Here is a 72,089-nt window from a genome sequence, read left to right as displayed (position 1 = left end):
TGTATGAGGCTAGCTCAATAAAGGGATTGTGTTTGATGACATAGATGTACATTGTTTGGCAGGTTTGATAAAGGTATGCCTAATGTAGATTTGTCTTAGTGGTAGCTAGTTTACCCAACAAGAGAAAATTAAATTAATCTTTTGGATGAATCACAAACATGAACCTGAGTGTTTCTACCACAGTTGTAGTGATTGAATTTGGCAGACAACATGCCTTCATAATAATATCTCACAAGACCCCTAATTAAGAGTCATATATATGGCAAAAAAATATTTATGCCAACAGATAGAGATGGTAACCATGGTACAAATGGCATACCCCAAAGATTTGGTTTCCTTGCCTGTGGAACAAACATCCATAATCTGCATGTTGATAGGATTCATATGGGGATTGTTTTTGATTAAGGAAAAAGCAGGTTTTGAAGGGGCCTCAAAACCCTTTACAAGCAAAAATTAAGCAGCAAAGCTACGAGAATCAAAAAAGAACAAAACCACAAAAAAACCAGCAAAAAACCGGAGAAAACCCAAAAAAGCCCCAAGAAGCCAGCAGGCCTTCCAGCAGTCAGATTTTTTCCAGGGCTTTAGCTAAGGTGTTGCTGATTTCATACAGCTCTTTGATATTGTCTTTGAGGTTGGGGGGAGCCTTTGCAGAAGCTGCCACAACTTTCTTGAGATTGGCCCTGGTTCTCTTCGCAGTGCCGCCCACTGGTATAGCTTCACCGCTTCCAACCTGGGTGGTCTCTTCCTCCAGGTCAAGTTCCACGACCGGTTTATGGTCCAAGACCTTGGCAATGTCCTCCAGATTTTTAGTGACAACAGAGAGGATACTTGGGATAACTCCCATTAGAATTTTCATCGCTTCTTTTCCCTCTTCCAGCGATTTAACCTTATTCTCCATTTCCTGCTTCCAATTAATCTGCTCTTTGTTTTCATCCTCCCTCTTTTCATCCATTTTTGTCCCTTTCTTATCCAGGTTTTTCAGGGTTGCGTAGGTCCATCTGTTGAAATCCATTCTTGCCTCAGAGAGCTTCTTGAGGTTATCCAGGATAGGCCTTTTACCGACACTCTCCTTGTCCTCGCTATCCCTGTCCTCGGTCAGGTCCTTCTCAGAGTCTTTGTTCATTTCCTTCTCAGAATTCACTCCAGTTTCCTCGTTATCCTTGGGCTCCGCTTCTTCCATTTGGTGGCTGTTGTCCTTATCAAGGCATTCGCTGAGGGCAGGGCTTTCTTGACTAGGCTCATGATCGCCACTTTCTTTCTCGTTACCCAGCTCCTTGTCTTTCCAACTATCTTCACTGTTGGAGTCATCCATATCCATTCCGCTGCTTTCCTTAACAATATCCTTTGTTTCCAACCCAGGGACACTTTTCCTTTTTTTGCTGGAGGACGCCTTCTCCTTGGTAGTTTCTCCCTCTTCCATCTTTCTCTTGCCCGGCGAGGCATACATCCTCTTATTTTCCAGCTGAGTGAGGGTTTTGCAATGCTAATAGATGAGCAGCAGAAGCCCGTAGTGGAGAATCGGGCTGGAAGGGTTAGTCCTGTGTTTGTTGAGGGACTTGGAAAGGGACCGAAAAAGGTAGTAGGGCAGAGAAACCTTTTTGTCGTGTCTGAAATGGTTTAAGAGCACGAAGTGGTAGGTGTGGGCCCTGGAGAAACGACCTTCAACTGTGATGTACTCCATGATTGCGTTCAGAACCCAACCCCACAACTTCTTAATGTTTGCAGCTTCATAGTAGCCCCCAGTTGCCTTGCCAATTTTGGCCCTCTCTTTCTCTTTTCACGGGAAAAGGTTAACCGCATTGTTGGAGACTTTGAGGTCTCGAAAGAAATTAAGCCTAGTGTGGGGCATTCTAGTAACAGTGGAAATGAGCCCAACGTCCAGCTTAAACTTAACTCCATAAAGCTTAAAAGAGCCATTAGACCAGTTTTTTGAAATCTTGGAAATGGCTAAGTTAACCCTACCTTTGTCATAGTCCTCTAGTTTCTCCATGAAGCTGGTAAGAGAAACCTTCTCCAGTTTCACCCAGACTTTTGGCATTGCTTTCCAGGTAGTCGTATTGTCTGGTTCTTCCCGCCTAAGGTCTCCTCCCATCTTCAGATGCGGGCTATCAACTCTGTTTTTTGTAAATTATTCCCTTCTTTCCCGAAGTTGCTCAAGTTTTTGAACTGAGTAACCCACAAAATGTGTTGCGATGTATTAGAGAAAATAGGAGATCTGCCGCGGTGCCAAGTAATGATGGCCTTTCTAGCAAGGCGTAAATGATGCTTTTTATTTGTCATGATTAAATTATCCTTCCCTCCCCATATAACGGTCCTTTCTAATAAACTCTTTGATATTTAAATTGATATCCTCCTCATGCCAAATCATTTGGGAGTCGGAGTTAACTCCTGTATTCGCTAAATAATCAGCTATGCTATTTTTCTCTCTGAAGGCATGTTGAATAATAATTTCTTTGAAGCTGGCTATGATCTCCCTAGCTTTCATGATGATATTTTCAATAGACCATGAAGGCTCCGATTCCCCCTTTAAGCACTTTATAATATTAAGTGAATCTCCCTCAAGCCATATTTTATCATAATTAAGAATTTTGGCTATGATTAAGGTATTCAAGGTGGCAGAGGCTTCAACAAAATGGCTAGTTTGATTCCCAAGAGGACCAGCCACCGCTTTAAGACAACTTCCAGCAAAATTCCTGACAATGCCCCCATATCCAGCTTTACCCGGGTTCCCTTTAGAGGCCCCATCAAAATTAGCCTTAATCCATCCCTGCGGGGGAAAACACTAGACAAGACCTTCTCGTCCAGTCTCCTTGCTGGTAGTGGTGGTGGAGAGGTTGTTATTACATAACAAATCCAACCATTTCTTCTAGCCCAACATATAGCTGTAGCTGAAGAGGATAATAGAATTAGCAACGGGAACATGATCAGAAGATTCTGATTGTGCTTATTTGTTTCATCAGTTACATGTAGTATCTTCTAACCAACGAAGTTATGACTACTAGTGTGAATATGAACAATGTGCTGATGGAAACCAATATTGCAACAACATCCAATTCTGTGAAAAATACAATTATTGTTGTTGCGAAAACCATAGTCAATGTTGCATTGACTGGGGTCCCTATTTTATCATGGTTCTAGAAGTAGCATTTTAGCATGCAGGCTGATTGAGTTACTTTTTAAAGCAACAGGGAATGAGCGTTTAAACCCATTCAGACATACATCGAGGCTATCAGGGTTGCAAAATAGATGATCTTGTTCATATTTGAGGGGATTTAATTTAGTCAAAATACCCATCATCTTACATCTAAAATCTAAATGATTTTTAATACTCACAAATACCTGGAAAATGATAAGCTCAAACATCAAGAGGAACTGCCACACTTGGACACCATACACAACAAATCCATTTCTTTTACAGGCATTTTATTGATCCATTACCGACTTCTGCTTTTTTGCAAAGCTCACATTAAACACAAAACTATTGTTACAATGCTTCACTACAAAAAAATTGGGCAATTTGAAAGCATGCCTCCAAAAAATAAAATAGGTATAAATGCAAAATTTCCTTTTATTTCTGCATACACCATGGATATCATTTGATTACAAAATTATAATAATAATAGATGACAGAAAAAATTTATTAAACAGACAACAAGATTTACATTGAAATAGCCCTAGTAGCAGCAAATTCGTTAATTTTTGTTTTTGCCCATATCAGGCATCCTACCGTAGCGATATTTACAGCTTGGAAAACAATTTTAGGTGCCTATTTCCTGTAGCTGGAAATCAAACATGTGAGATTGGCCCAACTCTATCTTAAAATCTGCATTTCTAGCCAATATCAAACCTACAACATTAGGCTATATAATATACAACAAACCCGATAAATGTACAACTCACATGGTTAACTGGGTCATGGGGACACTTCAGAGAAAACTACTCCAAGGAAAGTGGAAAGATTCAATAGTCTTGGTCCAGTTTTGCAAATTTCTCTAGGGGTGAGCCATACGTTTAAGATAGCTTTAGAAGCAAGAAATGAACTTCATTAATATGCCTTTTTCTTATGATGTTCTTTTTAGAATTCTGAAATACATCTGTCCACGCTGCATTCTCAGATATTTCCTTTTTGGTATCATATAAATCCTAGTTGTGAAGGCTTAATGGGAAAAGTGCAGCATTGAAAGCTCAATGACAGTGAACTGGGTGCTTGCAGACCTAGGTTCCAAACGCTATCCTAGGGTAAGAGATCAATGAAATAGTCTCTGGAATAGTGTAAAGGCTCATGAACAGACATAAATGAGAAAACACAGTCATGTCTTGACAAGACAAAGTCAAGGACAGAGATAAATTCTCTTCACCTAGTCCATCAAAGAAACAAAACCATCATCTTAATTTAGCTGAGTCAAATTAGTCTCTGGAACAGTGTAAAGGCTCATGAACAAACATAAATGAGAAAACACAGTTATGTCTTGACAAGACAAATTCAAGGACAGAGATAAATTCTCTTCACCTAGTCCATCAAAGAAACAAAACCATCAACTTAATTTAGCTGAGTCAAAAGAGTATAAATGCAAATACATGAGTCATCATGGGAGATAAAATAATCGATGGAAACAAGTTGGAGTCTTAAACTAATTTGTCAGTTTAGAGGCTAGAAAGAGGGATTTTGTGAGTCATATAGACAATTCTTAACTAGTTGGCAAAGAAGAGGTGGAGCTAAGAGATTATGTTTTAGTTTAAGGCTTTAAAAAGGGGAGTTTGGAGTAGTTTCTAGTAGTCCTAGTGTAGTTAGTTGGCACTTGGGACTTATTTTCAAGCAGTTCACTCTTAGTTATCACGAATTTGAAGCACATTTTTGCATGATTCTTCATCATTTTAAACCGAAATAGTAACATTCATGTAGGATGGAGATAAAAACAAGAAGAAGCAATTAGTTGAAGTCAAGTTTAATGACTATGTGGCATTAGTTAGTCAGTTAGTAGATAGTGAGTCTTTTAGCTATCAAGAAGCCACACAATACTGAAAGCAAATTATAGTTATCATAGTAGATATTGTCATTACTCATTTTTATTTATTGATAGAAAACCCAAAGTTTGAAACAAATGTTTATGCATTGAAAAAAGACACAAAGTTTGAAACACATGGAAAACCAGTTTTAATTGAGTAATAGTGACAATCTAAAATGTGTAAATATTAATGATTATTGCATGCAAAAACAATCCAAAGTTCTAAAATGGCTAGAGTATGAAAAATTATACTTGATATTAAATCTTAAAGGTTTTGGCAGTACCTTGACAAAAAAGCATTTGGCTAGGCAGAATGTTCTTTTATATGGCAATCTGGTCTCATAGGCCCTGCAATTTTTGCACAGCAATTTATTTAGACAAGAAATATTATTCTTAAACCATGTTATTTTACAAATAATGATATTAAAAAAGGTGGGTTTGAGAGTGTTACTTCATTGTCGTCCTTAGTATTGTGAATAATAGAATTGTTCATTGCAATTGTGAATGTTGCATCCATTTAGAATTTGCGCATAAGGAAAACAACTATTGACATGTCTGTCTTGTAATTTTCAAATGGGATTTTGGCAAGCTGAGGAAAGTTTTCTTGCAAGAGTGTGGTGTGTAAGTTACAATCAATGGTACTAGTTGTAATTTCAATTGTGCATTGCAAGTAAGGTTCGTAGGTGAATGAGGTTGAAGTGGCACAAGTGAGACATTGGGTTGAGTTGTCAGTGGCAATGGGAAGTAAATGAACAATGTGGTGGCAGATGGAATAGAGGGGCTAGTAGGGAGGAAGGTGGGCATTTTTGGTCTTGAGGGTTCCAGTGACTTGTGAACAAAATAACAATGTTAGTGTGGGGTGGAGGAATATGTGTAATTTAGGGAGTAGTGTAAGTTGCGGTGTAATATAAATTGTTTAAATTAAGTACTTGAATGTTGGATGAAGCCAAATTTTGTAGAGAAGCTTTGCTATAGTCATCATTGAGTTCATCAACAAAAGTTGACAGACTTGACTTTAACAGGTGTGTTCTGCGGGTGCCATTGTGTACAATGTTCTTGAACAATAAGAGGGGCGATTTTGTTGTAGGAAGAAGTTGTTGTAGAGTGGCATAGACATTTGAGAGGTTTTTTTGGAACTGTGAGCTGCAAGGAAAAGAAATGTGTTAAATGACATAACAAAATAATTATACAAAATGGAAAACGGATAATTTAGTTTTTGGAGATGGTGCAAAATATCTTACAGTGGCTGTGTCAGAGGCGGATTCACCATCTTTAACTAGTAATTGATATTCTGTTGGTGCCTCAATGTAACTAGCGACAAGAACAACCATTGAAGCAATTAAGTGTCTTGGACATTTGCAATATTCCTTAATATAAATGTTAGTGGCTGTTGACCAAGTTTTGATCTTCACTTTCAAAATGTAAGATAACCATTCAAAGCAAAAATCGGCCCTTCAATTCCACTTCGTTCATATGGCTCTCCTACTTTTGCAATGAATGTTTCCTAGCTTGCAACACCACAACTAATGATCATGTTAGGTTTGATACATGTTTCTATGCAAGCAATTGCTATTTTATCTCCATAGAGTATTGCATTGCAAAATGATTGAGCCATGTACCGTCTAAGAGATTCACTGTCAAAATCATTGTTTGTCAAAGAAGCAACAATGTTGAACAAGCTATCACCACAATCTGATATCGATAGTGCATTTTTGCACAAATGGGCTGTAGCATTTGCTAACTTGTCTTGTAGAGAACTATTATCTAGCTCGGAAATTGTTTTAGACTTATTGGATTCGTAAATCTGGTTCTTAGGTAGACATTTTTTTTTGTTGATGAGCGGTTCAAAATGTCCTTGAATAGGATTTTCGTCATGGAACAAAATACACCATGCATTACTTTGCAAATTCTCATTGAATTGCAAGTACCTACACTTTCTTGTTGAAGACCAAATACATATTCGAATCTTTAGCCAATTGGCCAGCTATTAATACAAAATATGTCCCCCCAAAGGCCATATTCATTACAGTGTGGATTTCATGTTGCTGACAATCGCATACGTCACAGGTATGTGTCAATATCATTCAATCCATGCATTTCATACAATGCTTATGCATCTAGCTCATGCTTGTACAAAAAAAGAACTTCAACATCATTTAGTTTTAGTCTATTTATGAAGTGGTCAGTAATTCCATTGCGTAGTTCTAGGGAAGTATATTGCATATGTAATAATAGATAGAAAGAATGAAAAAGGCAATCACCCATACTATATACAAATGGTTTTATCCTAAACAAGTTATTGTTTTGTAACACTCTATCAATTGTTTGAACAAGTACTTGTTTACTAATTGGTTTGTACTTTTCCACATCTCTAATATGTTCTAGTGGTTTAGTTAATTTCCTTTTTCCTTTTCCTTTTGTCCATAATGCAACAACTAATCAACGATAAATAACACAAGTTAGCAATATCTTACCACTTCCAATTTCTGCAATGCTACGCTTTGGATTCTCTAGGCTTGCTCTGCTATGCTCTGTATGTTGCAGCCATGCTCTGTATTGATGAACTGCAGATTGGAAATACTGGAAATAATACATAACCTGTAAATAAAGTGAAACAAAGAAGTAATAAGGACTGATAGAAGCCATAACTAAATACTTTGTGGGAAAAGCTATGATGGTAAAAATCCCACAAATTGCATTGAGTTGGAAACAATAAAGAACTTGCAATTAAAATGAAATACAGAAGTAATAAGAAGTGATAGAAGCCATAACTAAGAAATTTGTGAACGAAGTTATGATGATAAAAATCACACAAATAACCAACCCCAACAATATATGATCAAATATATGGTCTAACTAATGTTCAACTATGCATCCTGACATGGGTATTGTGTGTGTCTAAGCCTGCTTTCTTTTACTAGTTGTGAACATTTTCTCCAAAAAATTAGTTAGTTTTTTAATATCAAAATAGTTATGTGAAATGATCATATATGGATATATTTTAAGATATTTCGAGCTCTATTTAAAGTCCTTTCTGATGTTGTGTTTGTAATGGCTTAGCAATGTAATTGTTGGGACCTGAAAACTAATGAACTCAACAATATGGTATTTAGGAAGTGTCTCCTACAAGACTGGCTCATTTTCTTTTATCTAGGAATCTCATTCAACAACTTTGTAGCTTTTCCTTCCAAATTCGTATGATTACCACAATCCCTGATCGTCATAAATCTTTCCTTTGAAATTCATATATTCAGCTTTGTAGCCTTTCCTTCCAAATTTGTATGATTACCACAATCCCTGATCAAGTCAATTGTATTATTAAGGAGATTGATCTAGATACGCGTATCTTGATAGCATCCTCAGTATCCTTCAGGGCTGTAAAATATAAAACAGAGTGCAAAATGAATGAAGTAATAAACACAATAAAATAAAATGGTGAATCATTCTTATATTAAAATCTAATAATTTTGTTTAAAAAAATAGTAAGAAGATTTATGGTGAATCATTCTTATCTTAAAATTTATTTCTTTTTTATATGAAAAAAATTAGTAAGATTTATTCTATAGAAAGATTTTGAAAAGTAATTTTTGCAATTGACAATTGATAATAGAAATATTTCTATATTAAATTATGTTTATTTATTTCATATAAGTAAATAATCATTTGATAATAGAATAAATTCTATATTATATATTATAATGTGAATTTTCTTTGATGGAAGTAACATATTATTCTATTTTAGCTCATCATTAAACTACATCTTAACAATCTTAGAAGCAATATGACAAGTTGAAGCACAACCTATCCAATTTGTAAGTACTCTTGGCATCAATAATAAAAATCAAATCCTATTAATAATACAATTGACTTGATCAGGGATTGTGGTAATCATATATTCATCATGCTTCAAGAATCTCATTCAGCAGCTTTGTAGCTTTTCCTTCCAAATTCGTATGATTACCACAATCTCTGATTGTCAGAAATCTTTCCTTTTAATTTTATATATTCATAATTAAGATGATGGTTTTGTTTCTTTGATGGAATAGGTGAAGAGAATTTATCTCCATCCTTGACTTTTTCTTGTCAAGACATGACTCCGTTTTCTCATTTATGTCTGTTCATGAAACTTTTACACTATTCCAGAGACTATTTCATTGATCTCTTGCCATAGGATAGAAATCTAAATAACAAATTAAGGAAATGAAAGGCATTTACTACTTATCTGCAATATACAACATATACAATATTGATTCTTAGTCTGTTAAGCTAACTACCAAATTTAATGCATTATGCAGGTCTTTGAACGCAGAAGATGAAAACAATCGCAAAGCCTGCAGAAGATGAAGACAATCACAAAGCTTACAGAGAAGCTTAGGACAGACATAAAAGTCTACAAAGAAATTGAGTCAGAACACACAAATGAAAGTAAATAGTTCACTACCACTATACTAGTTTTGTACATAGTCAACTGACAAACAATGCTTAGTACTATTTTGTCAAGACATGAATCAATCATTTCTTGCTTAATTTTGTGACTTTACTTTGTTGTGAAATCAAAGCTATGAGAAGTTGTTTTATGCTTTGTTTTTTGTGTTCATTTCTTGCTTTGTTTTGTTCTTTAATTTCGTGACTTTACTTTTTTGTGAAATCAAAGCTATGAGAAATTGTTTATATTTCAAGTATTAGACTACAACATCTCAAATTGTGCAGAACTTCCCATTAAAAAGGTAAACTACAAAGCAACCAGGTTCAAAATTAGAAATCTATAACAAGAAACACAAGCAACAAGCAATGACTCTCAAACATATGAATATACAACATTTGTTTTATTATTAAAATTAGTATATTAATAATAAAATTTATGTTGTTAGGACTACTTCTCCTTGGTTCCCTCTTCGTTGTGTTTTTTGTTCTCTGCAGATATCTGGACACATGTGGTGCATAAGGGGATTAATGTTTGGGGATGCCACTGATCTTGGCTGCATTTTTTGAGATGATATCCTCTCTACAGAATTACTAGTACAAGCTTGCTGTAAAAGCTTCCTTTATATCTAATGTAATTGAAATTGTAATCAAGGTTTATTGAAAAAATATTGAAAAACAATTAAATAAACAAATAAAATAATTTTTAACTAGTGTAACTCAACATATAACTAAACTTAAAATAAATAATCTAAACTTAAAATAAATAATCATTTCAACACATACTTCCAACAATTTATTCAGTCCAACGCCCCCTTAAGTGCAACTTACAAATTGGCATAAAACAATGCGGAGATGCAAAAGATGGATCTTGACAACAAACCTTGATTAGGTACCCATGTATAACTGCAATACAATTTCTCACAAATGGAGAAAAGTAGAAAAACCTTGTGCGAGAAAAATTATCTCCAAATGAGAGAAAAAAGGACTAAAGAAACTTCATAACAATGTCCTAAAAGCAAGAGGAACATGAAGAACATCATTGGAGCATGAAGAAGTTGCAAACAACTATCCAAATATTGTTGATATAGTGTTCTAATTGAACAACCTCTTATGAAATCAAGATGATGATCAATAACAAAAAGAAAATAATATAAATGTGTATCCCCAATGAAATTACTCAAACAATGATCAGGTGATAAAAAATTGCAATAACATTTGGGTATATGCACGAAGTTGTGGTACCAAAAAGGTGCCACACTTCAAAAAAAAATTTAAAAGCGCATAAGGCGCACGCCTTATAAGGCACACACACTATAGGGTGCACACCCTATAGTGCTCACGCCTTATAAGGCATGCGCCTTATAAGGCGTAAGGCATGCATATGTGCATTATTAACAACAAAAAAACCTTGCTCCACATTTTTGCATTCCAAACCTGCGTTTTGGCGTTTTTGGGTGCTATTTTCTTACGCTCGCCCTTTGTAAAAGCTTGAAATTGGGCACTAAGAAGTTGTCCATCTCTCATCAAAATGCCGCCACCCCATCGAAGAGCTCGAAGAGGTATGCATTTTTATTTTCTTATTGTCATTTTTTTTATTAATTTGAAGATTAAACTAGGTTTATTGATTTAAATTTAATTTCATTATCAGGAAATGAGATTAGACAAGAAAATGTTGAAAACACTCAATCACCTCCTCATGAAGACCATATTGAAGAAGAAGCACATCAATCAACTCCTCATGAAGACCATATTGAAGAAGAAGCACATCAAGAACCTCCTACAATCCCTGGACACCCCATAGGTACACAAGAAAACCTATTAGGTCAAATAGAAAATAGCCAAAGAGAGCTTGAAGGTTTAATCACAAGGCTAAAAGATCCCACTGGAACAAACTCCCATAGGAAAAACCTTGCCAATTCTTTGCAATCTATTGTATCTCACATACAATCTGTGAGTGGGCAAATAAATTTTTGGTCCCCTAAGAAGGAAGAACAAAAGCAATTTTATGCTGACAAATTATCATATGCGGCAGTGAAGAAAAATAAAATTAATAAATTTGACTTGTGTGCTCTTGTTACGGACCCCAGAATGAATCAACCTTTACACCCCAGATGTGGGAGATTCCCTATTCATTGGTGTCATCATGAAGGGATTAAGAACAATTTTTGGGATAGGTGGTGGATGGTATTTGATCAGCCCCCATGCAATAATCATGAGGTACCCCAATACTTTTTGCGAAAACTGTATTGTGAGTTTGTCCTTAATGAGATCCCAAACTATTTTGATTTTCTAGATTTCCAAGGTAGAGGTGGGGGTTCCTCGCATGATAGAGCGGGTGCACAACATGATCCAAATCTCCCACCAAGACCCTTGGTCAGACCTATGGTGGAGCATGTTATTATTCCTTCCATTGTGAAGGAGAGTATTGAGGTCGAAACTCTAGACTCGATTAGCTCACTCACTCAGACTCTTATACAGTATGCTAGTCCTCTAGTAGAGAGTGATGCGAGTGATGATGTTGATTCTTCTAGGCATCAAGGTCCAGCTCATTTTTGTCGATCTTGTGGTTCTCTTTGCACTTATGATCCTAATAGTTCTGAGAATGCACGTGCATGAGTGGAGTTTTCTACAAAGAACATTGTCATGACAGAATCCTTGCTGAATGAAACATTTGGCATTGATACCCAGGTGAATTTCATTACAAGTTCATTTCATTCTTTTTATTAAATCTTATATGTAAATTTGAGAATATATCTAAATTAGTAAATTATTATGATAAAAAATCAGGGTCAAAGTGTTCACAATACTAGCAACATTCCTGTAGCACCCTTTTTCACTACTTCGTCGACTCGACAGGTATACAACAAGTGAAAAAATATAATTATTATATGTAGATAGTTGAACCTTATGTGAATGATTTTCTAATTACTCATTTTGGATGTCAAATAGTTTGATGCTAGAGCTTCAACATCAACACCTCGTAGTGTATTTCATCGACAATCTTTCACCCAGGTAAATAATTTATCTTTAATGTTGTTATTAAATAATATAGATAGTTTTGGCGATTAATCAATATACTTTGTTTAATTTTCAGATGTTGAATTCAGAGACTCCTCCTGCTGTCCACACGTCAATGGAGCACGGTGTTGCTGCAGCAGTAGCAAGTTCAACTACTTTAACATAAGTATGAGACATATTTGTAAATTTAGTAAATTTAGCATTACATTTGTTATCTTAATAATATGTTATTGAAAATTTTAACGACACTTGTATTTAGTTTAATTTATATTGTGATGCTTACAGGAGGGGCTTGTCACTCCAGATCATGAATGTGCACCTGTTGTGGATGAACATCATGATTCTTTGTATGCGGTAAGTGACTATTCTATTATATGTCATTCTAAAATTCAATTTTTGTATATGCTAACATCATTCTTTTCATTGTATCAGGTGGAGTTACAAAAAGTCTGGAGAGGAGGTCAAGTGGACATACTCGAAAGACACCTGCATCATATACATTTCCATCCCCTTGACAGGCAAAGATATCTCATGATCTATTTCCTTCCCCTAGAGGGAAATGAATAGAATAGGGTCCTATGTTGTAAGCCTATATGGCAATTTTGAACATATGTTTTGTATTACGAATATGTGACATTCTATCACCATATGGCTTTTGGCAAGCTCCTATTTGACTTTATTGGATACCATGTTGTATGCCTATATGACAAATTTGAACATATGTTTTGTGTTATGAAATGTGACATTCTATGTCCATATGGCTTTTGGCAAGCTCCTATTTGACTTTATTGGATATCATGTTGTATGCCTTTATAGCAATTTTGAACATATGTTTTGTTTTATGAATATGTGAAATTCTAAGTCCATATGGCTTTTGGCAAGCCTATTTGTTTGTATTGGATATATTTGATAGTTTTAACGGTATACAATGTTGCATGGATTTGTAGCTTTTTGGTTAATGCAAATCATTTATCATGGTTATCCATAATTGCAGTACAAATGATTAGATTAATAATTGCACAAAGTTTATTATTACTTAAGCTTTGAACCTAAATATGTGTTTTTAATCCAAGACACAAGCCACCCCGACGCATATGAGCTGACGGTTTGGTGCCGCAACATGACCCCGCAGGATCAGATAGATCATTCTTATGATTAACGAGCACGGAGAAACGCGATGCTGAATATTGACAACTTTGAGCAATTTGAGCACTTGGGCAATTTGGGTGCTAGGGTGTGGCCCACAATGATCGGGCGAGTTGGAGAGCAAAAAGAAGGCATTCCTAGAGTAAACCCAGCCACCCTGACGCGTACGAGCTGATGGTTCGGTGCCACGATGAGCGGATTGAAAGATGGGGCATTGTGCAACTTTTCATTGAACTCATCTGACGCTTTTTGTCGTGACCGAGAAAGAGTCGCCATGAGCAACTAGATCCGAGTCTACCCAAACCAAGAGAGGAATTTTTAGAGTGCCATAACATGACCCCGTAGGATTAGATGGATCCTTCTTATGATTAACAGGCATGGAGAAATGCGATGCTGAATATTGACAACTTTGAGCAATTTGAGCACTTGGGCGATTTGGCTGCTAGGGTGTGGCCTGCAATGATCGGGCAAGTTGGAGAGCAAAAATAAGGCATTCCTAGCATAAAACCGGCCACCTCGATGCGTACAAGCTGACGGTTTGGTGCCGCGACGAGCGGATTGAAAGATGGGGCATTGTGCAACTTTTCATTGAACTCATCTGACGCTTTTTGTTGTGACTGAGAAAGAGTCGCCATGAGCAACTGGATCCGAGTCTACCCAAACCGAGAGAGGATTTTTTAGAGTTCTATAACACGACCCCATAGAATTAGATGGATCATTCTTATGATTAACGGGCACAGAGAAACGCGATACCGAATATTGACAACTTTGAACAATTTGAGCACTTGGGCGATTTGGCTGCTAGGGTGTGGCCCGCAATGATCGGGCAAGTTGGAGAGAAAAAAGAAGGCATTCCTAGTGTAAACCTGACCACCCCGACATGTACAAGCTGACGGTTCGGTGCCACGACGAGCGGATTGAAAGATGGGGCATTGTGCAACTTTTCATTGAACTCATCTGACGCTTTTTGTTGCGACCGAGAAAGAGTCGCCATGAGCAACTGGATTTGAGTCTGCCCAAACCGAGAAAGGATTTTTTAGAGTGCCATAACATGACCCTGTAGGATCAGACAGATCATTCTTATCATTAACAGGCACGGAGAAACGCGATGCCGAATATTGACAACTTTGAGCAATTTGAGCACTTGGGTGATTTGGCTGCTAGGGTGTGGCCCGCAATGATTGGGCGAGTTGGAGAGACAAAGAAGGAATTCCTAGTGTAAACACACCCACCCCAACACATATGAGATGATGGTTCAGTGCCACGACGAGCGGATTGAAAGATGGGGCATTGTACAACTTTTCATTGAACTCATCTGACGCTTTTTGTCGCGACCAAGAAAGAGTCACCACGCGCAACTGGATCCGAGTCTACCCAAACCGAGAGAGAATTTTTTAGAGTGCCATAACATGACCCCATAGGATTAGATGGATCATTCTTATCATTAACAGGCACGGAGAAACGCGATGCCGAATATTGACAACTTTGAGCAATTTGAGCACTTGGGCGATTTGGCTGCTAGGGTGTGGCACGCAACGATCGGGCGAGTTGGAGAGAAAAAAGAAGGCATTCCTAGCGTAAACCTGGCCACCCTGACACGTACGAGCTGACGGTTCCGTGCCACGATGAGCGGATTAAAATATGGGGCATTGTGCAACTTTTCATTGAACTCATTTGATGCTTTTTGGTGCGACCGAGAAAGAGTCGCCATGAGCAACTGGATCCGTGTCTACCAAAACCGAGATAGGATTTTTTAGAGTGCCATAACATGACCCCGTAGGATCAAACGAATCATTCTTATGATTAACAGGAACAAAGAAACGCGATGCTGAATATTGACAACTTTGAGCAATTTGAGCACTTGGGCGATTTGGCTGCTAGGGTGTGGCCCGCAACGATCGGGCGAGTTGGAGAGAAAAAAGAAGGAATTCCTAGCATAAATCCAGCCACCCTGATGCATACAAGCTGACGGTTCGGTGCCGCGACAAGCGGATTGAAAGATGGAGCATTGTGCAACTTTTCATTGAACTCATCTGACACTTTTTGTCGCGATCGAGAAAGAGTCACCACGAGCAATTGGATCTGAGTACCCAAATCGAGAGAGGCTTTTTTAGAGTGCCTTAACAAGACCCCATAGGATTAGACAGATCATTCTTATGATTAATGGGCACAGAGAAACACGATGCCGAATATTGACAACTTTGAGCAATTTGAGCACTTGGGCGATTTGGCTGCTAGGGTGTGGCCTGCAACGATCGCGCAAGTTGGAGAGAAAAAAGAAGGCATTCCTAGCGTAAACTTGGCCACCTCGATGTGTATGAGCTAACAGTTTGGTGCCGTGACGAGTGGATTGAAAGATGGGGCATTGTGCAACTTTTCATTGAACTCATCTCTCGCGACCGAGAAAGAGTCGCCATGAGCAACTGGATCTGAGTCTACCAAAACTGAGAGAGGCTTTTTAGAGTGCCATAACACGACCCCATAGGATCAGATGGATCGTTCTTATGATTAACGGGCACGGAGAAACATGATGCCGAATATTGACAACTTTGAGCAATTTGAGCACTTGGGCGATTTGGCTGCTAGGGTGTGGCCCGCAACGATCGGGCGAGTTGGAGAGCAAAAAGATGGCATTCCTAGCGTAAACCCGACCACCCCAACACGTACGAGCAGAAACTCCTACGTCTGACCACCTTAACTTGGTCAAAACCTTATGAAATTTAATTGTTTTTTATTTTTCCCTATAGTAGACGAAGCATAGGATGTGACGCATGTTTTAGTTTCAAAAAATGTTATACCGTTTGAAAGTTATGAGTGTTTTTCAATCAGTATATCAATCAGGACTATTGTCAGAATTCAATTAGAAAATAAATAATAATTATTTATTAAAGTTGAAATAAGACAAGCCTTATATTGTTGGAAAGCTGGGAACATCCTTAAAAAACCCTTTTCATTTTATCAATTTTGGTTACAAAAAAGTCGTCAGCCACCAATGTAAAGTCTGGAAAATCAAGGAATACTGAAAAACATGTTTTTTCAGTTGACTTTCTAGGCTTGTCACTTCCAAGCCAAATACCAAAGCATTCTCGAGCCAAAATTTGAAAATTGAAAATTTGACTACAAAAATCAGATATCGAATAAAATCGGATATCGGATTTTAGTACAAAAATTTGTGGTCCCCAAACAATTTCTCATTGCCGCCATTTATTTGGTAAACTGCCACATGGCAGAAATCTGATATCCGATTAAATCGGATATCGGATTTTATTAGTCATATTTTAGAGAGAGAGAGAGAGAGGAGAGAGAGGAGAGAGAGAGAGAGAGGAGGGAGTATGGAGAGAGAGAGAGACAGAGAGAGAGAGAGAGAGGAGAGGAGAGAGAGAGAGAGAGAGAGATGAGAGGAGAGAGAGAGAGAGAGAGAGAGGGAGGGAGGGAGAGAGAGACATGAGAGAGAGAGGAGAGGGAGAGAGGGGGAGGCGAGGGAGAGAGAGAGAGAGGGAGAGAGAGAGGTTGGAGAGAGAGAGGTGGACGGAGAGAGAGGGAGGGAGAGGGAGAAGAGAGGGAGAGAGAGAGATAGAGAGAGAGAGTGGACCCCTTATGACCCCTATGGACACCAACATCATGTCGTTAGGGGTCATATTGTGTCCTACAAACCCGTAAGACACACATATGACCCCTAACAACATGATTTGGTGTCTTAAGGGGTCCTATGGTGTTGTTAGGGGTCATACGGTGTCCATAGGAGTCATATGGTGGCGTTAGGGGTCATATGGTGTCCTAAAGAGGTCATAAGGGTTCATGGACACCATATGACCACCTATCGACACCATACAACCTCGGAACGACACCATAAGACCCCTTAAGACACCAAATCATGTCGTTAGGGGTTATATTGTGTCCTACGACCCTATAAGACACAATATGACCCCTAACGACATGATTTTGTGTCTTTAGGGGTCATACGGTGTCCATAGGGGTCATATGGTGTCTTGGGACACCATAGGACCCCTTATGACACAATATGACCCCTTAGGACACAATATGACCCACAACGACCCAATATGGTGTCATTAGGGGTCATAAGTGTCCTAAGAGGTCATAAGGGTTCATGGGACACCATATGACCCCTATCAACACCATACAACCCCTAACGATACCATAGGACCCCTTAAGACACCAAATCATGTTGTTAGGGGTCATATTATGTCCTATAGGGTCGTAGGACATAATATGACCCCTAACAACATGATTTGGTGTCTTAAGGGGTTCTAACACCGTAGGACATAATATGACCCCTAACAACATGATTTGGTGTCTTAAGGGGTCCTATGGTATCGTTAGGGGTCATACGGTGTCCATAGGGGTCATATGGTGTCTTGGGACACCATAGGACCCCTTAGGACACAATATGGTGTCTTGGGACACCATAGGACCCCTTAGGACACAATATGACCCCTTTTCCCTACAATATGACCCAAAGCAACCCAATATGGTGTCATTAGGGGTCATATGGTGTCCTAAGAGGTCATAAGGGTTCATGGGACACCATATGACCCCTATGGACACCATACGACCCCTGACGACACCATAGGACCCCTTAAGACACCAAATCATGTCGTTAGGGGTCATATTGTGTCCTACGACCCCGTAAGACGTAATATGACCCCTAACGACATGATTTGGTGTCTTAAGGGGGTCCTATGGTGTCGTTAGGGGTCATACGGTGTCCATAGGGGGTCATATGGTGTCTTGGGACACCATAGGACCCCTTAGGACACAATATGACCCCTTTTCCCTATAATATGACCCAAAGCGACCTAATATGGTGTCATATGGTGTCCTAAGAGGTCATAAGGGTTCATGGCACACCATATGACCCCTAACGACATGCTTTGGTGTTTTAAGGGGTCCTATGGTGTCCCAAGACACCATATGACCCCTAACGACACCATAGGACCACTTAAGACACCAAATTGTGTTGTTAGGGGTCATATTCTCTCTCTCTCCCTCTCCTCCTCCTCCTCCTCTCTCTCTCTCTCCCTCTCCTCCTCCTCCTCTCTCTCTCTCTCTCTCTCTCTCTCTCTCTCTCTCTCTCTCTCTTCTCCCTCTCTCCCTCTCCTCCTCCTCCTCCTCCTCCTCCTCCTCCTCCTCCTCCTCCTCCTCTCTCTCTCTCTCTCTCTCTCTCTCTCTCTCTCTCTCTCTCTCTCCCCCCCTCTCCTCCTCCTCTCTCTCTCTCTCTCTCTCTCTCTCTCTCTCTCTCTCTCTCTCTCTCTCTCTCTCTCTCTCTCTCTCTTTCCTCCTCTCTCTCTCTCCCTCTCTCTCTCTCTCTAAAATATGACTAATAAAATCTGATATCCGATTTAATCGGATATCGGATTTTTGCAATGTGGCAGATTACTAAATAAATGGCGGCAACGGGAGTTTTTTTTGGGGACCACAAATTTTTGTATTAAAATCGGATATCGGATAAAATCCGGTATCCGATTTTTGTACAAAAAACCGAGAAAAAAGGGTTTGTGGGCCATTCTGTAGATTCCAATGGCCCACAGTCTGCGTATTCTATTTTTTGTCGAGGATCACGGGTTTTCAGACAGCTAGAGACAAGTTTGTGCTTTTGGGAGATTCTTAAAGTGAAAACTTACATTGTCAATCACGAAGGAGCATGTGTGGAGGGAAATGGGGAGTAGTAGTCGTCGGAAGTCTAAACGCAAAAGAAAACTTTCAAATGACCAAATTGAAGTGTATAGAGAAAGAGATAGAGAATGTCATAGGAGGAGAAGACAAGGTATGTTAAATATTGCTAATGTTACTTCAACTGAAGAGGAAATTGAATTTGAAAATGTGCTACAAGTTATTGAAAATGAAAATGTAGATTTTGAAAATGAAAATGAAAATGCTCAACATGTGGAAAATTTTGACATAGGAGGTGAAAATGTGGAAAACTTTAACGTTGAAGGTGTAATTGCTCAACCAAGTGAACCATATGTAACACCTAATTACTTTAGAAATGAAGACCCTCTCATGGATGAAAGACAAATTCCAAATCCAAGACCTTCAAGAACCCCAAAATGGTTATTTGAAATCGATAAGAACAATATTGTGAATCTTGAAGGCAAGAGGTCAACAAGAACCGTTTGGTTGTGGGCTACACAACTTTTCAACCAAAATTCTAGCAATAAGACATTGACCGAGCAATGCCAACTCTTTGTTCAATTGCTAAAGATGATAAAGATGAGACCATTGCTAAACAAATTGAAGATTCGTATGAACAAGAAGATGTAGAGAAATTCTGTTATTGCAAAAAATCTATTTGATGCTCTCAATTCTATTGGAAAGAATACCAAAGAAAGAGATAAGAGAGCCACTCGAAGAGTGATTACAACCTCCTTAGTAAGCCATCCATTGAGGAAGGCTCGTCAAATGAGACAAACTTGTGTTGATTTTAACATAAACCGTAACACTTTGGATGCACGAAGACAAAGACTTGATGATCCACTTCAACAAGATACATGGGCATTTGGTGGGAGGCTTCCACGTGTTGATAGAAAGTTTATTGACAATGTGAAGGAAGAGATTCAACAATTTTGGCACTCTAATTCTAGAGTGTCATCCAATGTAAAGGATGTTTTGAAATTAAGAATTGGCAACCAAGACCACACACCGCATCCCAAACATTTCTTGGAATCAAGCCAAACAATGTTGTACAAATTTTTTTGTGAATTACATCCAACTTTGCAAATATCACAAAGGGCCTTTGAATCTTTGAAACCATTTTATTGTGTTCCTCTTAAGATTCACAATACCTATTGTTGCAAGTACCATGTGGAGTTTTCAATGTACCATGAACTTTTATGTCATATTCGTTCTACGATGCATACTAATGAGATGTTGCAGGAGTGTGGTGCAATGCTATTTCCGAGATCATCAAGAGACTTGGAAGATCTATTTTTATGCCCTAGAGATGATGGCAGCTATTTCTATAGAAATGATTGTTTGAATGAGAAGTGCTCAGAATGTGGTGGGTTGTCAAAGTTAAGGAGCAATTGAGGATTTCAGGTGCAAATTTCTCTGATGCACGTTCTATTGTTGATTGGTGTAGTTCAGCATTGTCACATGGAGGTACTCTTGATTCAATAGTGAGCAGATTCTTTTGGTTGGTTAAGGAGGGAATAGTGGGAGATAGATTGGATTCTCAAACAATTAAAGATTCTTCAAAGATGCATTCATTTCTCAGCTCAGATGCAAGTACATGGACCATTTGGACACGAGCATTTGCTTGTTTTTGTCAGAGTTGTGTTCCGTGTGATTGGGATCAGTGCGAGTCAAGTGAGTGGTGTGATAGGAGCATGCATAAGGTAATAATGCCTAAGTGGACATGTCGGAGCCGATGGTTCATCATCGCGATGAGCAGAATGAGAAATCGGCCACACGACAACATTCCATTGAGTGAGACTGACGATTTTTTTGCCAATCGAAAAATTGCTACCCTAATAAAACCGTAGGGCAACTTGAAAAACCGAGATAGGCTTTTGTAGGGACCCCTCTCATGGCTCCGTAGGTTCAAACAGATCATTCGCAGGTGCCACAGGTTCCGAGTTAGGGCCCGTCAAAGTTTTATAATTTTGAGCACTTAGGGCACTCAAGGGACGAAGCCGGTAGGGTATGACCCCGAGCATTCGATCGAGTGGGGGGGAAAAATAGGACCATGCATAGGGTAATAATGCCTAAGTGGACATGTCAGAGCCGACGGTTCATCATCGCAACGAGCAGAATGAGAAATCGGCCACGCGACAACATTCCATTGAGTGAGACTGATGATTTTTTTGCCAACCGAAAAATTGCTGCCCTAATAAAACTGTAGGGAACTCGAAAAATCGAGATAGGCTTTTGTAGGGACCCCTCTCATGACCCTGTAGGTTCAAACAGATCATTTGCAGGTGCAATGGATTCTGAGTTAGGGCCCGTCAAAGTTTGACAATTCTGAGCACTTAGGGCGCTCAAGGGACGACGTCGGTAGGGTATGACCTCAAGCGTCGGATCGAGTGGGGGGGCAAAATAGGAGCATGCATAGGGTCATAATGAATTGTATCAAGTATTGTTCATTAAATGAATTGTATTGTATTGTATTGTTCATTAAATAAATTGTATTGTTCATGAATTGTATTGTTCATTGAATGAATTGTATTGTATTGTTGATTAAATGAATTGTATTGTTCATAAATTGTATTGTTCATTAAATGAATTGTATTGTATTGTTCATTATAAAAACAACACTTACGATGAAATGAAATGAATTGTATTGTTCATTAAATAGCCATTATTAACCATTGTTAATTATTGGAATGAAGATTAAAGATTTCCATGATTACACCACGCACAGATGAGCAACAATTTATATGATCGAATATCAACTTCTGTATATATAAAAATGTCAAATGATTACAAATGTATGTCCATACACAAATATGGCATAAACGCCAACTGAAACAAAATGTATGTCTAAATACATGAATGTATGTCCATATACAAAATATACATGCCAACTAGACATGTAAGCATCCCAAAACTATCTATAACAACCTAAGCTGCTAATGGATCATCAAAATTGATCCTCTTCACCGCACTGCTCGGCTCTGAAGGATGCTGCAAAAGAAAAACAAACCACGATTAATATTAGTTATATTATATAATTCACATTCGAAAAGTTAACATAAAAATGAACTATAATTGAACTACTCATGTTTACCTCATCTCCACGTTTTCTCTTCAGCTTTGCAGGACTCTTGATGTATGTCTTCGGTAGAGGAGGTATGTTTTGAATATTTTCATACACAACCTACATATGTTCAAAAATGTGACATTGATACAAGTTAGCATATAATTGTCACTGATAATAACAAATTATATCTACTAATCAAAAAATAAAGTAAACACACATCTACTCGAGGCATCTCTTCTTCTTCTTCAGGTATACTGGGTGTAGTCATCAAGGATGTGAAGCCAAGAATTCTCTGTATATATACACAAAAAGTATATGAAACTATCAATCTATGTCTAGACATGTATAATCACTATAAGTTATTTAAACTATTCATTCAATCATATTTGCATTCAATTACCTTTCCCTTGTCTCCAACTGCACTACCAGATCCTAAATCACATTGCCCCGCACTCGTGTTGCTTGTGCCCTACAAGAGTAAAATAAGATATACATGCAAGTTACTACATAATCTAATTAATACCAATATAAATGATGAGCATGAATGTACAATAAAATACAAACGACTAGGTGCAATAATATATGTACCATCAAGCTATCAAGGCCAACTAAAATGGCCGACAAGGTGCCCTCCTGAATCTGTCTCAACTCATCCTCAATCATCAACTGTTAAATAGACCATGTAAATAAAAATTAGCACTTATTATTATCTAATTTATAAATATTTAATTAAAATATAACATGAACTGTGAAAATACAAATCTTACCACTACATCATCAATGTATGATGATGGTGCCTCCTCGCCTCTAGCATGTGAGGACTCCCCAGGGTATCCTCCAGTCTGTGTAATAACATCTGGTGCATCATGCATCTCATGCACCTCATAATCTGCACTGTCCATAGGAGGATTGACCGACTGTCCAACTGGACCCAAGCATACATGCCCACACATGACACAACTATGGGGCACGCATATGTGTGGAGCCAAGTATGACATGTCAATGCCACTAGATGCACCGCTACCATCAAGAGTAGGCTGAGCTACTGACGCAGCCTGAGAAACCAAAAGGCTACTCAAAGAGTGAATAGCCGATATGGTTCGTGAAGCCACCTCACAAATGATATCAGGATGCTGCACTGCAGGTGGGGGATCAACAGGAGGAGGGGGGACATACGGGCCCTGGACTACTCTAATTGCCCCAGGTCTATTTTGGGGCATACGTAAACCTACACCCTAGAAAGGTTGGATGTCAAAGTAGTTCACATGTTTGTGTAAAACAAACTCAACATACAATTTTTTTATGAAATAGAAGGGGATGTCAAGATTGTTGTTGGGTGGTTTGTCGAAAACCATCCACCAACGATCCCAAAATTTTTTCACAATCCCATCATTTGTGCACCATTTGATAGAAAGTTTTGTTTTTTTGGGATCTACGGGCTGACCAGTACGGGGATTGACAAACAATGAGGCGATTTCGGCTTTGGATATCTCAAGATCCTTGATATCCTTATACGACAAGCCATTTGCATATTTTTCCTTCCTAGAATCTCACCACAAAAGGGCGGCATCGTGCTCCTTAGTCATGGTTTCCATACTTTTTATGATCAATGTGAGAAGATCAAACAATGGGTGTAGACAAGGGATCCTACAATATACTTCTGCAATCCCCCTCAATTCATTCAAATTTTGTGCAATCAAATCTTGAATTGAGGGGGGGTTTGGAAAATGAGGGTTTGGTTGTTGCAGTTGTGGTTGGTCAGTGTTTTCATTGTTATCCCCCATTTTTAACCTAATTGAATTTAAACAATTAAATTTAGTTAACAAATTTCAACAATTAGGTATTTGATTTAAAAAAACCTAGTTTTCATGAAAAAAACCATATTTTCAATGAAAAATCAAATAAACATTAACAAAAAATACAAAAAATGAATGAAAATGATTCAAAACGATAAAATTCTTACCTCTAAATCTATTTTTTTGCAATTTTTTGTCAAAACACCGGATATCGGATGGAGCGGATATCGGATGGAGCGGATATCGGATTTTGATGAATTCGCGCAACCCGTGAGTTAAAAATGACTCACGAGACTGTCACTGTCGAAATATAAAAGTCTCAGAAAATCGGATATCCGATTTCTATATTTAAATTATTTTTAAATAACATATATAATATAATAATATATTATATAATATAATAATATATTATATAATACGTATTGTATTATATTATATATATTATAATACAATACGTATTATATAATATAATATAATACAATATTATATATAATATAATATAATATAATATTGTATTATATATTATATAATATAATATAATATAATATAATATAATATAATATTGTATAATACATAATATAATACAATATTATATTACATAATATATAATATAATATAATATAATATAATATGATATTATATTATATAATATAATATAATATAATATGATATTATATTATATAATATAATATAATATAATATGATATTATATTATATAATATAATATAATATAATATAATATAATATAATATAATATAATATAATATAATATAATATAATATAATATAATATAATATATAATATAATATCATATTATATTATATTATATTATATTATATAATATATTATTATATTATATTATATAATATATTATTATATTATAATATAATATAATATAATATAATAATATATTATATAATACGTAATATATAATATATATAATGTAATATGTAACATATAATATATTTTTTAAATTAAAATTACAAATAAAAATCGGATATCCGATTTTCTCGGATATCCGATTTGCATAGGTAATTACCAGGCCAAGGTGTACTGACACTTAGGCCAAGCAAAAAGTCAACACGGATTTTCGCATTTTTAGGTGAGTGAGGAAGGCTATTTTTTTCACATCGACACTTTTTGGCCCCCCTTGATCCTGCACTAACCCATAATGGTTAGAAAATTCAATATGTACTCTACAACAAGAAGTTGTGCATGTGTGATTTATTTAGACATAAAAAGGCTTTACCATTTCAAAGAACCTTTGACTAATTTTTATTTGAGGATACATATGTTGAAACTTGGCAAAAAATTGTGTTTGAGTCATATCCAAAAATTGTTTTGGATGTGGATCACGGATTTTACTACCAATCTTTCTGTGGTAATCTACCGGAAAATGCCCATAACTCATTGTTATATGGATCCTCCGCTCTTTGTTGCCTCCCCAAAGCTCTCATTAGAGTTTGTCTACTTATCTTCAATTGTTTACTTGTCTTTCTAAGGAGGCAAGCTTTCTTAGTTTGAATGCTTACAATTATTGATGTAATGACACGTCGTGTGGCATTACTATCTTTTGTGCATGAGTTAGAACCAACAGTATCATATTCATTCATCAGATTCTTCACAATAGATTTTTTTGCTTGATTCAATCGATGTTCTTACCCCAAGAATCTTCATTATAGGCATAAATTTCAGATTTCTCATCATTTCAACAAATAGTTGACATCTTCCTGTCTCATTTAAAGGCTCAAAAAATATTTTCCATATCCGGTTAGCATGTCTTTGACAAGTACGCTTTGGAAACTTGTCAACCATTGGTTTCAAAACATTAGTATCAATATCAATCAAATACTTAGGCTTTCTATGCAAAACTCTAGGAGGTGTTCTCAAACTTTGAGTTATCTCAAGATTAGGAATGTCAACAACATTAGGGATAGGTGGCATACCTTCAACCAGAGATGAAAATGATGACATACCTTGAAATTGAGGTGTACAAGATGGTGTAGCTCCAATACTTGATGTCAGTCGTGAAGTACTTGCAATGTCAAATGTCATAGAGGGAGTGCATTCAGTATGAGATGTTGTAGACACCAACGGTGTGCCAATAAGAGATGGTGCACCTTCAACTTGAGATGTAAGAGATGGGGTGCCTTCAACTTGAATTGTGGTAGACATGCTCTCAACCTCAGGATTCAATTGTCTTATTGCACGAAGGTTTTGCATCCGTTGCCTTTGTGTGGCCAATTTTGTCTCTCTCTTAGATTGGATGGATATTTCATGTTCCTCTTCAATTGGCACCTCTTCAATTGACACCTCTTCTTCTATGGTATTCAATTTCCTTTGTTCACGAAGTTACTTCATTCCTTCTCTTTTTTTTGCATTCTTAGCTTCACGCTCTTCCGGTGTTACATTTTTTGGTTGTTTCCTCGGCATGATGATGATTATGCATATGTTAAAATGGATATATGAAATTGAAATTTTTTCATGTATTCCTTTTCTAAATTATTTCATAAGATCTTAAAAAGGATGTATGAAATTGCAAATTTTGTTTTAAACTACTAAACAAATAATTTTCTTATGCAACTTCCTTCAAATGCATTGTTAAATCTAATGTAAATCTAATAGGATTATAATCAATTTTGACTCACACTTTTATTCTAACAGTTAAACAAAATAAGACTTAATAAGTATTTGAATTCTAAAAACCAGAAAATATTACCTCAATTATTCAAATTTGATAAAAAAAACTATGTTCTTCCTCTTTGACATTGCCAAATGAAAAAAAAGGTGGTGGAGAGCTAATGGAATGTATAAAATAACCTTGCATAAAATGTCAACACCATGCAAAAAGCATTTTTTTGTCTGATCATGTGCAAAAAGAAGACAAAATGAGAGAATGTGGGCTTGGATCATAGGTCAAGGGTCCCATATAACCGTTTTTTAGTGCAGCTCATTTGGCTAGCGCAAAATATGGCTAACACAAAATATGGCTAGCGCCATATTTGGCGCTAGCCAAATGACTTCCATTGAAATTTTTTAACCTTTGATAAATTTCTACTCTATACCCTATAGTTTGATAGCCACAACCATAAAAATTAAACCATATGACTCTTTAGGACATAATATGGTGTCTTAGGACACCATATGATCCCTTAGGTGTCATTATGGGTTGAATAGTGTCCTAAGGGGTCATATGGTGTCTTATGACCCCTTAGGACACAATATGGTGTCGTAATGATTCATAAGGACACCTAAGGGGTCATATGGCTCTTATGGGGCCATAGGACACTATATGACCCCTTAGGTGTCGTTATGGGTCGTATGGTGTCCTAAGGGGTCATATGGTGTCATATGACCCCTTAAGACACCATATGACCCCTTACGACACAATACGGTGTCGTTATGGGTCGTATGGTGTCGTAAGGGGTCATATGGTGTCCTATGACCCCTTAGGACACCATATGACCCCTTAGGACACAATAGGGTGTCATTATGGGTCGTATGGTGTCGTAAGGGGTCATATGGTTTCCTATGACCCTTTAAGACACCATGTGACCCCTTAGGACACAATACGATGTCGTTATGGGTCGTATGGTGTCCTAAGGGGTCATATGGTGTCCTATGACCCCTTAGGACACCATATGACCCGTTAGGACACAATATGATGTTGTTATGGGTCGTATGGACACCTAAGGGGTCATATGGTGTCTTATGACCCCTTATGACACCATATGATCCCTTAGGACACAATATGGTGATGTTATGGGTTGTATGGTGTCCTAAGGGGTCATATGGTGTCTTATGACCCCTTATGACACCATATGACCCCTTAGGACACAATACGGTGTTCTTATGGGTCGTATGGTGTCCTAAGGGGTCATATGGTGTCCTATGACCCCTTAGGACACCATATGTATGGTGTCCTATGACCCGTTAGGACACCATATGACCCGTTAGGACACAATATGGTGTCGTTATGGGTCGTATGGACACCTAAGGGGTCATATGGTGTCTTATGGGGCCATAGGACACCATATGACCCCTTAGGTGTCGTTATGGGTCGTATGGTGTCGTAAGGGGTCATATGGTGTCCTATGACCTCTTAAGACACCATATGACTCCCTAGGACACAATAGGGTGTCGTTATGGGTTGTATCGTGTCCTAAGGGGTCATATGGTGTCTTGTGACCCCTTAGGACACCATATGACCCCTTAGGAAACAATATGGTGTTGTTATGGGTCGTATGGTGTCCTAAGGGGTCATATGGTTTCCTATGACCCTTTAGGACACCATATGACCCCTTAGGACACATTATGGTGTTGTTATGTGTCGTATGGTGTCCTAATGGGTCATAGGACACCATATGACCCCTTAGGACACAATAAAGTGTCGTTATGGGTCGTATGGTGTCGTAAGGGGTCATATGGTGTCTTATGACCCCTTAGGACACCATATGACCCCTTAGGACACAATATGGTGTCATTATGGGTTGTATGGTGTCCTAAGGGGTCATATGGTGTCTTATGACCCCTTATGACACCATATGACCCCTTATGACATAATACGGTGTCATTATGTGTCGTACAGTGTCCTAAGGGGTCATATGGTGTCCTATGACCCCTTATGACACCATATGACCCATTAGGACACAATACGGTGTTGTTATGGGTCGTATGGACACCTAAGGGGTCATATGATGTCCTATAGGGCCATAGGACACCATATGACCCCTTAGGTGTCGTTATGGGTCGTATGGTGTCGTAAGGGGTCATATGGTGTCCTATGACCCCTTAGGACACCATATGACCCCCTAGGACACAATAGGGTGTTGTTATGGGTTGTATGGTGTCCTAAGGGGTCATATGATGTCTTATGACCCCTTAGGACACCATATGACCCCTTAGGAAACAATATGGTGTTGTTATGGGTCGTATGGTGTCGAAAGGGGTCATATGGTTTCCTATGACCCTTTAGGACACCATATGACCCCTTAGGACACAATATGGTGTCGTTATGGGTCGTATGGTGTCCTAAGGGGTCATATGGTGTCCTAAGGGGTCATAAGACACCATATAACCCCTTAGGACACAATAGGGTGTCGTTATGGGTCGTATGGTGTCCTAAGGGGTCATATGGTGTCTTATGACCCCTTATGACACCATATGACCCCTTAGGACACAATACGGTGTCGTTATGGGTTGTATGGTGTCCTAAGGGGTCATATAGTGTCTTATGACCCCTTATGACACCATATGACATGTTACGACACAATACAGTGTCGTTATGGGTTGTATGGACACCTAAGGGGTCATATGGTGTCCTATGGGGCCATAGGACACCATATGACCCCCTAGGACACAATAGGGTGTCGTTATGGGTCGTATGGTGTCCTAAGGGGTCATATGGTGTCTTATGACCCCTTAGGACACCATATGACCCCTTAGGAAACAATATGGTGTCGTTATGGGTCGTATGGTGTTCTAAGGGGTCATATGGTGTTCTATGACCCCTTAGGACACCATATGACCCCTTAGGACATAATATGGCGTTGTTATGGGTCGTATGGACACCTAAGAGGTCATATGATGTCCTATGGGGCCATAGGACACCATATGACCCCTTAGGTGTCGGTATGGGTCGTATGGTGTTGTAAGGGGTCATATGATGTCTTATGACCCCTTAAGACACCATATGACCTCCTAGGACACAATTGGGTGTCGTTATGGGTCGTATGGTGTCCTAAGGGGTCATATGGTGTCTTATGACCCCTTAGGACACCATATGACCCCTTAGGAAACAATATGGTGTCATTATGGATCATATGGTGTTCTAAGGGGTCATACGGTTTCCTATGACCCTTTAGGACACCATATGACCCCTTAGGACACAATATGGTGTCGTTATGGGTTGTATGGTATCCTAAGGGGTCATATGGTGTCCTATGACTCCTTAGGACATAATATGGTGTTGTTATGGGTCGTATGGAAACCTAAGGGGTCATATGATGTCCTATGGGGCCATAGGACACCATATGACCCCTTAGGTGTCGTTATGGGTTGTATGGTGTCGTAAGGGGTCATATGGTGTCCTATGACCCCTAAGGACACCATAGGACCCCTTAGGACACAATACAGTGTCGTTATGGGTTGTATGGTGTCGTAAGGGCTCATATGGTGTCTTATGACCCCTTAGGACACCATATGACCCTTAGGACACAATACGGTGTCATTATGGGTCGTATGGTGTCCTAAGGGGTCATATGGTGTCCTATGACCCCTTAGGACACCATATGACCTGTTAGGACACAATATGGTGTCGTTATGGGTTGAATGGACACCTAAGGGGTCATATAGTGTCCTATGGGGCCATAAGACACCATATAACCCCTTAGATGTCGTTATGGGTCGTTATGGTGTCGTAAGGGGTCATATGGTGTCCTATGACCCCTTAGGACACCATATGACCCCTTAGGACACAATAGGGTGTCGTTATGGGTCGTATGGTGTCGTAAGGGGTCATATGGTGTCCTATGACCCCTTAGGACACAATAGGGTGTTGTTATGGGTCATATGGCGTCATAAGGGGTCATATGGTTTCCTATGACCCTTTAGGACACCATATGACCCCTTATGACACAATATGGTGTCATTATGGGTCATATGGTGTCCTAAGGGGTCATAGGACACCATCTAACCCCTTAGGATACAATATGACCCCTAACAACACCTAAGGGGTCATATGGTGTCCTATGAGCCATTAACACACCATATGGTGCCGTTATGTGTCCTATGGTGTCCTATGACCCCTTAGGACACCATATGACCCCTTAGGTGTCGTTAGGGGTCATTTGTGTCCTAAGGGGTCATATGGTGTCCTATGACCCCTTAGGACCATAGAGAGAGGAGGGAGTGAGGTAAAAAACTAAGGGAAAGAGGTGAGAGAGGGAATTAGATGGGTGTAAGGATGAAGAGGGAGATAGCTCGAGGGATAGGAGAATAAGGGAATTGTGAGAGCTAGAGAGGGGAGGGACAAATAAGAGTTTGTATCTATTCCATGTTTGGCACGTGCCAAATAGGGACAGTGCCAAATGTGTACATAGAAACCCCCATCTCACCTCTCCCTTCTTTATCTCCCTTCCCTCGTAGTTCCATCTCTCTCTATGAACTAGATCTCATATTCTCTCTCTCCCCTTACCCCTTCTCAGACTCTTCATTCTTATAGATACATACTCTTTTTTGTCCCTCCCCTTTCTAGCTCTCACAATTCCCTTATTCTGCTATCCCTCAACCTATCTCCCTCTTCATCCTTATTTGGCGCGCACCCAATGTGGAATATGGACCACATTTGGTGCGCGCCAAATGGAATATCCATTCATCACATTTGGCGCATGCCAAATAGGGCGCTCGCCATATTTGGCGAGTGCCAAATGTCCCGCTTTGGGAAACACCAAACCTATGGTTTGGATTTGCGCCAAATGGAATATCCATTCATCACATTTGGCACACGCCAAATAGGGCGCTCGCCATATTTGGCGAGTGCCAAATGTCCCGCTTTGGGAAACACCAAACCTATGGTTTGGATTTGCCTTGGGCATCCAACCCAAAGGTTTGGACGACCATTTCAAGCTAGAGACGTGTTTTTGTTAGAACATTGAAAATTTTGACATATTTTTGGTCGTGCTCTCCGTCAGGTTTGCACGTGTTTCAATGAAGTTAAAAAAAATACTGTGGTAAACTTAGGCTCCCTCTTAGCTATCCAAAAATATAATTTATTTCAGATTTTGATTTCGTTGTCTTTCATCTATAATTTCTTTTGTTAGTGTGTCTTTTTTTTGTCAAAAACCAACATGCACTATTTTGGGTCTAGATTTTTACACGTTCATCAGATTTTGAAAAAAATTACATTTTTAGAAACTAGACTCCATTCTACACAATTTAAAAAAAAAAGTTTTGATTTTTGATTTGTTTTCAATGATTTTAGGGGGGAGCATGCTCAAATTTATGTTTTTCAGGATGTGTCCACTTCGAAAATTAGTAAAAAATCATATACTCATTAAAAAATTAGCTGAAAATTATAGCATAAACTTCAAGGTGTTAGCTAATTTCTCACCAAAGCGATTTTTAAAATTAAAAAAAAAAGTTAACATTTTAGGGGGGCCACAACAGACGCTATGTTATGTTTTTTGCATAAAAACAGGACCACTTTTTGTGGCCCCCCTGTTTGAAGCCCTTAATCTCCACCATTTTCAAAAAAAATTAGTAGTTTAGAAAGTAGACTTGAAGCACTCTAACTCTTTTTCTTGTTGCATCTTCAAATTTGGAGTGTAACTATCTTCAATTTGTCGTTGAAGTTCAGACTTTGCTGATTTCAGAAAAAAGTGGCATCTTAAGACCCCCTTTGGTACCACAACTTGGTGCACATACCCATTTGTCAATAAAAAATACAGATGGCACATGAATTTGCATGAGTGATCTCATCATGACTACTTAATCGATGAAAGTTGAAAACAAGTGCAAGAGTCTAAAGAAATAAAATAAATTAAGGATGGAAGGTTGACTCCACAAAATAGGAATGCAACTATGTATCATATCTCACTCCAAGAAAAACTAAGCATTCTAGCACAAACAATATAATACCCCCTCCTCCCCCATAATGTTTATTAGGTAGTGTATTGACAGTTCGATTGGAATTGTGAGTCATCAAGTAATGAATGAAGGAGATGATACAACATTTGAAGTGACCAAGAAAGTACCTGCATGTAAGGACCTCCATATTATTTAATTAATAATACATAAAATACACATGTATTTTAGTATAAATTTCTCCAACACGCTCAAAAATATCTTAATAAAGAGATGTTATTAGATTATGACATAAAATTTAAATATTTAAGCCTTAAGATTAAGCAAATATAAGGAAACTATTTCCTTTATAAGAGACCATGAGGTCAAATACAATGAGTACATAAAGTACACAACTAAAGAAAATATTGACAGGAAATCCTGACTCATGATCTCTACTCTAGCACACCACAGGTGAAAACATCATCAAAGCACTTTACTACCACCCCCCTCTCTCTCTTTCCTTTTAGTCTTCAATAGGTGATTATTAAATACTTTTAGGATCTCTCTCTCTCTCTCCGTCTCCTTTTAGTCTTCATAGGTGATTAAAAAAAAATAAAAAATCTCTCTCCTTTTAGTCTTCAATAGGTGATTGTAAAAGATTTTAGGATATCTCTCTCTCTGAAGTTCTCTCACTCTCTTTATTTCTTTTTAGTCTCTCCCCGTAAGATCCCCTCTCTCTCTCTCTCCCCCTTTCCTTTTAGTCTTCATAGGAGATTAAAGATAAAAATAAATTTTAGGATATCTCTCTGTCTGAAGTTCTCTCACTCTCTTTATTTCTTTTTAGTCTCTCCCCTTAAGATCCTCCCCCCTGCTCTCTCTCTCTCTCTCTCTCTCTCTCTCTCTCTCTCTACTTTTAGTCTTCTATAGGTGATTATTAAATATTTTTAGGATCTCTCTCTCTCCTACTCCTTTTAGTCTTCTTAGGTGATTAAATTTTTTTAGGATCTCTCTCTCTTAAATTCTCATATTCTCTTTAGTTCCTTTTAGTATCTCTCCTTAAGACTCTCTCTCTCTCTCTCTCTCTCTCTCTCCTTCCTTTTAGTCTTCAATAGTCGATTATTAAAGATTTTTAGGATTTGTCGTTGGGCCCACCTAGGTGATGAGAATGACGAGAACTTGACTGTGGATCATGAAAGATGGAACCCACAAGACCTTTGACCTTCTCCATAAGAATATGATTCTCTGATGCAATGAATGCATATCCATCCAAAATATCCTTAGCCAAAATAATCAGAGTAACACATGCCATGTCTCCTCTAAGACCCTCCAAGTCAGTAGGTGAAGGGATGCCCGCTGCACCATAAGGATCATCTGAGCTATTATTAGGGTATGTTACAAATGAAGATCTAGAATGTAAACGAATCATCAAATACTGGCCCTCTCAATCACTGGATATCAAAGCGGTTGCAACTGGAATGTCACCAACTCTATCAATGTCTCCACAAAGATAGGTACTAAGAACAACCTCATCTTTCGGGAGACTTATCAAAAGGGAAATAGCTGATGCCCTCTGACCAACAATGGCCCTATGTGTTGGAATATGTCAAATTTCTTAATGATAAGCATCCCTATCAGATATCCTACCATGGCCCTGACCCAAATATGGTGGCAAATTAGTGTAGTTGACGTTCTTTCCCAAATGAACCTCAACATACAATTGCAATACAAAATAGAGTGGGATTTGGTCGTTATTTGGATAACGACCATGTGTAGTAAGGAAGCATGGGTATATCAAAGAAATCATCACATGATCCTCACATATAGTAACCTGGTATCCCTTCACAACATTTTTTTCCAAATATGATGAAAAACAATGCTCTTTCAGGGTTTCCTTCAACACTAAACCTTGAACCTCAAAAAGAGACAAACCCTAACAAACCTCTTGCCACTTCCTGACAAGAATAACCTTTATAGCATCTACTAAATAGGTACTAGTGCCTTGCATGTCATTCCTAATATCCACAAGGCTATCAAGAATACTCTAACAAGTGCTCTTATAAACACCAGTGTTACTACTACTACTACTACTTATTGAGGCTCTCAATTTATGAATCTCAATATTTATTCATGCAAATAGTTCCTATGGGAGAATTGCCTCATCTGCCATGATGTCTATAATGTAGATAGGTACACCTAAAGGATAATTTAATGTCAAGCCTTATATTGCTTTATTTAAATCTAAAATTCAAAGACAATTACTAGCTACATTCAAATTTACTATATACTATTTAAATGTATGTACTAAAATTCAATTTAATAAATTCAAAATGTACTCTTAAATTTATAGAGATCTCCAATAAAATATAAAATTATCTTTCACAATCATAAATGTTGCAATCAATTTCATATCTAGTAGTATATCTAAAAAAAATGAATACATCGTGCGCATGAGAACATAACATGCACATCAATATGTAAATGTACATGTACATCAATCTTAAACATGCATCAATCATATAAACACACATGTGTAATGTATGCATCAATTTTATAAATTTGAATCATAAGCATGGATCAAATTTGAATACTAGTTTGTACACCTAAATTATGCTTTTCAATTCTTGAGTAATTACATGAAATTTAAAGCTTGGTCATGTGTGCCAAATATGGAGTACAAAAAAGAAAGGTATAGCCCTTTAGAGAGAGAGAGAGAGAGAGAGAGAGAGAGAGAGAGAGAGAGAGAGAGAGAGAGAGAGAGAGAGAGAGAGAGAGAGAGAGAGAGAGAGAGAGAGAGAGCAATTTGGCGATGGGCATTGGATCTACAACTTTAAATATGGTTATAGATTCAAGGTAGTGGTTTCTCATTAGTTTCTTAGAGGATTTGAGGTGGAACAACTCTATATTAGCCAATGAAGTACTGTTTACTTCTAAATATTCCAAGGAAAGGTGTGAGTAGAGAAATAAGGAAAAGGATCTAGGTCAAAACATAAGTTTTTTAGGAGATTTAATCCTCTTGGTAAATTAAAGCTAATATGATGGGAATATACAAATAAAGGGGTCAAATTTAAACAAGGATGTGTTTGGTATTATAGTAGTTCTTTCATTGGTAAAATTTATATTTCATGTTTTGATTAGAAAAAAGTTGAGGGTTTTAGATAGTTTAAATGGATAAAGTCACTTAAATATATTTATATATAATATAAATATTGTGGGTTCACCCATAACATGACACAAAAGTCATTATCAACTCTATTATTAGAGTTGTAAATATTTTAAACATGTTGACAAAAGATTCCCCTAAGGATATATATAAAAAAATCTTACAAATGTAGTGACAAATAATTAACCCTCTTACCAAATCACATAGCATTTTCCAATCATAAATAATTATAAAATTTTATTATTTGCATAAACAAAATGTATAATACTTTTATATATATATATATATATCAAGTCACAAAATTTATTATCAACTTTATTATTTGAGGTGAAAATCTTTTAAGAATAACCACAAAAGCTTTCTTGCGATAATTTAGGATGAAAATCTTTTAAGCATAACCACAAAAGCTTTCTTCCGAAAACTTAGGTATAAACAAACAAGACACAAAACTCATTATCAACTTTATTATTTGAGATGAAAATGTTTTAAACATGGCCACAGAAGATTCCTCAAAAAATCTCTGAAAAATTATTGCAATTTTTTTTGACAAATAATGATCTCTCATATCAGATATGGAGAACATTTTCTCTTCAATAATTATAAAAAATTTATTATTTGCACACACAAAATATATCAGCCTTATCAACTTAGAAACATACATAACAAGACACAAAATTCATTACCAACTTTTTATTTGGAATAGAAATCTTTCAAACATTACCACAAAATTCCAAAACATTTTATATCAGCTCAAAATATGTCACCCTCATCATCTGGAACATATAACAAGACACAGACAAAAAAAAACTACCACATAATATCTTTTAAAAAAATTTGAAACGTAGCCACAAATAATCGGCCCTGATAACATAAGAAAAGCATTTATCACATGGTTTTGGTAAAGAGTCACCAATTAGTTATCAGATAATGTTATTACTTTTTATCCATTCTTTACCTATATATATGTGTTGGGGGAGCTCATATTCTGTATCTCTGTCAAGTAAATACTTGTTGAGCAATATGTCCCAGTATTTGTCAGTAACATGGACTGCCATTCAGGTTGTAATGGTGGTGGGTTTAGTATTCATTGCCATCAAATCTAGTTCATCAAAGAAGAAGAAGAAATACCCACCAGGTTAGTTTCATATTTCTTGTATTCTTGTCTTTGTTCCCTTATTTGAAAATGTGATAATCTGAATAAACTGTGAATGCATGCAGCTGTGGGTGCATGGATGGTTGTGAGGGACCTTGTTCTGTTCAAGGATAAGGTGCCTCATAGAACATTCTACCAGTGGGCTAAATTCTATGGTCCTGTCTATTCTGTCCGTACTGGCCTTACATCTGCTGTTGTTGTATTGAATTCAGCCAAAGCTGCCAGACAAGTAAGTCTGCCTAGTTTAAATCTTAGAAATCTTTACAATCAAAAAGGTGTGTTGAGAATGTAAATGTAAATCAAGGTTTTTGAGAATGTAAATGTGGGTTGCAGGCCATGACAGAGCATCATTCATCTATCACAGCGAAAAATCTGACCACAGCCTTGAAAGTGCTGTCTTTGGATCAGACAATGGTGGCCTTGTCAGACTATGGAAGAGATCATCGCTTGATGAAGAAGCTCATGGTCTCGCACCTCCTCGGAACAACTCCTCAAGTATTCTCTTCAATCTTTTGTTTCATCGCCGTTTTATTCAGCTACATTTTTTTATACCCATCTGCTTATCAAATACCTTAACTATTTCTTTGATAAGACTTTTGACTCTTCATAACATATGGTACATTTACTTGTGTAAACAGAGAAACAATGCATATATGCGTGAGGAAATGGTGCGGAGGCTAATAGATTCCGTGTATCTGGAGTTGAAGAAAGCTTGCAATGATACAGTGAACATGAGCAAGATAATTCTAGATCACTTGTTTCCTTTTGCTCTAAATCAGGTAACTTCCTGTAGTACGGTAATCTATAATGTGGAAGCACCATGCATGCAACATTTTAACTTACATTATTTATAGTTTTGTATTGAAATTTGGAAGAGCTTATCCATCAAATACATTTGTAATTTTCATAATTAAAAGTAACAGAATGTTTGTTAGGTCAACTGGTAACATTTTTATGCCAAAAGGACCTCAGTAGTTCAACGGAAGAAAGATTGTTATTCAAGTAGTAAATAATTTGGCTTGGAGTACAGGTGATAGGCAGAACTGTGGAACCCTTACATGTTGAAGAGTTGGGCAGTAAAGTTGTATCGTTGCAAGACATGTACAATCTTATAGTTGGAGATCCTGGAAATGCTGCTCTGGAAATCAATTGGAGAGACTTCCTTCCTCTTGTAAACAGATGGCTTCCCAACAAAAAACTACGGAAATTGTTAGATGATGTGACGAGGAGAAGATCAGCACTTGTGAGGGCTCTTATTTGCCAAGAGAGAGACCTTCTATCTTCAGGAAAGGTACCATACTATGGCTAAAATCCATTTGTCCTTTTAAAAACATATTCCTGTAAAAATAACTCTTTTGGAATCTGTCTTTTTATATGCATGGTCAGTTTAACATATTCTTGTAAAATAACTCTTTTGGAACCTGTCTTTTTATATGCATGGTCAGTTTAACATCTTTTGACTGTGTTGTCGCCTAGTTATGTCTTTGATGAAAAAATGTGTTAATGGGTGAAGGAACCGAAAGGATATCTAGACATGCTTCTCAAGGAAGGTGAGATTCTGAGTGAGAGGCAGCTGGAGACAGCAATATGGGAGCCTGTTATTGAAAGCACTACTACAAGTCATGTTGCTATGGTCTGGGCTTTCTTCAACCTTGCCAAGCATCCTCACGCTCAGGTACTTTTTCTGCAAAAGCTTTCCCATTTTTATCAATAAAATCATTCTATTTCAATGCAAAATTTCTGAAATCCTGCCATGAGACCCACAGGAACGACTTTACAAAGAGCTAGAACAAGTATGTGGAAATAAAGCAGTAGAAGAAAAGGATTTGAGGAAATTGCCATATCTGAAGGGAATATTTTATGAGACAGTACGCAGACATTCTCCTTTGCCTCTAGTGCCACTACGTATCGTCCATGAGGATGTGGAGATTGACGGCTACCATGTTCCAGCAGGATGGGAGGTAAAATAAAAGCTTTTGCAGTTTAAATAAAAGAACTTAAGAAAATATGTTTAATTATTTTGGACATTTACTAATTGCTTATTATTGTTCATTATTTAGATATTAATTAATATATGGGGAGCAAATAATTATGAGGGCGAATGGAAAAATTCAGAGGAGTGGAAACCAGAGAGACAACTAGAGTTTCCAGTGGAAGAAGATATTTATAGGACCATGGTATTTGGAGCAGGGAATAGATTGTGTGCAGGATGGACACAAGCAGTGACAATAGCCTCCTTGGTCATTGGGAGGATTGTTCAAAACTTTGAATTGAAAATGCCAACAGGACATGAGGAGGACTACGACACAATAATAAACACGGGAACTCACAAGCTGCGTCCTCTCTTTTCAATTCTCACACCAAGAAATCTCTAATCCATGTCTCCATGTTCTAGTGTTTGGATGATTATATTATATCATCGTTTATGATGCTTGATATCTTATATGTATGTATTAAAGTTTTGCTTAAATATATTAACTTTGTTCACTACTTTATGCAAACCATCATTTGTATCTATTTCCGAAATCAATGATCAATTTATATATGGAGGAAAATATTATTTTCATACCTAACCTAATTACAAGATAGTAGAATGTATTAAAATTATTTACCTTTTAAATTGAGTATGGAATGTTCGATTGTATTAATGTATAATGTATTAATGTAAATTGATGTATAATGTATTAAAAAATTTACGACATATCGTCTCTTCCTCATGATATATAATGTCTTCGTGTTGGGGTTAATTATTGTTTGAACTAATGTTATAATGGCTTGTTCATAATGGTAAAATTTTATTATTATTTACAATTTAAAGTTATTCTTCCCATCCCTTTGTCTCAACTTAATATTTTATTTCAACCTTGCTTGTTATCCTTTTCTCCAACATAAATTATATTTTTATACATGTCAAGTGATTATTTAACTATCACATACATACATACATACATATGTGTGTGTGTGTGTGTGTGGGCATCTCACACACACACACACACACACACATTACTCTTAATTGTAATCATTTTATTTTCCTCCACTTTTTAGTAATGTAACTCTCAATTTCAACAATCTTTATCATACATTTCAATAAATTTATTGTGATTTTTTTATCCAAGATAAATATCATATTTATGAAGTTCTACCAAGTCTAAATAATGATTTTAAATATTGGATATTGCTAGGTTTATTTCATCCATTTTAGTTTTGTTGGATTTATACTTTCATTAAATTTATGATTTTTTATTAAAAATGGAATTAACTTCAATTGAAGGTCTTATCCTTAAATAATTATTTACTATCTTTTTGTTAAATGTTTTATATGGAAATAATATTTTTTCTTAAAAAAGTTTGGCCATTAAATCACACGATTTTCCAAAAAAGTGGATATTCATCATCAACTTGTATAGAGTGGGGAGCAAAGTGCAAAATTTTATAAATGTTTTACAATCCACAAAATAAATGGAGCACATAAAATATCACATTCTTTATAATATTACCATCTAAACATTAGGGATGCAACAACTTGGATTAAATATTTTTTAGGAGAGAGAATGATAAATACATGGTGTACTTTTTAAGTTCCTATATTCACTATCGAGTCATAAGCTTCCTTGTGGTCTATTGGTATCCCTAATTAAAATTTTGAACAATCCTCCCAATGATTAAGAAGGCTATTGTCACCTATTTTTCCCTTAACTATTTTTTTAATTACCACTCCACTCTTGAGTGATCTCCACTAGCTAACTCAACTTATTATTTATTTTTAATAATGATAACTTTATTTATTAATTATAAAATACATATTGTAAAATAAATCATTATAAAATAAATGTAAGTATTCTTATCCCAAAATACTAAATAATGATGTAGGGAAAACTAGTGAATCTAGAAAATATATGAATAATGAATATACTAAATTGCAACTAACACAAATGATCTATCACTATATATGATCAAGTAAGATCTTAGATAATGGTTCAATGTCAACACTCAATTATGCACAAATCAACAAAATGGTTTATATGTTCATGTATGATTAGATTCTTTCAATCGTGTGAACCCCCTTACCCTAATGATTTTCTTTATGGCCACATGGGTGTTAGTTCTTTCTTGTCACATTCATGAGTAGAGACCAAACAAGTAGTTCTAGTATTTTGAATAGTTAGTCTTTTCCAAAAGCATATTAGATCTAACATTTAAAATAATAAATAAATCATGTGTTAATTTTTACATCCAAATCATTTACATGATAATTAGAAATATTACTTGAAATTTATTTTAATATCAACTAAAAAATATTAACAACTTGATAGTATTTTCAACCATGTAATTAAATATATCGACTAGTGTATTTATGATTAGACATTAAGACAGGTGTGTGACACTATGTCCCCCTCCTCCCCCTAATTATTTGATAGTTTTCACCTTTCTACTAAGGCCTACCTCAACTTTTTCATCTTCTTATTCTTTCTCCTCTTTTAATATTCCCTCGCATAAAAAATCTTCTTCTTATCTAAATTAGTCTACTTGCCCCTTGTACAACACTATTTTAGTTTTCCATCATTTTTTTCTTATTCTCTCTTTTCTCTTTTCTCATATCACTCCCTTAATTAATCAATGAAAATATAGAAAAATAAATCTTTATTTTATAATTTACATGCATTCTTCTTATCCTTTTGTCTCAACTTACTCTTTTCTTCCAATCTTAACTTTTATCCTTTTCCCCAACATAAGTTATGTTTTTATCTATGTCAGTGCTTAACTATCCCTATATATTTGTGTCACATTTTTACTCTTAATTGTAATCATTTTATTTTCCTTCACATTTGAGTAATAAAACTCTTCATTATCAAAGCATTTATCATACAGTTTTTTAAATTTATTATTATTTGCCCAAGATAAATACCATATTTATGAGGTTTATATCAAATCTATATAATGATTTGAAATATTATCATATTGATAGGTTTATATCATCCATATTAGTTTTTATTAGATTTATACTTTCATTTAAAAAAATGATTTTTAATTAAAAATAAAATTGATCTCAATTGAAGTTCTCATCCTTGAATAATTATTTACTATATTTTTGTTTAATTTTGTACATGAAAATAATAAGTTTTTACTAAATAGTTTGGCCATTGAATCACATGATTTCCCTCAAAAGTGGATATTCATCATCAACTTGTATAAAGTGGGGACTAGAGTGCAAAAATTTGCAAATGTTTTACAATCCACATAATATAAATAAAATATCATTAAATATCTCATAATAATAAAAAAAAAATTGAGTTGAATTGAAGGTCTTATCCTTAAATAATTATTTAGTATCTTTTTGTTTAATTTTGTGAATGAAAATAATTTTTTTTTCATAAATAGTTTGACCATTGAATCACATGATTTCTGAAAAAAGTGGATATTTATCATCCTTTCGTATAAAGTGTGGACTCGAGTGCAAAAAAATTACAAATATTTTACAATCCACATAATATAAATGAAATCTCATTAAATATCGCATAATAATGTTGAAGGTCTTATCCTTAAATAATTATTTAATATCTTTTTGTTTAATTTTGTGAATGAAAATGGATCGAAGGTTGATTTGAAGATTGATGGGAGATGGCGTTGAGTGCGAAGGGTGGTTGTAGGGTTTGAGCTAGGGCATCGACGCCCTAGCTTGTGGGCGGTCTCTATTTCCCTGTGCATCGGGGGAAGGGCATAGGGTTTTCTTGAAGGAAGGGGAGGATCTGTCTTTTGGGTGGTTGGTGTTGGTGGTTGTGCGATGTGTTGTGGGTGGAGGGTTTGTGTTGAGCACGGCTGGGCTCGGGTTTTCTTGTTGTTTCATGGATATCTTGTGGGGTGAGGGGGGCTTTGGTCTGTTTTGGCCTTTGATGGTGCTCGAGAGGGGTGGGTGTTCAGTGAATAGCAGGGGTGTGTGAATTCCTCATTTATCTCCCTTTGGGGTTGAGTTTACCATTTGGTGCGATGTCTAGTATTGGAGGAGAGGTCTCATGGGCATCACCCGACATGGATTTTCATGTTGTGCTAGGTTCAAAATCCCCATCCCAAGGTATCAAGACTTTTGATAATAATCTTTTTATTTTAGATTCAGGGTTTGGCAGTGCTGGTATGCCTAATGGCTCTCGGATTATGAAGATTGATGGTTGTCTAGAGAGATGTAGTGAGATGCCGAAATTGGTAATTCCTCCGAAGATGATAGCCGAAGATGTTGAATACTTTTCAAAACACTCATTATATTGCAAGTGTTTATGGTTAAAATGGAAACAACAACATTGAAAGACTAAATGAATTCAACCACAAAACCCTAGCCTAACAACAATAAAGATCCACCATTACATATGAAGATTACCTAAGACAATGTAAATCAAAAAAATCATAAAGATTATACCATCACATGTTCAATAGGGTTTGAATCTCCATTCTTCCTATCTCTATTGATCTTGATTGATATATTTGCTCTCAAATTTTATGTGTGCACAAGAGCTCAACAAAGAATGGAAGTGTGGTTGCAAGTAGGCTTGATCGCATATGAAAGTTTGAATGCTAGTCTAGGAGTGCTAGGATACTTAGGATGATTAGCTGATTGAATAGGGTTGATAATGAAAGAAGCGTCCTCTTATATAGAAGACATTGTAAGAAATAGAGGGATAAGATTGAGAGGTGTAAAAGATGGATGGTCAGGGAAGATTAGAGGGTAGGTAAAAGAAATAAGAAAATAATAAGAGGGTTAGGTAGTGTAGGAATTAAGAGATGAATGACATGCATCATAGGTAGAAAAGGCTAATGAATTAATTAAATAAATAAATATTTATTTAATTAATTAGAAGAAGTGGGATCAATTAAATAAATTAAAGTATTTATTTAATTTAGGGGAAGGATAATTTTTAAATAAATAAAAGTATTTATTTAAATGAGAAATAAGGCTAGAAGAGGATAAATGAATTAATTAAATAAATAAAGATTTATTCAATTAATAGAAAAATTAGGATAAAATAATTAAATAAATAAAGATATTTATTTAATTAGATAGGACAATTTTAGGTGTCTACATTTTGCCCCTCTTTGAGACAATGCAGCTTGTCGCGTTGTTTCAAAGAAAATAATATGAACTGATAGGGTTAGTGTAGGATCAAGGGGGGCCAAAAAGTGGCGATGTGAAAAAAATAGCCTTCTTCACTCGCCTAAAAATGCGAAAATCCATGTTGACTTTTTGCTTGGCCTGGGTGTCAGTACACCTTGGCCTGGTAATTACCTATGAATCGAATATATGATTTTTATTTGTAATTTTAATTTAAAAAATATATTAAATATTAGATATTATATAATATATAATATATAATATATTATTATATTATATAATATATAATATAATATAATGTTATATATTATATAATATATAATATTATATTATATTATATATTATAATATATATAATATATAATTATATTTTATAATATAATACAATTATATCCGATTTTCTGAGACTTTTATATTTCGACAGTGACAGCCCGTGAGTCGTTTTTAACTCACAAGCTACGCGATTTAATCAAAATCCGATATCCGGTGCACCCAATATCCGATGTTTTGGCAAAAAATTGGTAAAAAATAGATTGAAAGGTAAGAATTTTATCATTTTCATTCATTTTTTGTATTTTTTGTTAATGTTTATTTGATTTTTCATTGAAAATGTAGTTTTTTTAATGAAAACTAGGTTTTTAAAAATCAAATACCTAATTGTTTAAATTTGTTAACTAAATTTAATTGTGTACATTCAATTAGGTAAAAAATGGGGGATAACAATGAAAACATTGACCAACCACAACTGCAACAACCAAACCCTCATTTGCCAAACCCCCCCTCAATTCAGGATTTGATTGCACAAAATTTGAATGAATTGAGGGGGATTGCAGAAGTATATTGTAGGATCCCTCATCTAAACCCAATGTTTGATCCTCTCACGTAAATCATAAAGAGTATGGAAACCATGACTGAGGAGCACAATGCCGCCCTTTTGTGGCAAGATTCTATGAGGGAAAAATATGCAGATGGCTTGTCGTATAAGGATACCAAGGATTTCGAGATATCCAAAGCCAAAATCACCTCATTGTTTGTCAATCCCTACACTGGTCAACCCGTAGATCCAAAAAAAACAACTTTCTATTAAATGGTGCACAAATGATGGGATTGTGAAAAACTTTTGGGATCGTTGGTGGATGGTTCTCAACAAACCACCCAACAACAATCTTGATATCCCCTTCTATTTCATAAAAAAATTGTATGCTGAGTTTGTTTTACGCAAACATGTGAACTACTTTGACATCCAACCTTTCCAAGGTGTAGGTTTAGGTATGCCCCAAAATAGGCCTGGGGTAGTCAAAGTAGTCCAGGGCCCATATGTCCCCCCTCCTTCTATTGATCCCCCACTTGCAGTGCAACATCCTGATATCATTTGTGAGGTGACTTCACAGACCATATCAGCTATTCACTCTTTGAGTAGCCTTTTGGTTTCTCAGGCTGTGTCAGTAGCTCAACCTACTCTTGATGGTAGCAGTGCATCTGGTGGCGTTGACATGTCATCCTCAGTTCCACACATATGCATGCCCCATAGTTGTGTCATGTGTGGGCATGTATGCTTGGGTCCAGTTGGACAACCCGTTGATCCTCCTGTGGACAGTGCAGATTATGAGGTGCATGAGATGCATGATGCACCAGATATTATTACATAGACTGGAGGATACCTTGGGGAGTCCTCACATGCTAGAGGTAAGGAGGCATCGTCATCATACATTGATGATGTAGTGGTAAGATTTGTATTTTCACAGTTCATGTTATATTTTAATAAAATATTTATAAATTAGATAATATTAAGTACTGATTTTTATTTACATGGTCTATTTAATAGTTGATGATCGAGGATGAGTTGAGACAGATTCAAGAGGGCACCTTGTCGTCCATTTCATTTGGCCTTGATAGCTTGACGGTACATATATTATTGCACCTAGTTGTTTGTATTTTATTGTACATACATGCTCATCATTTATATTGGTATTAATTAGATTATGTAGTAACTTGCATGTATATCTTATTTTACTCTTGTAAGGCACAAGTAGCACAAGTGCGAGACAGTGTGATTTAGGATCTGGTAGTGCAGTTGGAGACAAGGGAAAGGTAATTGAATGCAAATATGATTGAATGAATAGTTTAAATAACTTATAGTGATTGTACATGTCTAGACATAGATTGATAGTTTCATATACTTGTTGTGTATATATACAGAGAATTCTTGGCTTCACATCCATGATGACTACACTCAGTATACCTGAAGAAGAAGAAGAGATGCCTCAAGTAGATGTGTGTTTATTTTATTTTTTGATTAGTAGATATAATTTGTTATTATCAATGACAATTATATGCTAACTTGTATCAATGTCATGTTTCTGAACATATCTAGGTTGTGTATGAAAATATTCAAAACATACCTCCTCTACCGAAGACATACATCAAGAATCCTGCAAAGTTGAAGAGAAAACATGGAGATGAGGTAAACATGAATAGTTCAGTTATAGTTCATTTTTATGTTAACTTTTCAAATGTGAATTATATAATATAACTAATATTAATCATGGTTCAAATGTTTTTCTTGTGTAGGATCCTTCACAGTCGAGCAGTGCAGCGAAGAGGATTGATTTTGATGATCCATCAATAGCTTAGGATGTTATAGATAGTTTTGGGATACTTACATGTCTAGTTGGCATGTATCTTTTGTATATGGACATATATTCACGTATTTAGAAATACATTTTGTTTCAATTGGCATTTATGCCATACTTGTGTATGGCATACATTTGTAATCATTTGACATTTTTATATATACAAAAGTTGATATTCGATCATATAAATTGTTGCTCATTTGTGTGTGGTGTTATCATGGAAATCTGTAATCTTCATTCCAATAATTAACAATGGTTAATAATGGTTATTTAATGAACAATACAATTCATTTGAATTCATCATAAGTGTTGTTTTTATAATGAACAATATAATTCATTTAATGAACAATACAATACAATTCATTTAATGACCAATACAATTCATTTAATCAACATTACAATTCATTTAATCAACAATACAATACAATTCATTCAATGAATAATACAATTCATGAACAATACAGTTCATTTAATGAACAATATAATACAATTCATTGAATGAACAATACTTGATACAATTCATTATTACCCTATGCATGTTCCTATTTTTCCCCCCACCTCAGTCGAATGCTCGGGGTTTTATTAGGGCAACAATTTTTCTGTTGGCGAAAAAATCGTCAATCTCAATCAAATGTTGTCACGTGGCCAATTTATCGTTCAGCTCGTTGCGATGACGAACCATCGTCTCTGACATGTCCAGTTAGGCATTATTACCCTATGCAAGCTCCTATTTTTTCCCCCCACTCAATCAAACGCTCGAGGTCATACCCTACCGACGTCGTCCCTTGAGTGCCCTAAGTGCTCAAAATTGTCAAACTTTGATGGGCCCTAACTTGGAATCCGTGGCACCTGCGAATGATTTGTTTGAACCTACGGGGCCACGAGAGGGGTCCCTACAAAAGCCTATCTCGGTTTTTCAAGTTGCCCTATGATTTTATTAGGGCAACAATTTTTCCATTGGCAAAAAAATCGTCAGTCTCACTCAATTGAATGTTATCACATGACCAATTTCTCGTTCTTCTCATCGCGATGATGAACCATCAGCTCCGACATGTCCATTTAGACATTATTACCCTATGCATGCTCCTATTTTACCCCCCCACTCAATCGAACGCTCGGGGTCATACCCTACTGACGTCGTCCCTTGAGTGCCCTAAGTGCTCAAAATTGTCAAACTTTAACGGGCCCTAACTCAAAATCTGTGGCACCTGTGAATGATCCGTTTAAACCTATGGGGCCACGAGAGGGGTTCCTACAAAATCCTATCTCGGTTTTTCAAGTTTCCCTACAGTTTTATTAGCGCAACAATTTTTCTGTTGGCGAAAAAATCGTCAGTCTCACTTAATCGAATGTTGTCGCGTGGCCAATTTCTCATTTTTCTCGTCGCGATAACGAACCGTTGGCTTCAACATGTCTAGCTAGGAATTATTACCCTATGCATGCTCCTCTTTTTCCCCCCCACTTGATCAAATGCTCGAGGTCATACCCTACCGACGTCGTCCCTTGAGCACCCTAAGTGCTCAAAATTGTCAAACTTTGACGAGCCCTAACTCGAAATCCGTGGCACCTGCGAACAATCCGTTTGAACCTACGGGATTGTTCGCACCTACGGGGCCCCGAGAGGGGTCCCTACAAAATCCTATCTCGATTTTTCAAGTTGCCCTATGGTTTTATTAGGGCAACAATTTTTCTGTTGGCAAAAAAATCGTTAGTCTCACTTAATCGAATGTTATCGCGTGGCCAATTTCCCGTTATGCTCATCGCGATGATGAACCATCAACTCCGAAATGTCCACTTAGGCATTATTACCCTACGCATGCTCCTATTTTCCCCCCACTCAATCGAATGCTCGGGGTCATACCCTACCGACGTCGTCCCTTGAGCGCCCTAAGTGCTCAAAATTGTCAGACTTTGACAGGCCCTAACTCAAAATCCATGGAACCTGCGAACAATTTGTTTGAACCTGTGGGGCCACAAGAGGGGTCCCTACAAAATCTTATCTTAGTTTTTCAAGTTTCCCTACAGTTTTATTAGGGAAGCAATTTTTCTGTTGGCAAAAAAATCATCAATCTCACTCAATCGAATGTTGTCGTGTGGCCAATTTCTCGTTCTGCTCGTCGCGATGATGAACCCTTGGCTTCAACATGTCTAGTTAGGCATTATTACCCTATGCATGCTCTTATTTTTCTCTCCACTCGATCGAAAGCTCGGGGTCATACCCTACTAGCGTCGCCCTTGAGCGCCCTAAGTGCTCAAAATTGTCAAAATTTGATAGGCCCTAACTCAGAATCCATGGCACTTGCAAATGATCCATTTGAACCTATGGGTCCATGAGAGGGGTCCCTACAAAATCCTATCTCAGTTTTTCAAGTTGCCCTACGGTTTTATTAGGGCAGCAATTTTTTTGTTGGTGAAAAAATCGTCAGTCTCACTCAATCGAATGTTGTCGCATGGCCAATTTCTCGTTCTTCTCGTCACGATGATGAATCATCAGCTCTGACATGTCCAGTTAGGCATTATTACCCTATGCATGCTCCTATTTTTTTCCCCCCTCAATCGAATGCTCGGGATCATACCCTACCGACGTCGTCCCTTGAGCACCCTAAGTGTTCAAAATTGTCAAACGTTGACGGGCCCTAACTCAAAATCTGTGGCACCTGCGAATAATCCATTTGAACCTACGGGGCCACGAGAAGGGTCCCTATAAAATCCTATCTCGGTTTTTCAAGTTTTCCTATGGTTTTATTAGGGTAGCAATTTTTCTGTTGGCAAAAAAATCGTCAGTCTCACTCAATCGAATGTTGTTGCTTGGCCAATTTCTTGTTCTGCTCATCGCGATGATGAATCGTCGGCTTTGACATGTCCAGTTAGGCATTATTACCTTATGGATGCTCCTATTTTTCCCTCCCACTCGATCAAACGCTCGGGGTCATACCCTATCAACGTCGTCCCTTGAGCACCCTAAGTGCTCAAAATTGTCAGACTTTGATGGGCCCTAACTTGGAATCCGTGACACCTACAAACTATTCGTTTGAACCTACAGGGCCACGAGAGGGGTCCCTACAAAATCCTATCTCAGTTTTTCAATTTTCCCTATGGTTTTATTAGGGAAGCAATTTTTTTGTTGGCAAAAAAATCATCAGTCTCACTCAATCGAATGTTGTCGCGTGGCCAATTTCTCGTTCTTCTTATCGTGAAGACGAATCTTTGGCTCTGACATGTCCAGTTAGGCATTATTACCCTATGAATGCTCCTATTTTTCCCCCCACTCGATCGAACGCTCGGGGTCATACCCTACCAATGTCGTCCCTTGAGCACCCTAAGTGCTCAAAATTGTTAGAATTTGATGAGCCTTAACTCAGAATCTGTAGCACCTACAAACAATCTATTTGAACCTACAGGGCCATGAGAGGGATCCCTACAAAAGCCTATCTCGGTTTTTCAAGTTTCCCTACGCTTTTATTAGGGCAGCAATTTTTCTGTTGGCGAAAAAATCATCAGTCTCACTCAATCGAATGTTGTCACATGACCAGTTTCTCATTCTGCTCATCGCGATGATGAACCATCGGCTTCAACATGTCTAGTTAGGCATTATTACCATGCATGCTCCTATTTTTCCCTCCACTCGATTGAACGCTCAGGGTCATACCCTATCGGCGTCGTCCCTTGAGCGCCCGAAGTGCTCAAAATTGTCAGTATTTGACAGGCCCTAACTCAAAATCTATGGGATTTGTGACTGATCCATTTGAACCTACAGGGCCATGAGAGGGGTCCCTACAAAAGCCTATCTCGATTTTTCAAGTTGCCCTACGGTTTTATTAGGGCAACAATTTTTCAGTTCGTAAAAAAATCGTCAGTCTCACTCAATCGAATGTTGTCGCGTGGCCAATTTCTCATTCTGCTCATCGCGATGATGAATTGTCAGCTCTGACATATCCAGTTAGGCATTATTAACCTACGCATGGTCCTATTTTTCCCCCCCACTCGATCAAACGCTCAGGGTCATACCCTACCGACATTGTCCCTTGAGCACCCTAAGTGCTCAAAATTGTCAGACTTTGATGGGCCCTAACTCAGAATCTGTGGCACCTGCGAATGATCTGTTTGAACCTATGGGGCCATGAGAGTGGTCCCTACAAAAGCCTATCTCAGTTTTTCAAGTTTCCCTACGGTTTTATTAGGGCAGCAATTTTTCTGTTGGCAAAAAAATCATCAGTCTCACTCAATCGAATGTTGTCGCGTGGCCAATTTATCATTCTGCTTGTCACAATGATGAACCATCAGCCCCAACATGTCCAGTTAGACATTATTACCCTACGCATGCTCCTATTTTTCCCTCCCACTTGATCGAACGCTCGGGGTCATACCCTACCAACGTCATCCCTTGAGCGCCCTAAGTGCTAAAATTATATATAAACAAACATTACACTGTAGACACATAATGATCATCAATACTTCCATGTATTGTATATACATTATTACCATTACACTTGCATGTGACATCCATGAAGGGATATGCAAACATGATTTTTTTTTCATTATCAATACAACTACTCATGTACAAATACATGGACATTATCATTAATATAACTAAACGAATTTGCTCATGGACATTGTATATCATCATAACAATGTTACATCAATTCACATCCATATACAAATACAACATCCCACTTTATCTGCATCAGGCATCCTCATGTCCTAAGAGAAAATCTTACGTACAACAATGCTTGCATATAAATGAAGACCAAAATAAGTAACCTTTTTATGCGGAATGAATGTGCTACAAGAAACAAATTATAACACTTAATACAAATTAGTTTGGAAAATTATAAATAGATCATTTCAAACATTTGTAAGATGCACAAGATTGTATAATTATGAAACTTACCAGTTTCTTTGCAAAGTATACAAGCATAACTTTGAAGAAAGACGCATGTTGATTAAAGCCCTTCTCACTGCATTTCTCTGCATGGTTGAAGACGATGGTAGATATGGTCATTTCTAAATAGCAATACATTCACTTGACTTAATGTTTATGCACAAAATTTTATCTCATTAATGCACAAAGGAATATGTATCATCACCAAGAGAGGGTCTTGTCAATGGCGAATGATCTAACATGAACCTGCATTTTTAAGAATTGTTAGTCTACACATAAAATGCATGGATGAACATAAAGGATTCATGATAATCACTTCAACTAAAATGCATGATAATAAATGAAAAGGTCAGATTATATACCACAAAAATGCGTCCCTTTGAATTATATCAACATAACCCACTATGTTGACGCAAAAATCATAATTTGATACTATTGTATATCATCAAATAAGACCTGCATGAGCATAAAGGTTTTGCAATAATTATATCATCAAAAATTGTTAGATAGTGTTTGTATGCAGGAAAAGCAAGGCGATGAAACTTAAAATGTGAAAAATAAAGCTCAAAGAGGCTTGCCCACACACCCATAGGACTTCTTGGTGAAAGTTATGGAGTCATGAAGAATGACTCAACTTCCCAAGGTTGGTTCCATGGTTCTCTATCTCACAAGGTCCCTCAAGCCAATGTGTTTGCTCTCAGATCACTGAGCAAAGTGGCTTAGGGATGACAAATGCAAGAATGAGGGATGCTTATGATTGGTTTAGTTATGAAAATGCATCCTATCTATGCATGATTCTACAAATGCAATAAAATAGATCATAAGATGACAAGATTAGTAGCAATACTATCCTAACATGATATACTAGTTTATGAGTTAAGCTAATGATAAAGGAAATAGTCTAAAATGCTTATCAGATTAATTCCTATTAGAAAGAGAAGCTAGATGTGTTAATAAAATTGAGCATAAATGAGATACTAAAAAGCTTGCATGGATCCTTAAAATGGAGGAATGAGAGCTCTATTTATAGTAAAAATAGGGCAATGGATGGTCAGGATTGAAAGAGTTAATCAATGCGTTTGCTCTCAGATCACTGAGCAAAGTGGCTTAGGGATGACAAATGCAAGAGCGAGGGATGCTTATGATTGGTTTAGTTATGAAAATGCATCCTATCTATGCATGATTCTACAAAAGCAATAAACTAGATCATAAGATGACAAGATTAGTAGCAATACTATCCTAACATGATATACTAGTTTATGAGTTAAGCTAATGATAAAGGAAATAGTCTAAAATGCTTATCAAATTAATTCCTATTACAAAGAGAAGCTATATGTGTTAATAAAATTGAGCATAAATGAGATACTAAAAAGCTTGCATGGATCCTTAAAATGGAGGAATGAGAGCTCTATATATAGTAAAAATAGGGCAATGGATGGTCAAGATTGAAAGAGTTAATCAAGGGTCAAGTTTGAAAGTTGTTAATCCATGTTTTTAATTTTCACCAATGAAATGGTGAAAATTGTCAACATAAGGCTGGTTGAGAGGAGAGGTAAGAAGCATTAAATGCTTCAGAAGACCTCATGGTTACCTTAGGAGGTAAGGGTTAAGGTTAGGTTAGGGTTATCCATTAGATAAAGCTTTTACCCAAGAGGTAAACTCTTGTGAAAAGGTTAAAGGAATAACCATGGTCAAAGCAATGAATGCTTGATGAGACCCTTGGGTTAGATGATGGTTGAGTTAGGCAAAAAGTCTCTAACCATACCACTAAGGGTTAGTTAACCATTAATGGTTTGAAGACTTTGGGGACAAATTTGTAAGAGTCCTTCCAAATTTGGTGGTATTCAACAAGTTAGCTTGTTGAAGGGATAAAGGCTTTAATGCCTTTTGAAGACTTTACTCCAAATTTGAGAAGTGACCTCCTCAAATTTAGGGAAAGGGGATAATGGATGGGTTTAGGCTAATTGATTAGGATTATATGGATTCTAGAAGAAATTAGGAATAGGGTTTAGGATGCAAGTGGGAGATGTAGGAAAATGCAAGTGGGTGAGGGAAAAAAGAATTAATTAAAATAAATTACTTTATTTCAATTTGGTTGCAATTTGGGAAATTGAATAAATTAGATTTATTCAATTTGGGGTAAACTATTAATTCAATGTAAATTTAATTAAAAAGTTAGAAGAAGGGATTTAATTAAATAAAATAATTTATTCAATTAAATGACATAAAGGGCTTAAGTGAATTTAACTAAATAAATTGAATAATTTACTTAATTAAATAGAGGAATGTGGGTGATTTAGTTAAATTAGATTTAACTAAAATAGAGGAATGAACATAAAATATTCATTTAGGAATATGGTCATTTTTATATGTCTACATTTTGCCCCTCTTTGAAGTGACGTGTGTGCACATGTTGATTCAAAGAAAACGATGTGTTGTCATGATTTGGTTATGATCAGTTTTTATGTCAAGATGTTTATGTCGTGCCCCAGATTTGATAACTGATGTCACAGATTTGATTAAATGATGTTGATAATGCCCCCTCGGGAGATGAATCAAAAATTTTGAACGTTTGACTTGATTTGGATAAATTTAATGGCATTTTAAATTTTGGTCTATGTTGAATGCGATAAATTGATTCATCTCCTAATAATGATGTTTGGGAGGGTTTGATATGAGATCATGAGCAATTTTCACATTCTTCGACGGAACCCTAATTTCAATTTACCCTATAAAAGGGAAAAAGTGATTTCTTTTTGTCTCATTTGTGCTTGTTGACTTTGGAGAAAGTGACACTTGGAGAAAAGTCAACATGCTGATTCCATATTCTTCTCATCGATTGGAGCGTGTGAAGAGGTATCAGAGGCCTGTTGCGTATGGACCACCAACAAGTCAACCTTTTTGACCCCTTTTTGATTTTTTATTTTGTCATTTTTAGTTAGTTTTTCCAATTTGCCACATGGATCGATTGGGTTAGCACGTCGACGTCAAGAAATAGTGCATACGATAGGTTGCGTAGCATGTAGGGTTTGAATAAAATAGGGTAGCATCTAAAAAGTGTAGGGTAGCGCATAGGATTAGGTTAGCGCACCGGGATCACAGGGTAGCGCAGAGGATAAAACGGGTAACGCATAGGAGATACCTAGCGCATAGGGTGTCTAGGAAGTCACATGGGTAGGGATAGATAGCGCACAGGTATGACCTAGCACATAGGGATAGACATGTAGCGCAGAAGTAGGATAGATTAATAGTGCATAAAGATAATTTAATGCGTAGGATAAGTTAGGTGGTGCTTTGGAAGAAAAGGGTAGCACATAGGTTTTTGCTAGCGCATAGGGTAGATTGGATAGTGCTTGGCAAGGACAGGGTAGCGCATGGTCAGAATTTTAGCACATAGGCAAAATTTGTTGGTATAGTGTGATTTGGGAATGAAGAAAATTGATAGGTTGGTGCCAGTTCTGTCAGGATAAGTGTAAATTGTCGGTCTGTGTGTCTGCTGTCATTGTTTTGATAAGTTTGTCCAACATGAGTTCTGATATAACTTGATTTGATTTGCGATTTTTCAAGTTGATATAGATTTGATGCAGATTTGATATGATGTGGTTTTTGATATGAATATGGAGTTTGAGTTGTTTTACAAGCTGCATTGATTGTGGAACTTCAGTTGTTTTACAAGTTGATATGGATGTGAAACTTGAGTTGTGTTACAAGTTGATATAATTGTGAAACTTGAGTTGTGTTACAAGTTGATATGATTGAATGGATCGATATGATGTGGAACTTGATTTAGATTTTCAAAGTTTCAAGTTTTAATATGAATTTGATTTTGATATCTATGTTTTTATGAGGAAACTGATATTGGACTTGCTTTGCTTTTTGATAGGAGCGTCTTGGAGTGGTTCAGTCACGTGAGCGATTTCCAAGACTGTGGTCCTTGATACCACGATTGACATAGGTAGATAGAGACATTATTGAGAGGTGTGGCATGACCTCTTTGTTAGATATGCCTCGGTTTATCGTGAATGGGGGCTTATTGATAGCATTGGCAAAGAGGTGGCACAGTGATACGAACACCTTCCATTTGGCGACAAGCGAGATTACAGTGACGCCTGAGGATTGTTACCAGATTCTACAGATTCCTGTGGTAGGTGTATTGCTACCTTATGAGCAGACTGACGAGGGTGGGACTGAGGCACTTTGCCGGATCTTGCAGGATGATACTGTTTGCGGGTATGAGATCCACTGGCAAGAGTTCTTGGATTTGGATTATGCTCCTTTACCATTAGTTTGGGCAAGTTTTGTAGGTGGGTTCCCATGTCCAAACTGTAGGTCAAAGGGAAAAGCAATGGGGTGGGGATTGGTTCTGGAGGATATGGTGATGCAGGGTCGCCAATTTGCATGGGGGTTAGCTATGTTGGCCCACTTATATAGGGATTTACATCAGGTGGTATACTTAGGTTATGGCAGTTTATCAACCGGAGTGACACTGCTACAGGTATGGGCATGGAAGCATATTCCTGCAGCTAGGCCATTGGCGGATAGAGATAGGCCTATTGAGTGTGTGTATGCATACGAATACAGAGGGATAGTTGTCCAGCGTAAGCTGGGAAAACTAGAGCACTGGAGGAAAGTGTTGGATGATATTGATACGATCGTCTGGTGACCATATACAGGTTGTGAGGTATGGGCAGAGGATGGGATGGAGATTCCCTATGTTTACATGACCAGATATTTGATAGGGCAGACGCCCTTTGTTATTGACAGGTTTCTACATAGCCGAGTGCTGCGGTAGTATGGTCGACAATAGGGGATTCCACAGGGAGCATGTTTTTATGCTTGACGGAGATAGGATATTTTGGATTGGGGTCCAACGATTGATAGCGTGGTGGCAGTGGAGGAGTTCTTTCATGTAGCTTGCCAAATTTGGGATTATGCCCTTGAGATAGTGGATGTAGGGATGACTGACGAGTTTGCAACACTCTTTATAGCGCGTGTAGTGGCCAGGATATCAGATCCAATTGAGATGATTCTGGCTTTTAATGACGATGAGGAGGTAGATGAGGTGATGGCAATGGCGAAGGAGGTGATGGCGGAAATGGCGGAGGAGGTGGCCGAGGTCAGCGAGGAGATAGAGGGAAATTAGATCGGGGGAGGGGAGGAGATATGGGTGGAGATGGTGGTGATAGGGAGATACGGGCGGAGAGAGTTGTGCAGCAAGCTGTGATGGATAGAGGGAGAGGAGGTTTGGTTATCAGAGCTAGGGGTGAGGAGAGGGTTGGGGAGGTGATAGCAGCAGTGGGAGGGTATGATGACGTGCGATGATCGGCCCAGAGGAGGAGGTCAGATGTTTTACCTTGACCTGCACCAAGGACAGGTAGAGGGACAGGGGTACCCCTTGACAGGTACCCTTGTAGATGCGGATTCTAATGCATGTGGAGGATGCGTAGATTAGATCGTTGTAGTTGTCAGTGCAACATTTGCAGACATAGTTGTTGGTGCATCAACGTCAAATTACTCAGCTGACCATAGAGCATGATACTGAGATAGAGCGGTGGGGTCGAGTAGAGGAGCTCACAGTGAGTTTGCAGAGAGTGGCAGTAGGTGGCCCAATAAGAGACACCTTGAGAAAGATGGCTCTGAGAGCCAAGGAGGCAGAGTATTACCGATGCCATTATGAGGATGTGGTGTTGAGGGAGCGCTGAGTGTAGAGTTTTACACAGTTGAGATCTAGTCGATCCTGAGTGTCTGGGTCGAGGACGAAGAATAGAGGCGTGATAGGGCCTCCTAGACAGGATCCACCTGGAGATCCAGGTGTTGGGACATCTGTAGCGAGACCGTCGCCTTCAGGAGATAGTCATACATGAGAGACGTTGTCTCCATTGTATTTTGATCATTTTGTTGTATTGGCACAGACATGACATATTTTGTATATTGATCATTTTTTAAGAGATATATATGACACTATTTTCTTTGATCCTTATGTGATGTGTTATGGATTATGCTTTCTACATGATTTTGATTATTCTATGATGATGCAATGTTTGCATGTGATATGATATGTGATGAATATGATGTGATAATGCAGGATGTTGTGAGATGTATCTTGAAAATGAGATGTATGATATGATATGTTGTGATACTTATGTCAGATTTAAAATGAAACGCAACTAATTGTAAAATGATATGCAACTAATTGTAAAATGGTATGTAGCTAATTGTAAAATGATATGCAACTAATTGTTTTTGAGCATCCTCATTCTGCATTTGTCATCCCTGTATAGCCACATGTTGTTTGCTTTCTTTGTATGTATCATCATTGAGCATTGATTTGTTTTGGGATATGTTGAAAATTTATACAAGCATAATGGTATAATTGAACCATAATGACCTGAGAAAAATTTACATGATTTTTTATTTTGCAAGATAGCACAAGCGTCAAGGTATAATTGAACCAGGATGACCTGAGTGTGGATTGCGTATAAACAGACAAGATTAAACCATTTATATGCGTGATGTGGAATCATGTCTTCAATGATATGTTGTGAATCACATCTCGAGACAAGTATCAACATAGTACAGATGATCGCCTCACAAACAGAAAACTAAGAAAATATTGGAGTCCCCACGACGTTCTCTAGCTTTGAAGCATTGTGGAGAAAATGTAGAGGATCCAATAATTCAAAAAGTTCAAGTGCAAAAATAGTCAAAACTTTATGCAAGATGCAACATTTGATACTTCATAAAATCATCCATCGTATTTTGTGAATCCTATTAGGTGATCAATGTTTTGCTTTGCGATAGTGTGAGTATTGTTTTGCTAGATATGATGTTCTAAGTTTGTGACTAGTTTTGATGGTTTGAACATGTTGCAAGTTTTGATTACTGCCCCTAGTCAAGTGTACTTCTTAATGTGGATATGTATAGTGATTACCAAACCATGGTGAGATGTGGTGAAAGGATATGCGGATAAACCAGGATAGTGACTACGCTAAGTATGGCCTAGATGGATATTGTGATAAAAATGTCGGGCAATGGTCGATAGTGCTTTACTGTAGATATAATGGTATGGATATAGATAGAGGAGCTATCCTCTCATAATAGCGCCTGTTGCCAGGTTTTCACCAGTTTCTTTTATTGTACCTTTTTATTTGCTTTTTTTCTTTATTTTTTTATTTTTTTTATTTTTTGACTTTTCCATACATTTAGACTACTCAAGTGCAGTATTTCTTCAGATGGATGTTGTTAGTTGGTTCATTGAGCACATCTCCTTCTGAAGTTGTTAGTTAATAGGCACCTGATCTATAAGCTGATATAATGACATAGGGACCTAACCAATTAGGTTCAAATTTCCCTTTCTTTTCCTAATCTTGCTGATTTCTAGGATTTTCTTTGAGTACTACGTCTCCAATTTTAAAAATTCTGGGAATGACCTTGTGGTTTTATCTCCTGCACATGTGTTGCTAATATGCTTTGAGATGAGTGTATGTAAATTGGCATCTTTCATCTAGAATTTCAAGCTCTTGTAGTCGGTTTACTCGATACTCTTCATCTAGGATTAAGTCTTTCAAAGAGACTCTAAGAGATGGAATTTCTACCTCCAAGGGTAAAATTGCTTCTAATCCATATACCAATGAATATGGTGTAGCTCCTGTAGGTGTGCAGATGCTAGTTCTGTATGCCCAAAGTGTTGGATTGAGTTGTATATGCCAATCTTTTCTTGCATCATTCATTGTTTTCTTTAAGATTTTCAATATTGTTTTGTTGGATGCTTCTGCCTAACCATTCCCCTGTGGGTATTAAGGTGTAGAGAAATGATGTTGGATTTTGAAATTTTCACATAGTTCTCATACATTTTGGTTTTTGAAAGGTCATCCATTATCTGTGATGATGGAACTTGGAATGCCATATCTGCAGATTAGATAATTAAGGATAAAAGAAGCAATTTGTTTCCCAATCACTGTGGTCATGGGGACTACTTCTATCAATTTGGTAAAGTATTTTGTTGTAGTTATAATGAACTTGTGTCCATTTGAAGATGAAGGATGAATTTTGTTGACCAAGTCTAGTCCCCATTAACAGAAGGGCCAAGATGTCGTGAATGGCTGCAATTCCTGTGCTGGTGCATGTATAAGATTGCCATGGATTTGGCATTTAAGACACTTCTTTGCAGAGTGATAAGAGTCTTTTTCCATTGTTGGCTAGTAATATCCCATTCTTAGAAGCTTTTTAGCAAGAGTAGTACCACTTTAATGTGTGCCACAGATACCTTCATAAAGCTCGTGTAAAGTAGAGTCAAATTCATTATGATCAAGGCAACGAAGAAGAGTACCATCTAGACCTCGACGATACAAAGTATTAGCAGTAAGAGTATAATGGGCGGCTTGTCAGATAAAGTTACATTTTTGGTTTTGGGATAGGTCAATGGGTAGGATATTGTTCTTAAGATAGTCGTATATTGGTCCATATAATGGAGAGTCGGAACCAGTCAAGGTATAGATAACATGGGATTTAGAATAATCATAGGCTAGGGAGAACAATTGCTCTACCAGAAACTCGTAATGACTTTGTTGCTCTGGAATTTGCAGTAGTAAAGCGATAGTAGCCATGGAATCAGCTGCTTTGTTGTCCAACCTTGGTATTTGCTTGAAGGTGATGTGTACAAAATATTGTTTGAAATCATCCACCATTTGCTTTTATGGTAGTAGCTTATCGTCCTTTGTCTGATAGTCATTGATGATTTGATTGATGACTAGTTGTGAATCTTCGTAGACTTTTAACTCTGTTATTCTCCATTCTACAACCATTTTGATGCCTATAACCAATGCCTCATATTCAGCAATGTTATTTGTGCATGGAAACATAAGCCTATACGATCTTGGTATAGTTGTGTAGGAGAAAAAGTGACACTAAGCAAACATGCCCTAATCTCACTTTCAATCACACATTTGTGGAATACGAAAGAGCCTAGAGGTATCGCACAATTGGCTACTTCTTTTTGTGGAAGAGAGAGCCATGGGCTACCTATTAGGATTTCTATTCCTTTGTTGTAATTGAAAGATAAAATGATGCAAGTTCAACTACTAGCCCTAGAGTGCAAGTATGAACTAACAACAAGATTGCAGAATTGAACTTAAACAATGGAAAGCTATAAACACAAGGACAAGACAAGAATGTAAATGCGTACCCGGTGTTAAAATCTGAGTGAAAATGTTCGGGACGGGGGCGCGGGCACCACTGTCCTGATTTTGCTCCTGAAACTGCTGTTTTTGCAACCTGAAAAGCTGTCAGAAAGTTGCTGAAAGTTGCTGTCTGACAGAAGGACCAGGGCGCCCAGCGCCCCTGTCCTGGCAAGACCAGGGCGCCCCACGCCCCTGTCCTGGTCTTTTGCTCTGAAATTTGGTGCGGAGTGCTGTCTCGACCTGCTATTCTCGGATCTGCAACCTGCAGCGTCGTCCGAGTCTCGAAACCTGCACTTATATCCAACCCTCAAGGGAGGAGTACAAGCCAATCTTCAGTCGGTAATCTCCTATTGTTCTTCAATGTCTTCCAAGCCCTAAATGGATGGATGAATGAAATTGATAAATGCTTGATAGAAGGATGTTGAATGTTGTTGAAGTCTTCAAAGATCTGCTCTTTTGCTGCATATGAGGTTCCTGAAAACGAAAATCAGATCCTTTCAAATGAAGAAAGAGAGCTCTTATATATGAAACCCTCGGTCTTAATTCCAACTTTTGGCCGACCTAGAGATTGAATCTCCCGCCAATTTCTTGGGGTTAAGATTTATTTTATGATTGGGTCGCGCTCCTCAAATTTTGGGAAAAATGTTTGGGACCATGTTGCACTCCGGGCGCCATGGTCCCGACAACTTTTCACCAAATTTTCAGGATTGTTGGATATGATGATTTTAGAGAGAATCCCGAAGTTACAGGTGATTTCGAGATGTTTTGATTCCCGAAATCAAGCCCCCAAGTTCAAAATAGGACCTAATTAGGGTTTTTGATTAAATGATGTATTGGAGAAATAAAATGAAAGGGGCACACTTTAATGAAAGAGCCCAACTTTATGATGTGGGAGATGATAAAATAGAACCCTAGACCTAATTAATTTAATTAATTAAGTGCTAAAGGGGAAATGCAATGCAAAATGCAAAATGCACCAAGGCGGGTGCTAAACTAGGTGTGAAATTGTACTACTTTAGCAAGTGCGTACAATTTACGATGCTACATTTAGCCCCCACTTTAGCGGTCATATGAACACTACGTGCATATGCAAGCTAAAGTACAGAAAAGTAAACATTATTTGAAAAAGGATATATCCATAAGACAAAGAAGAGAATAAGAATGCAATACTTCCTTCTTTTGCGAGGTGAAAGTGATTCTTAATGAAGGATGATGCTCTTTTTAACCCAATTAGGAGAGTGAATTCGCTATGGATGTATTTTACCAAGTGCAAAAGAGGTTGTAGTCAAGGACTTACACCTCTTGTAAGAGAAAACCCTTGAACAAACAACAACAAATGTGTACAAGGCATAACATCAAGTAATAAAGTCCACACCATCCACAAAATAGGAAAAAGTGGATCCTTAGATAAAAATAAGTAAAGATCATTGCCTCCCAAGGATAAGGACAATGAGAAGGACTTACACAATCTTCTAGGGAGAGATTTGGACATAAGAAAAAGAAGAGATGTATGAAATCATTCTTGTCCCCATAGGAACAAGAAAATTAGGCTATTATGTTGCTTCAAAAAATATGATTGCACTTGAAATTGTACCATCATGAATGACAATGAGCCCCCAGTAAATGAGCTACCAATGTCACATAATGATGAGCAACATAATAGCCATTAATGTTATTTAAAGACATGATAGACTAAATGAGGTATTTGAATATGACATGTTAAATGCTCAACTATAAGTGAGATCAAGAACATGTATAAAATGATAAAGATTGAAGAAGAAAAGTCACATGAAATCTTAGAAGAGGGATGAGTGTAATTTATTAGAGCCTTATCCCTAGAGGAAAGGACTTTATGATGAATAGGAGATAAAGATTCATAAGTGGATTTAGAAATTTGAGGGGATTCATAAAGAGATTTGTTCATTGCCAAGATTTCCTTATGAGGGTAATGAGAGTTGATAGAAGTAGAAGATGATTTAGTTGAAGTGAGATCATCATCACTACTAAATATAGCATTCACATTGAGAGATGGTCTTTTAGATGCTTTGGTACGTTTGCAGGGATTATAGCCGAGTCCAAAGGCATAATTGTGAAAATTAGTCTCTAGAGGAACTTTTATCCCTTGTTCATGAGTGCCACAACCATTTCCATGATACCCATGCTTAGCAAAAATGCGAAAACCACGACCATAACGATCAGCCATTTCAGGAAGAGAAGGTGGTTTTTCATAAGACAAAGAATCAAACTCTTCATAATTAGAGGTGTGAGGAGAAGAAGTTTGAGAAGCAGCCACAAAATTATTGCTCATAGGTTCAGGTAAGACTGATTGATTTTTAGTTTCTTCCTTCTTTTTAACTTTGAACTCTCTAGGAGGAACCCTATACTCACCTACAAAGGTGGGATTAAAGTCAAGAGATCCCCAATCGTCATCTGTGAGAACCTTCTCAGGATCAAAAGCCTTTTTATGCGTATATTCAAGTCGAGAAGGATCTTCTTCAGGAGCTTCAGACTCATCCAAAGAATTTTGATTATCAGAGGGTAAGGATTCATCCATAGGTATCTTGTTTAACGAGTCATCACTAGAAGAGGAAGGCTTAGATGTTTGCAAACAAGCTTGAAAATTAGTATCACCTATCAAGGTATATGTCTTATTGTTATAAATGAATTTAACTTGTCTATGCAATGTAGAGGGGACAACTTGCATACCGTGAATCCAAGGTCTCCCTAATAACAAGTTGTATGTTAGATTTCCTGACATAACATGGATAGGAGTAGGCAAAGTAACGGGTCCCACTGTGATGGGTAAGGTGATAATACCTAATGAAGACTTGGCCACATTATCAAAGCCTCGAATGGGACGAGAGTCAGGCTCAATAAGGGATGTATCCACATTCATCTTATGCAATAGATTAATGCTACACACATTAAGGCCAGAGCCATTATCTACCAGTGTTCGTCTTATAGCAGTGTCATTTATGATAACCACAATCATCAAGGGATCATATTGATGTTGAATTTCACTAGTAGGCAACTCATCTTGAGTAAACACAATTTGAGCTTTAGGATTCATCACAGAGTTAACCAAAGACACTATATTACTAGATGTATTAGGTGGAGGAACATTCAAATCTTTCAGGGCATCTTGTAACATTCCATGATGAGTAGAAGAAGTTTGGATCAAATCCCAAAGGGATATCTTAGCAGGGGTAGTTTTAAGTTGTTCTATGAGATCATATTCCTTACCAAGAACTTGTGAAATACGTGGAGCTTGGGGAAGAATAGGTTGGGAAGGAGGAAGTGAAGTTGGGATAACTGGAGGAGGATTAGGTTGCCTATTGTTTCTAGTATTATAAGTATGGGCAACTGCATGATAACTCTCTCTAGTCAATTGCTTAGCATACTCATAAGGGCTCTTAGAGGAATAACCTCCTTGCACAGTAATAACAGGTTTCTTAGGAGTGCAAAAAGAATCATTAGCATAACCACCTTGAACCACTAAGATAGGTTTATTTAAAGGTTGAGAATTTTGAGAAGGACAAGCACCTTGGACAGTGAAGAGAGGCTTGTTAGGTGTCTCATTCACATGTATCAAATTGATTGAGGATGGTTTAGAGGAATGAACAAAAGTGTTGGAAGAATTATTGATAGTCTTCTCGTGCACTAAAATCTTATCATAGATTAGATCAATTTTAGGAGAGAGACAAGGGATAGGCATTGATGTTCTAGTAGGAAGGGTAATACTAGGAAAAGTCATATCATCCTCTATCAAAGGATCTACATGGGGAATAAACTCTCTAGGAGAAGGATCAACATTACTCTCTAAAGTCTCACTTTTGAGAGGGAGATCTTTGAAAGAGATGTTAACCATCTTGCTTTGAACTAGGGTTTCCTTATGAGTAGAACCAAGTTGAGGAGAGGGAGATGCTTTATTTTTAGAGGGAGAATAATTGAGATTAAAGGAAGGGGAGAAACTATCAAGGGAGTTTCCAATCTTGATTTCATCCCCTTTGGCTAGGGTTCTCTCACAGGGTAGAGAATAATCAACACCTTCTTCTAATGGTTCATCCCAAATAGTGAAGTTGTTGAAAGGAATGTTTGAAGCATTGTCAATTTCGGGAGAGGAGATAACATTGTTTATTAATTCCTCATCCTTAGGAGGGAGAGCATCAATAGATGTGTTAAACTCATCCTCTTTCCTCAAAATATGTTCAATAGGGGAGAGAGAATTAAGGAAATTGCTTATTATTTCATCCTCTTTCTCTAAGGGATGCTTATGGGTAAGACCAACTTTAGGAGAAGGGTAAGCATTTACCATTAATTCATCATCTCTAGTGGGAGTTTTGTTGGAAAAGGAAAGGCCATCACTAGGAAATGTAGGGATAATGTCATCTTCTTGCACAAAAGGATCCTCATGAAGGGAGTGTTTTTTAGGGGACACAAAGGCATCAAGGGCATCATTCAACAAAGCATGATCATATCTATTAAAAGTTTTATCTTTTGATTCAAAAGGAGATATCTCTTCATAGAGGAGATCATTGAAAACAACCATGTTACTAGATTTAGTGGAAGAGCTTATAGGAATGTACCCTTGAGAGGAATCATTCGACTTATCTTTCTCATCACAACGAAATGGCATAGTAACAATGTTTATGAGTTTTTGGTAAAATGAAGGTTTGGTATATTTAGGTTTCAAAAATTCATCTAAAGCTTCATCTAACTCATAATCATCACAAATATGAACATCTTGCAAATAAAAATCTGACATTTTGAAATTGCATAAAATTTAAACACACAATGCAAAGAAACACACTTTTTTTTTTCTTTTTTTTCTTTTTAATGAAAATGAAATGAAAACACACTAAATCTAGATCTAGATCTAACAAATGCAATGCAAGAGGAAGCAATGATAGATTCACGTCGGGTTCACCAAAATGTGTAGGAGAAAAAGTGACACTAAGCAAACATGCCCTAATCTCACTTTCAATCACACATTTGTGGAATACGAAAGAGCCTAGAGGTATCGCACAATTGGCTACTTCTTTTTGTGGAAGAGAGAGCCATGGGATACCTATTAGGATTTCTATTCCTTTGTTGTAATTGAAAGATAAAATGATGCAAGTTCAACTACTAGCCCTAGAGTGCAAGTATGAACTAACAACAAGATTGCAGAATTGAACTTAAACAATGGAAAGCTATAAACACAAGGACAAGACAAGAATGTAAATGTGTACCCGGTGTTAAAATCTGAGTGAAAATGTTCGAGACAGGGGCGCGGGCGCCACTGTCCTGATTTTGCTCCTGAAACTGCTGTTTTTGCAACCTGAAAAGCTGTCAGAAAGTTGCTGAAAGTTGCTGTCTGACAGAAGGACCAGGGCGCCCAGCGCCCCTGTCCCAGGGACCAGGGCGCCTAGCGCCCCTGTCCTGGCAGGACCAGGGTGCCCCACGCCCCTGTCCTGGTCTTTTGCTCTGAAATTTGGTGCGGAGTGTTGTCTCGACCTGCTATTCCCGGATCTGCAACTTGCGGCGTCGTCCGAGTCCCGAAACCTGCACTTATATCCAACCCTCAAGGGAGGAGTACAAGCCAATCTTCAGTCGGTAATCTCCTATTGTTCTTCAATGTCTTCCAAGCCCTAAATGGATGAATGAAATTGATAAATGCTTGATAGAAGGATGTTGAATATTGTCGAAGTCTTCAAAGATCTGCTCTTTTGCTGCATATGAGGTTCCTGAAAACGAAAATCGGATCCTTTCAAATGAAGAAAGAGAGCTCTTATATATGAAACCCTTGGTCTTAATTCCAACTTTTGGCCGACCTAGAGATTGAATCTCCCACCAATTTCTTGGGGTTAAGCTTTATTTTATGATTGGGTCGCGCTCCTAAAATTTTGGGAAAAATGTTCGGGACCATGTTGCACTCCGGGCGCCATGGTCCCGACAACTTTTCACCAAATTTTCAGGACTGTCGGATATGATGATTTTAGAGAGAATCCCGAAGTTACAGGTGATTTCGAGATGTTTTGACTCCTGAAATCAAGCCCCCAAGTTCAAAATAGGACCTAATTAGGGTTTTTGATTAAATGATGTATTGGAGAAATAAAATGAAAGGGGCACACTTTAATGAAAGAGCCCAACTTTATGATGTGGGAGATGATAAAATAGAACCATAGACCTAATTAATTTAATTAATTAAGTGCTAAAGGGGAAATGCAATGCAAAATGCAAAATGCACCAAGGCGGGTGCTAAACTAGGTGTGAAATTGTACTACTTTAGCAAGTGCGTACAATTTACGACGCTACAATAGTGTGTCCTTCAGGGGTGATGAACAAAATGCCAACACCTGAGCCATGTTGCATGTAGGATCCATCAAAATATAAGGTCCATTGTTTGGTGGAGATAGCAAGAGCATCTCTATCTGGAAATTCGATCTCCATAGTTTGTTTTCCAATTCGTGGTGCTTCTGCCAATTGATCTACAATTGCTTGTCCTTTGATAGCTCTTTGCTCTGTATAGTGGATATCAAATTCACTGAGGGTCATGACCCACTTAGCCAATCTTCCTGTAAGAGCTTCTTTACTGAGTAAATATTTGAGAGGATCAATTTTGCAACTAGCTTAATTTTGTGAGCTAGCATGTAGTGCCAGAATTTTTGAGAGGCAAATACCATTGTTAGGCAAGCTTTCTCAATGTATGTATAGTTGAGTTCATATTCGTTCAATGTCCTGTTGATGTAATAGATATCTCGTTCCTTGCCTTGTTGATCCTCTTGTGCTAAAAATGCCCCCAGTGATATGTCTGTTGTTGAAATGTAGAGAATGAGTGGCTTCCCTGCTATTGGTGGTACTAGAATTGGTGGGTCATTAGATATTGCTTGATTTGATAGAAGGATTCTGCATATTTGGCTTCCCATCTGAACGGTACATTTTTATGTAGCAAATGATTGAATGGGAGACTTTTATCTGCTAGTTGAGCAATGAATTACCTGATTGATTGGAGTCATCCTTGTAGAGATCTAAGTTGGTTGATGTTCTTTGGTGGTGACATATCCATAATGGCTTGTACCTTTGCTAGATCCACTTCAATACCTTTAGCTGAAACTATGTAACCTAGTAACTTGCCTGATGTAACCCTGAAGACACACTTCTTAGGGTTGAGCCTGACTTGGAATTTTTCCAATCTATCTAAAATGCTTAGATGTTCTGCTCTGGTGAAAGATTTAGCTAGTAAATCATCCACATAATCTTCCATGAAGGTATGCATCATGTCATAAAAGATTATGGTCATTGCTCGTTGATAAGTTGCTCCTGCATTCTTTAAGCCAAAAGGCATGACATTCCAATAGTACATTCCCCAAGGATAGGTAAAAGAAATGTTCTATCTTGATCCTCCGGGGCTATCTTGATTTGATTATAGCCTAAAAAACCATCCATTAGTGATAGCATTGCATGGCCTGATGTGAGGTCTACAATTATGTCGATACTGGGGAAAGGAAAGTCGTCCTTTGGACAGGCTTTGTTGACATCTCTAAAATTAGTGCATATTATGATACTGCCATTTGGTTTTGATATTGGTACAATGCTGGAAATCCATTCAGCATAGTCGATGGGTGGGATAAATCCAACATCTAACAATTTCTTCAATTCAGCTTTGACCATGAGTGCTACATGTGGATTCATCTTTCTCAGTTTTTCTTTACTGTTTTAGCTCCTAGAGTAATGGATAGGTGATGCATGGCTAATTATGGATCAATCCCAGTCATATCTGCATATGACCAAGCAAAGTTGATTTGCTTTTCTTTAAAGAGTTTAATAAATTCTGATCTTTCTTCCTCTGTCAGAGATTCTGCAAGGTGTATATTTTTGGCTGCTTCTGTAGTACCAATGTTGATTGATTGAGTGGGCTCAATAAATATGGGTGATTGCTCATGATAATGCTCAGGAAGAGTGTCAAGTCTCCCATCTTTAGGTGTCTTAAAAGGGTTTTCACCCTCAGATGCGTCCTTTATTTTTACTTTTCTGTAATCTATTGCTGCCATTGACTGGTTTTCAGCAGTAGATCCTTTATTTTGCTCATTTTGCGACTGAGAGATTTGGCACTCCCTTGGTTGTAGACATTGTTACTTTATTCACTGGTAGAGTTTGTTTTTGGGTTAATGGTACATAAGTAATGGATAATGGATTCGTCAGTTGGGAAAATTAGTATATCTTGAGTCTCAGGTTCATCCTAGTCTATGAGGTCTGGAAAGACAAGTGGTAAAGAGTCATTAGGTGGATCAAGTTTGACTATTGTAAGTGTCAGGATGGAAGTTTCATCGTCGTTGGCCTGGGTGTTCAAGAAGTTAAGGATCTCATCAAGGTCTTCGATGGTATCATCTTCCATATAGAATTGTGCATAATGTTGTTTCTCATTTTCCTTGGCATCATAGATATTTTGTGGACCAAATTCAAGTGGTCTAGATTATGTGTCGCATTCTTCTTGAGATATGGATCGCATCATAGATATTTTGTGGACCAAATTCAATCTTAGAGGTATCATCCCAGATTCTATCAGTGCTGTGAACTGGTATGTTGTAGGGTGAGAACAGGTCTTTAATGATTGATACAAGTTTGAGAGTTTTCTCTGATTCTGTATCAGATCCTGCTTCCACTTTTTGCATTTGTTCATATACTGTCTCTTCTCAAGGAGAAATGATACAATCAGGAGGTGATTCCTCTTTGTTGGATATTAGTTCTTGAATATGATGTACTTTTGTAGATGTTGCCTTCTTTTGAATGATGGGCTTCTCTTGATGGTGCTTTTGTTCTTGATGTTCACATTCTTTGCGTATTGTCTCAGCTGACTCAAATAGTGCCTCCTACCAGGAATCTTCCTTGTAATTCTTATTTGCTTTCCACTAAGGTTTTTGATGTTTGTGTGGTGCTTCTTTGGTAGTAGAGTGAGTTCAAAACCTAATCCCTTTTTGTCTTTACTGAATTATGAAGGAGGATCTAATGGTTTTGTGATGCCTTTCTGACGTTTACCAATAGGTCATTTGCCATTGTATCCCATCTGTTGCATGATTAAGTAGCCTTTTCCATATAAGTGTGTTGGTATAGCTACTTCCATAGTAGCTTCTATGTCTTCTTCCTCATCTTTATATAGCCAACTAAGGATGTCATTTTCCTTGGATTCATGTGCTAGAGTGTCAAGTTGGATAAATGTCCCATCGAACTTGGTGATGGGCTGAGTTGCTTGATGTGTTGATGTTGTAGGTAATCCATGAGATCTAGGTGATGTTGGTAAGTTGGCCAAACACAGGGGTTCCAAAGAGTATTCCCCCATGCCTTGTTCTTTGATTTTCATTTTCTACTTGAAATCTCTAGGTAATGATTTAGACTTTTCTTGTTGAAGATCTTGTGTTGAGGAATTTTGTTTCTCTCTATTATGTGGAACCAAGCTGTCTTGGGCTGCCCCCATAGCATTACAATGTTGAAATGGATTATGATCAGCTAATATAGAAACCTCCTACCCATTGTAGGGGAATTTGACACACTGGTGATATGTGGAGGGTACTGCTTGCATTTCATGTATCCAGGGTCGACCCAATAAGATATTGTATGTGAGGTCTATATCTAAGACCTGGCACATGGTATCCTTTTGTATCGTCCCTACCTAAATTGGCAACACCACTGTTCCTTTAGATGATCTTTCTTCATCATCATATGCCTTTATAGTGATCTTTTTGTGTGGACCAATAGACTCCTCAGAGAAGCCTAATGCACGGATAAGTTTTAAGGTAAAAATATTAAGTCCAACTCCTCCATCTATTAATACTCGTTTAACTCGGTGTTTATAGACCATGACTTCAATATGGAGTGGAGTATTATGTGGATGGCTCAATGAGATATTATCATGCTCAGAAAAAGTGAGGTTATGAGGCTCTGTCATATGAGCCACCATGGTTTGGAATTTGTCAGCATCCAGATCTTGAGGTACATTTGTTTCGAGTAACGTTTGTTCCAATATGTCTTTGTGTTTTGGTGAAAGTTTCAGCAATTCAAGTATAAATATTTGAGCTGGAGTTTTCCGTAGTTGACTGACTAGATCATATTGAATTTTGGGTACGGTGTTTTTTTTTGACATATGTCCCTTCAAGACATAATTTTGAGCTCTGTTTGTTACGTTGATGGATTCATGTTCACGCCTGTCTTTGATTGTGATAACATTGACTTAATTGTCCTCAGTTAATATGTGATCGATGGTGTTATTGTATATGTGATTGATACGAGCTCCACATGTATCATTTGAGGTTGAAGCTCCATCCTTGTTGTAGTTTGGAAGAGGATTCTTGAAAGCTCTATGGTCACCATTTGTCTTGAGACCATCGACCTTTAAATCACCTCTATCGATCATGTCTTGAACAATTTTTTTCAGCCTCATGCAATCATTTATTTGATGACCTTTGTTGTGATGAAAATCACAAACGTGTGTCATTCCACTAGGGTGGTTTGATTTGTGGTTCAAAGTTGTTGATTGCGGGTAAAGAGATAATTTTGTTTGCCAAGAGTTCTCTGAATGCTGACTCCAGTGATTTCCCTAGTGGTGTGTAAATGTGTTTTGGAAAGTTTTTTGTGTTACCCCATGAATTTGGATTAGGTCCCCTATTGGTGTTATTGTTTTGGGTATTGTTGGTGTTGTTTGTGTTGAGTTGATCTTGATTGGTATTTGGTGCATAAGTGTTAGTGCCTGGGTTAGCACCTTTGGGATTTTTTGTAGCTTGAGGATTACCTAATAACACGAGCATGGGCTGCTTTGATTTTGGATAATTTGATTCATTTCCTCCTTCATTTCCATTGTTTTTGTTTCTTGTCCAGAATTTGGATTTGTCCAAGTTGTTGTTGTTTTGGTTGTTGTAATTAGATGAACTTGTTCCTTCTTTGAAAAATTTCAATGTTCCTTTCTTGACACATGCCTCCTCTACTTGGATGCCATTCTCAATCAATTTAGCAAAAGATGGTATGCATTGGAGTTTGAGTCTGTAACTCATCTCACTATTCAAGTTGTTGATGAAAATTTCCATATTTTCCTTTTCGGGTACATCATGAGGATATCTTGAAACCATATGCCGCCAACGTTGAAGGAAGACCATGAATGTTTCATTGTTTTTCTGTTTGGTGTTACAAACATCTAACATGGTGATAGCATGTTGATTGCTATAGGAATATTGAGTTATGAATTTGTTGACTAGTTCATCGAATGATCTGACGGGAGGTGTGATTTTGGATAGCCATTGCATTGTTCGCCCTCCCAAGCTTCTTGGGAATAACCTCAT

General features: G+C 37.3%; 1 protein-coding gene across 1 annotated transcript; it reads left to right on the top strand.

The window, feature by feature from the left end:
• The first annotated feature begins 36,830 nt into the window (after positions 1 to 36,830).
• Positions 36,831 to 39,530, top strand: LOC131072119 (ent-kaurene oxidase, chloroplastic). Its single transcript, XM_058008179.2, has 8 exons — positions 36,831 to 36,970; positions 37,054 to 37,217; positions 37,322 to 37,483; positions 37,627 to 37,767; positions 38,019 to 38,279; positions 38,502 to 38,663; positions 38,755 to 38,949; positions 39,049 to 39,530. Exons 1-8 carry the CDS (start codon positions 36,856 to 36,858, stop codon positions 39,361 to 39,363), a joined length of 1,515 nt encoding a protein of 504 aa, XP_057864162.2. The 5' UTR covers positions 36,831 to 36,855; the 3' UTR covers positions 39,364 to 39,530.
• The last annotated feature ends 32,559 nt before the right edge of the window (positions 39,531 to 72,089 follow it).

The sequence above is a fragment of the Cryptomeria japonica genome, chromosome 6 (genome assembly GCF_030272615.1).
Source record: "Cryptomeria japonica chromosome 6, Sugi_1.0, whole genome shotgun sequence".
Lineage (NCBI taxonomy): Eukaryota > Viridiplantae > Streptophyta > Pinopsida > Cupressales > Cupressaceae > Cryptomeria > Cryptomeria japonica.
Note: the sequence above shows the minus strand (reverse complement) of the source record. Positions and strands in the feature narration are given on the sequence as shown.

Coding starts and splice junctions, on each gene's coding strand:
- LOC131072119 (XM_058008179.2), top strand. CDS start 36,856: ATGTCCCAGTATTTGTCAGTAACATGGACTGCCATTCAGGTTGTAATG. Junction 37,218..37,321: donor CAGCCAAAGCTGCCAGACAA/GTAAGTCTGCCT, acceptor TGTGGGTTGCAG/GCCATGACAGAGCATCATTC. Junction 37,484..37,626: donor TCCTCGGAACAACTCCTCAA/GTATTCTCTTCA, acceptor TTGTGTAAACAG/AGAAACAATGCATATATGCG.